Below are 72,089 nucleotides of genomic sequence, written 5' to 3'. Positions count from 1 at the left end.
AGGGTATTTTCTTCAACACACTCCCTAATTTGCTGACCAAGATTGCCACGTCAAGAAATGAGTGACGTGGCAGTGATTAATTGGGGAGAGGGACTAAAGCATAAAATATTGGTCTACACAAAAAACAAAAAATAGTAAAACAAGAAAAATAAACAACTTGTTGAACTACTACACATGTTGTTTTGACAAAGTTATTAAAGGTTCGTAATCTTTCACTGTTTAGGGGTCTTTATCATGTTTTTAACTCCAATTATTTTCTTACCCTATTTCCCAAAGATCCAATTATTTTCTTACCCTATTTCCAAAAGAAACTCATCCTAAGCCATATTATAACCAAGAAAGACATATAAAGCGTGTACGATTTAGATTATTCGTATACGAAAACACCTCTTTTACTAATGTTAAAACCTTTAACAAGAGTATGATTGTAAAGATTTCTTTGATTCTGAATCTTCTATGCTAAGCAATCAGACAAAGAATCCAATGTTCAAACTCTCATGAAGTCTAACAATCCATAAGGACTTTGAATCTCAACCATGCATGCAATCCTCCGATCTTCTTGTCCGAGAAACCTTCTTTGATATGTCTCTGCTTTGATCCCCTTGAACCTTGAACGTTTGAGAAGCAAACCCAACAATTACCTTTAACGGTGAAAAGTTGTTGTTTTTTAACTTAAAATTGATGTTTGAGAATCTGCTAAAATCGGGCCCTGATTTGGAGAAATCGAGCCATGATTTTGGGTGAAGTTTTGGAGGTTATGTCTCGTAAAAAAATGGGGACCCAATTTTGTGCTGTAGGAAACAAAATAAAAACGTATTTCCAGAAAATTAGGGTTTAGAAGCCAACAACAAAACTAGGGTTTGTAGAGTTTTCTCTTCGCAACAAACACTAGGGTTGGGATTGAATTACCATTTGATTCACCTTGAACACACACTATTAGGACTGAGTCTCTTGGTCACGGGAAGAGATTCAGGATTTTGGCTAGAATTCGGTTTAAACACTGATTCTTGTAACCCTTTGAAATCTTTTGTAAAGTTAGTCAAAATTATAGTGGAATAAAGAGTTACTCTCTTCCCCAGAGTAGGTCAGTATTAGACAGAACTGGGTAAACAAATTATCTTGTGTTTATAATTTTCATCAACATTGATATTGGTTGCTTTCTTAATTTGCTCCACACATCAAGTTTTTATTGATGTTGTTTTTAAGGAATTCACAACAAAAATAACATGTTTTCCTTTTAGATCCTTGTTACAATTATCTTATTAAAAGTATTTAATTTGAAGAAGATTTTAGAAAGAGAGAGGTTGTATGTTTTGTTTGCAAAGACATCTTCTTTTTACAAACTTCTTGAGATTTAACCTCTCTTGTAAATGAGAACATTGTAATGATTTTGAATGCTTGAAAAATGGCGTATGTCTTCTAGTTGATATGAATTTCAGTAATAGACTAAGAAATAGAAAAATGGTTGAAAGGAACGGCTATGCCTTTTTTGTTGGCATACATAATGGGAATCTTCTAGATTTATATACACATTACAAAGGTGTTGGCATTTATCTGGAGATATTTGAGATTAAAATATTTGAATTAGAAGATTCCACAAAAAGATAATGGAAGAGCTAAGTTAAATAATTCATGTCCAAGACGAGTGGAAATGTGTTGTTAAGATAGCAGAGTTAATTAATTTGGAGGCTTCAGTTCCCCAAAATTAACCAGCGAGAAGCAAAGAGGATATTGAACTTGAGAATGAAATTACTGAAGCAATTGGATCTCGTATTGCTGATTTTCCAGAGAACAATGCTGGATAAAATATTGTCGAAGAGGAATTAGTGAACAATGATGAGGTTATGAGTAGTGATGGCTCAAAATTTGATGATGCCACATAAATTCAAGAAGAGGGAATAAATTGTTCAAAGAAACATTTACTTGCTTAAAGAGTTATGAGCAAACTTAGCAGAATTGGAAGCGACTGAAGCACAACAAATCATAAATCTTAGGATGCAAGTCAACAGTAGAGCCAACGGAAATCTACAACACTCAAACTCTCAATCTAAATCTACTGCAAAAAATGGTGAGGATCATGTAGTATATCATGATAAGGTGGATGATTAAGGCTATCAAAAAGTTATCTCAAGAGACACTAAGAAAGTTCATCAGGCTGCATTGTTAAAGATAACCTATTCTAATAGGTCAAAGGTTGGTTCTCGTGATCCTCTGAAATGAAGTGCCTATTTTGTAATTTAAGGGGAATACACAACTCCCCCACTAATTTGGATCTAAAAAAGGTATTTGTATCTTATAACATGACTTTTGTTTTGTTTTTGAACCATGGATGGGATATTGCAAAATTTTCCTTGAACTAGTTAGATAGATTGGGGAATGAAACTCGTTTGTGTTAACAATATAGAAATGGAAGAGAAGTGGAAGTTTGCAATATCCCATCCAAGAGTGAGAGAGAAAAGGTCAACACATATATTTTATCCTGGTCTCCCATAAATGCAAAAGGATTCGTAGATGTCTATTAGCAAATGAGGGTTTTAGTACATGTTGATGTTAGACTTACAACGGTGAATATTATTTATGTTTACGGATGTTATTTTAAATTTAAATAGAAAATTATTCTTTTTAAAAAATTGTGTTCTTTTTTAATCAATAGTTTATTTTATTATGAGAATCGGGCCTCCAATTTCATAAAGACGGTCTTGGTTGGATTTATGATTCAAATTGCATGAAAGGTTTATTACCAACCTCTTAAAGAAGTTTGTTATATTACATTTTTTCTAAAAATAGTATTATCATTATTTTTAAATAAGTTCTTTCGGTTCTTTAATATTTTTTATCAACATAGTGTTATTTGGATCGTTTAATTAATCTTTGAACATTATACCATATACCACTACATTTAATCTTTTACCCAACAAATTATGGAAAGTGTCAATTTTATCCTTTCTCTTATTTGACCTTCGCCCTACACAATTTTTCGAAAAACAAGAGGAAGCGTTGTTCTTCACCAAATCTCATATTATTCCTCTTCATCTTGCTCCCCTCTATTTTATACAGCCCTATAACACCCATACTAAGCGTGTCTAGAATACTTAGCAAGTGGGTTAACTTAGTACTGGATACATTAAAAATTTACAACGTAAATTACATGAATGAATAAATACATCAATACAAGTTCGTACAAATGGTAAAACAACGCTAACATCCAGTACATTAGATCTGAAAAATACTTAAATCCTTGAGAATGGTTTACAACTAGTACAAAACAAGCTCTTCATGATGATCCATTCAACTTCAAGACCGCCTCCTCTTACCAAACTGACCTGTTGATCTGTAAACAAAAGGATTGGGATGAGTCATAATATCTCAGTAAGTTCTACCTAATCCTAGGCTATATGGAACCTCGAGAAACCTATGGTTGCCACATGTCTAGAATACAATCATTCGGTTGATTATACGTGTGTGAATATCTTGCATACCTAAACAATTGTGCACATACTAAGATCATTACTAGAACTTTTACCCATGCTACCGCCCGGGTCATAAACAATGAAGAAGATAATATATTGAAATATGATCCATTACATATATATAAAAAAACAACTCAACATAAATAATACTTTAGGATATACAACAATTGTTCACACATTTCGGAATACTTCTTTATATACTAAATTAAACATTAGAGAAATTAGTGTGCTCTTCTTCAGGTTATGGTGACTGATAATGGCAGCCATTAGAGAAATTGTGGAATTATGCTCTGTTTGCTTTATTTCAGTTCACAATTTCATGAATGTGATTTGATTGAGACAGATTTTGAATCTGTATGTTAACCTGGTCAATTTTGTATCACAAAATAAGTACTACAGTGTAAGCATAACAGAATGTAAATCAAAATAAGCATTAGGTAATAACAGATTGCACAATTGACTAAGGACCAAGCATCTTTATCAATAATATGAGGTTACGTTGTTACTCATCAAAACGGTTTACAGAATAAATAAGAGCAACCAGCTTAATTCGGAAAAAAATGTTTAACAAACATTGTACTTTAAAACTGGCTCAAGTTATAGGGACTTAAAATTCCAAAACAGTTAAATACGACAGCAACCATTGTAGAAAAATATAAATTTCCATCCATACTACATAAATTCTTTAAAAAAGGAATAACATATTCAAAATTACGGCGACATGAAAGGCATATCAAGGATGCACGGACAGGAATAACAAAAACTTGAAAACTACGGCGACACCGAACAGCAACATGTATTACGGCAAGATGCTTAAATCTTCTCAACCTTGACAGACTTCAATTTGGTAGGTTTGTTTGATGATCCTTGTGCAACCTCGTCTTCAATCCTAGTTGGTTCCACACTCTCATACAGGCTGTTTAGTTCAGACCATCCATGCGTAAAGCAGACTCTGCCATTTAACTTCTCAATCACCACCTCAACCTCATTGTAACACGGCTCATTCAACACAGCATACCTCATCAATTCAGGCCCAATGGTCTCTACCAGGAGAGTGGGAAGTATCAAAGTAGGCTAAAAAAAAAGTAAACGCACTCAATTATATATTCATGATCAAACAAAAATCCTATTATTAAACAGATAGAAGACAATGGAGAATGGTTTAAAAGATTATATCCTAATGACCGTACCTCTTTAGGATTGAATTCGACGGTGAAAGTGTGCCATTTCAAACAAATAAGCTTGAAATTATCCCCGTTATCATCGAGTGGTGAACGCCAATCAACACTGGTTGCTCAATAAATTAAACAGCCATCGTGAATCCATTATTTCAACAAAAAATGATTCAGTTTAATCAAGGACATCTCTACATGTGGTGATTAGATGCAAAATTTTGTTTGGACATACTCACATGAATTTTCTTAAAAAAAAAACGAAACAGAAACTTATGGAACATCATAAAAAGGAAACCCAACATGAACTACAAAAACCTAATAATATTTTTATTTTACTAATACTAATTTAGCACAGGCAAACACTGCATAATAGTAAGTATGTCAGAAGCCAAATAATCATTACTAACATCAGTATACAGATGCGGCAACGCCCCACCTTTAAATTGTAAAATGAGTGCAAATAACACAACTCAAGAATTGTAAATTGTTAATAGTATTCAGAACATTAATATTGTTCAAAGTTGCGGCAACACCGCAGTTTAAATTAGAAAATGAAACCAAACAACAAATTGCTAATATATTTTTAAACACGTTCATGTTCTGATGCATATCTTGATATTGCTAACATAATTTCAGAACTCTTCATGGTTGTATTATTAGGAAGAATTGCTATCAAAGTTGCGGCAACACCGTAATTTATATTTTAAAAATAGTGCAAACATTGTTTTATCATTGCCACAACTTTAAACAATATAATTAATCTCATGATTGCTGCTACTGTAATTTGCTTCATTTGTATGAAATAGAATGAAAAGTTACACACGTAAAAGGATGAAGGTTTGTCACAACTGACTATAATCTATTCTACACTCACATGTGCATTTAGATAACATCTCCATTGTGATGTTTAGTTCCAGTTATGTGAAAGTGAAACAAAGAATAGGGTTTTTGAGAGGCACATACGTTTGATTTAGCACATAAATCAGCATCAGTAAACCAAGTTTCATCAACAACAACATCAGGAGTTTGAGGCTTTCCATTGTATGCAACAGCAGTGACAGAAGATGTTAAGACAACACATTTGAGTGATGGGGATTTTGCACATGAGTTGAGAACATTGAGAGTCCCTTTGAGCGCAGGATCAATCAACAGAAAAATAAAACAAATTAACTACACTTGATTAACAAAAAAAATGGTGAATAGAATGGATTACCTGGAGAGAACAACAGACTGTCCATTCCTATATGCGGATCACACGAAGGTAAAGCACTTCATTCTTTCCAGCAACAGGTGCACCAAGCAAGATCCGTGATCCTTGACGAAGTCTGCGAGCAAGAACCATCCTTTTCCAGCCACCTTCAATCTTGAAAGAATCACCATCCCCTATAAATCAAAACTTAAAAAATCAGCAATTAAATCAATATATTTCATGGATATGTTCACAACATACATATAAACAATTCGATACTTTCATATTCCACGTCAAGATCGACGACATAGGTTCGGTATTTGATTCGAAGATCATTGACGATCTTCTCCAACTCGGTCGGGTTTCGATTCAAATCCTCTTAATTACGATAACATTAACATATATCAGTATCAGGCACTTAAAGTTTGATATTGTACAGAAATTTAAAAAAAATAAAAATAAAAAAAATAAAAGAGGATTACATACTGGTCATGGAGTAGTATGAAAGCAAAACCTGTATATCAGCCATAGCCATTGCAAAACGTAACTGATTGGGATTTAGAAAGGATGCGAGTTTAACAGAGCTGATTGGACCATCAATGAAATCATATGCCATAAAAGCTCATAGCCTCGGTACAACACATTGGCATGGGAAAACAAAAGCCATTTTAATTTGACGGCATAAGTTGGAAAGTCTGAGTTCAAAGCATACTGTAACGTTGGAAAATTTGAATATTCTGTGTGTTGTGATGTGAGCCGGAAATAATCAAGATTAAATGTAGGGTTCAAAATTAATGGCACACTAAGAGATTAGATCCAATGGTTAAGAATTATTGGCGCCCAAAATAAGTGGAATTAGGGTTGGGAGTGCTATTAGGAATGTTAACTAGGATTAGGAATAAGTTAGATAAACTTCTACATATTCATGTACATGGTACCTAACATATCATAAGCATGGTCATATCATATCATAATTTTAAAAGCTACGATTTGACGTACATAACTTATCTGAGTTTGTTTTACGGAGTGTAACCGGGTGGAGTAACCCCGAGTACAATCCCATAACATAACCGATGAAAATCCAATCAAAGGTTAACATCGGACTCCTCTTAATGTCGCGCGGGCGTACCTTTCAGAGCGTATCCCGACCCCCTAATGTGAACCACTTGTATCCCCCTAGCGTGGATTGCAAGAGACACGACATATCATGTTATATTCTTAATAATTCATAACTTAATACACCTTGGCAACGTGCTAGCATAAGTAATCTCAACTATCTAAGTCGAGGTTCTATAGATTTCCCAATACTTAGGGGTTCATAGGTTAGAAAAAGACTGCAGAGACGGGTCTCGAACGACCACTACCGGACCACAGGACGGATGACAACTCTTGAAAAGGTTTCAAACTCGACCCTAACTCGCTTATGGCGTGTTGTCCCTGGACTTTACACGCTTTAAGCGAATTCAACTCGCTTATATCATGTTTCATCAGTCCAGAAGTGCATAAACGTGTTTAGGACATCAAAACCCCAAAGTCAAGTGTTCTAATACATATAGTACTTCCAAAATGTCATAAAAACATTAGGAATGGAATGCATGGAAAACATTAACATCATTGTAGCAAATCATGGCATAAGGGGTACTAAATACCTAATTCATGAGAATCTAATTAATTACAATTTCTCACACAACAATCACACATAACCCAAGGGTAAGACCTGTCTAAGAAATCACCAATCAAGACTCCTGAAATAATCACCAGCTCAAGCTCCAATTTCCAACTTTGGCCAATACAAACCCTAGCCCCTTGATTCCTTCTTTGATGATGTTAGAGTTGAAAATCAAGCTAAATTCAAGCTTCTACTTGTTCCTAGTTCATGTGGGTACCAAAACATAAACTCAATTCATGAGGGAAAGAAGGTTTGGAAGCTTGGTGAGTAGAGGGAGAGTGAGCCACGTTTTCTTAGAGAGAAGGGAGAGCAAGTTTCAGAATTTTGCTTCTAGATAGAGAAAGAGCATGAAAAATGAAGGGAAATTCCCCTTGTGGCCTTAAATAGTCCATGCAGCTAAGTTACTAAAATACCCTTCATCTTAAACGTACTTAAATTGATATTGATAACTGAACTTGTGCTTGATTGACTTGCATGACAATATTCTCCGTCATAATTAACTTTCATGGACATTTGTCCTTTGACACACCCAACTGATAAAAGTCCAGTAACTGATGAGTGGGATGTTACAAACCCAGTAACAGTATTTTGTTAAAAGAAATTAAAATATACAACCTCACATCTTCACATTTCCAAACAAGATGAATTAGAAAGGAATTTCTTTTAGATCTTGCACTTTTTTTCGGTAAAGATCTCAAAAAATAGTTTTCTACAATTTTTTAGATCTAATAATTTCTTAGATCTAAATTTGAATTCTTTTATATCTACATTTGTAAATCTAATCTGCAAATAAATTCATAGATCTAAATTTTTTATTTCTCAGACCTTAAATTTGCAGAACCTGCAAATAATCTATGATAAAGAATTCAACAAATTTCCCAACCTTTAGATTTAAAAAACAGGTTTTTTTATTTCCCAATATTAGATCTAAAATTCTTTTCCTGAAATAATACAACCTTTCATTATTTAGATCTAAAGATAATGAATTGGAAGAAGAATTGATGGGTTTGCTATCTTGATCTTTGCACTTGGTTTTATATTAACTAATCCAGCTTGTTGTATTCTATTTTCCCTTGCTCATTGCCTCCCAAACCTTGATGAAAGAAGAAAGAATTTCCATAATAATTTTTCTCTCAATTCTTCCCGTTTACATATCAATCTACAAGAAAATTTTGATATAAGTATTCAGGAAATTGGAGTATTGAATTTATTATGAAGTGAAATGATAAAAGGATAAATTTGGCAATTTTATTAATTTGTAGGGGTAAAAGATTAAATGTAGGGGTATAAGGTATAACTTCCTTAATATTTTGTGTGTTGAGTTTTGTTAATTTTGAGAATGAACATGTAGTCTTAGTCATTAAATATCTATGTGTTATTTTCTGGTGGGAAATTAACAAGGTTGATTTTGAGTTAGTTGTCAATTCAGTTAGTTTGGCCAAATTTTACTTTTGTAAATAATATAACCTATTTAAAGAAAATTGTTTGAGTTTTGATGGAAGAATACCCTGTTCAATTAGGTTTTGCCAAATTTTACTTTTGCAGATAATATAACATGTTTAAAGAATATTGTTCTAGTTTTGAAGGAAGAATACCCTGTTCTACTAGAGAATAGAGGGAACACAATCTGTGTCAATAAGGAATGATTGTTGCTTGAGTTTTGCATTAGTACATTTGTGAAACCAGCTAAGATAAAAATAATAAAATAGTGAGTAGTGGTGACCACTATCTCTATCAAAAACTTTGATTAGTTTTTTTAGACTAATAATGTGTATTTGTCATCTTGATGTGCACATGTTTGAGAAGAAAATCATCATACCAACAATGATTGATTTTAAAATGGAGGATTCAAGTGTCTCGTAGATTAATAGTTGCAATAGACAACTTTATCTTTATCTTACAAGTTTTCAGGAATTAAGTTTTGTATTTCTAGTGGATAATTTGAATAATACACATAGAAAGCTTTTATTATTTTGACAGTGTCCTTTACTTATCATCTGCAATATTTTGTTGTACCTTTGGCTTGTTTTGAATTGGTTTCCTATTTACAATCTATTTTGTAATTGGCATAATTGTCGGTGGTCTAGAATATGTAGAGACAAACTTTATACTAGATCTACTAATCAAAGACACCTAAAGTTTTTTATATGATTATTGTCATTAACGATGTCTTCGATTAGTTGGAGACTCTTTTATTTAAAGTTCAATACTTTTGTTTTGATAATGATACAAACTTCATGTTATTATTCTCTGCATATGTAAAGTTCATCAGGTTATTATTGTTATAACCATTTATGTATCATTTTGTACAAATATTGAAGTCGCAAACTTTAGATTTATCTCGAGAAAGAGTTTAGTTAAACCAGTTGGAAATATGCATGATTTAAAGATCACATTACACAAAATTTTCATTCCACTAATCCATATTGATCCATGTAATCAAGTTGATACAGTAGTCTGCGAGGTTTTGTCACGTTATACGTCAGTGAAGACAACCACGGTGGTCTAATCATCTAAAGATAAATAAACCTAACAAATTATGTTGTTATTATTTAATTATATTCCAATGTCATTATTATGTGGGAAAATCTTTATAATACTAAATTAGTGATTTATCAATTTGGAGCCTTAATTGATTGGTGATCAAATTAAGTAATTAGACTAGTTAGATTTTCATTTAGATAACCAATTAAATATTCGATATGGATTCAATATGGATGGACGTCTAAATGACTTATTAACAGAAAAATAAGAAACTTGAATTGACCATCACATTATAAGAGGTTATATGGTCCCCAATACACCGTACACGACATGCTCTCTCTTCTTCCGATATGAAGAGAACATGAGGCATAAAGCACTGGTTGAGGAAGAACCAAACCGATCGTTGCCAATATTTGTTGTGTGTTTCAGGTCACCTCTTCTCTATATTTTCAAATCTTTTCAGTTGAAAGGGCTGCCATTAAATCTTCATTAGATATTCTAAATACCTGATTATTAATATCCTTGATGGACCAAACATGTTGTAGATTCAAACAAATTTTTTGTTTGCTTCCGCTAATAATTCATAATTATTTTGTATTGAATAAATTTTATGAATTATGTTTTTATTGTGACCTAATTCTAACATGCAAGTGTCTCAGCACTTCTTCCTACTCCATGGGATCAGAGCTTAATAGTTGCAATAGACTTTTAAAATAAGAAGCCATAACCTTGTAAAAAAGTCTAAGAAGAAATGTATCATTAAAGATGAATATCAAAAGAAGAAACTTTTAAAACAGAGAAAAATATCTCAATTGAATTGGTAAAATCAGCCTCATTATGAACATCCATTGTGCTTGATGAGACCATCGAACATTTCATTGGTGAATTTTACAAACACTTTTTCATTGGTAAACTAAAATAACTTTTTACAAACACTTTTTCTAGACATTTGTTATCTAGAATTTAATTTTTTAATTAAAAAATAATGGTAGTTTTAGTAAAATCTCGAAGGAGAAAATCTAAAAAGATGCTGATAAAATAAGTTTATTAAATCCAATTTAAGGCCCAATTCCAAGCCCATATATTTAATTGAAATAGTTAAATCGAGTTTGCTAGACCCGAGCCCAAACTTGTTCCTAACCTTAAAGTCACCATCGTTTTATATATTAGACGCCGCTGCATCTCGTTTTCGCGGTTCCTTCTCCCACTATGTTTATACCTCGTTTCTTCTTCATTTTTTTCTTGATATATGTTGTATTTTATATTTTGGTATCTTGATTGTTCTAAGCTTTTTATTTTTATTTTTTGAAACAATCGAGATACCAAGAAACAAAATACAACATATAAATCCGACAATTACTACTGTATTAATATTCAATCAAACTCATAAGCAAACTAGGTTTTTAAGTAGAATTTATTAAATCCATTTTGGATTTGATTTTATAAATCAACATCGGGTTGGTGGCACTCTCGATCTGATTATTTGACCTAGTTATGTGGTTGGTTTCTAGTCAAGATACTATGCCCTCGCGATCAATCCCGGTTTGAATTACAATTGATTAAGATTAAGTTGAACATGACGTTGGCCATTTCGTTATGAAAATGAGATTAAATGTCTATTATCAAGACAACGAAGTACAAAAGGTATGTCATTGATACCAAATATCCAATCTTAATTATTTTCATTTTCCATTATATAAATTGATATGCATATCTTATTATTTGCTTTCTGTTTTGAATCATTTAAGCTAATGTTGATAGTTTTGATGTTGTTCATTATTAATTATGTGAATATAGTTAATGTTGATTGAGTTATATCACTAGTACAAAAAACACTAGTACAAAAAACACTTAATAACACACAAATTTTAAGTGGAAAAATCACCCCACTACACTACACTCTAATGGTATGAGGTGGAGAAATAGTTAATTCACTTTGGATGTTTGTGTAAATTATTAATTAATTAATACTCATAGAAAAATAAAATCATATTTCCATCGATTCAAATTTTTTTCTCATCATTTAATTTTCGATTCCCTGGTGAATTTTTACCAAAACAAATTCCTTAGGTGGAAAAGATAAATAATAAAATAAAAATTAGTAAAAAAAAAACCTAGGTAATTGTCATTATATATAATCTCATTCACTATTAATTAGCCGCATCAGAGTGAGGGAGACATCACTTTATATTTTTCATTTTCATTTTTCATAAAATTTCCCATCCACTCCACTTCATCACTCCCATGGTCCCGAATTCATTTCTCTGTGTATGAATTTTCCCCCTCAATTGCTTTGAAGGAAGTATATTATTATTTACATTTGTTCCCTTCATGTTACATATATTCTCTGGAATTTCCCATCCACTCCACTTCATCACTCCCAAGGTCCTGAATTCATTTCCATCTGTAACAAAAATTTCAGAGAATATATGTAACATGAAGGGAACAAATGTAAATAATAATATACTACCTTCAAAGCAATTGACGGGGAAATTTCATGCTGAGAGAAATGAATTCGGGACCATGGGAGTGACGAAGTGGAGTGGATGGGAAATTTTATGAAAAATGTAAAGTGATGTCTCACTCACTCTGTTGCGGCTAATGAATAGTGAATGAGATTATATATAATGACAATTATCTAGATTTTTTTTTACTAAATTATTTATCTTTTCCACATAAGGAATTTGTTTTGGTAAAAAATCAGCAGGGAATCGAAAATTAAAGGATGAGACCAAACTTTGAATCGATAGAAATATGATTTTATATTTCTATGAATATTAATTAATTAATAATGTACACTAACATCCAATGTGAATCAACTATTTCTCCACATCATACCATGAAAGTGTAGTGGTAGCTGTTGCACATTGGTTACAACAACAATATTTATTAATGTCTAGAACGTTAACAATGAAGAAAAACAATTCAGCTAGTAGAATCTCCATTGAATATATGTTCTATGATATCCTTATTAGAGATTTCTTAAAACTTAATGTTGTTTAACTTTCAGTTGTCTCCATGGTTTGCAAATCATGGAATGAAATTTGTCGTAACCCCTTGCTCTGGGCTTACCTCATCCTATCTCAACTGAGCTTGGAGGGACGATTTAATTTCAAAAAATAAATTGATCATATGCTTGAAGTATTCTCTACGTTTGAGCAATTATAATACAAGTTGCTTAGTGTTCAATTTCTTCATATACTTGACAGATGCAGAATTAATCATCGTTGTTGAAAGGTATCATCTTTTACTCACAACTTGTATGTCATGTAGGACAATATATTTCTCTTTTTCCTATCTCATTTTGTTCATATCCATAATTTTTTGGAATTCATTAATTAAGGAGACGAACAAAATGAGATAGGAAAAGGAGAAATATATTGCCCTACATGACATACAAATTGTAAGTAAAAGATGTTACAATTCAACAATGATGATTAATTCTGCATCAGTCAAGTATATGAAGAAATTGAACACTAAGCAAGTTGTATTATAATTCCTCAAACGTAAAGCATGCTTCAAGCATATGATCAATTTATGTTTTGAAATTAAATCATCCCTCCAAGCTCAGTCGAGATAGGACGAGGTAAGCCCAGTGCAAGGGTTTCTGATTTAGCGTTTTCCTGGAGAATGGATGGTAGAAGATGTAATGTGTGCAGAGATGCTTCTTTTTTGTATGCGGTGGGTCGATATCTGACAGAAAATTCAAATTTTTTGTTTGTTTGTAGTAATGTCAGTGGTATTCAGCAAATCTGGTTCTATCTTTTAAGTATTTTGTTGTTTTTGTTCAGAAATTGTCTAAAGAGAGTATAATTTGTTTTGATATCTCTGTTTCCCCGCTTTGCTTGAACTCTATATAAGTATGTATTTGGGAATCGAGTTGACTATATATCTACTTATCACTGACTTTAAATTTGAAATTGTGTGTTGTATTTGCTTGTGAGTTTGATCTTCAATTGAGTTTTAGGTTCATCGTCCTTTGATGGAAAAATCAGTTGATTGTTTGTCTGACATTGTTCCTGGTCGAGAGACATGGAGGATCAAGGTGTGTGTGCTTAGGATGTGGGAAACTCGCTGGAGACGGTTTTGATTGATCAAAAGGTTTTTTTTTTCAAATTGCTAAGTTGATGCTTTAACTGTTGAATGGCAGATTGAATCCTTTATTTTTTTTGTTTGTGATAGGGTGCCAAGAATCCTGCTACTATTAGGAAACAATTGTTATATGTTTTCCAGAAGAAGCTGGTGGAAGGGGAGGTTTTCAAGATGCCATACTTCTTTGTTGCCCTAGGGTTTGGTGCATATCGTACCATACTTTATCCTTACAAGTGAATCTTTCAAATGAAGACAAAGGTTGAGAATTCCCTTATCCCACAATATGGTATGTCTCTAACCAAGATCAGTGAAGTATGTTCTCAGACTACTGACTATGATTATTTGGTTGGTGAGTTTCTTTTGTTTGGTACCGGAATAGATTTTATACAGTTATTTTTGTTATCCTTCGTTTATTTTTGTGTACATGTAATTGATTTGATGACTGGAATATCTGTTGAGCGAGAGTATGATAGGGATGGTTAGGTGACCAAGATGACCGTGTTCGAGTTAACGAATGACATGTTTTTTTATGTTCTATTTGTCATTTTTACATGTGTTTTGTTGAATATGTGCTCGTCCTCCTCACATGACACTGAGACTTTTGTAGCAAGTGAGTCTTGTTTTGAGTCTCTGATGTTACGAAGTTTGATGAATTATTTTCTTGCACCACTATGTTGTTCATCACTCCATCTGAATTTTTTATTGATCCATTTGCACATGTTAGATTGACAGTGGATGGTTGTACTTGAATATTTCCGAGCTTTCCCATTAGCCATGTCGGAGTCGAGTTTATGCCTTCACCTAGACTACACCGATCTTCTTTTATATACAACTTCCCAGTATAATTGAAACTTCCAGGGTCATTCTTCTTTAGAGTTAACTGTCCTTGAAGTATTGCTCTACAACTTCCGATTAGTACTGGCAATTTTCTTTTTGGTAACTCCTTCTTCTTCATAAATTTTGCGTAGATGGGCATTTTATTTAATGCTTCAGCAAAGGAGATGTTTACTTGTAAATTCTTCAATAATTCAATGAATCCTTGCAATTCTTCATCTTCTTCCTTATTATGAGGTTTTTTTCTAATGCGAGGGTAAGGCATTTTAGTTCGGCATGGGAGATCCTTAGAGTTGTCTTCTTTAGCACTTGTTTCTTTCCGTCTCGTTCCTACACCTGGATTTTGCTCTCTAAGTGGTTCCTTCGGCTGAATTATGCTTTGCTTTTCCTCTATTCTCTTCTTATTAACCACTAAAGGAGCCAACACCTTTTTTCTTCTTAATTCAACAGCCATTCCAGTGTGACATATATTTCTATTTGAATTGGACAGTACTGGAACGATTTTTAAATTGGTTTCTACGTTCGAGATTCTATTTTGAAAATTATGTTCAATCTCTTTCTTTTTATTAGTAATGTCAGAAAGGCTGCATTGCATTTCTTTCATAAAAGTGAAGTAAGAGTTTTCTAAAGAGAAATGAATATTGTCCAAAAGTTTGTACCTGCATACTCCTCGGCCCTCGGCGTAAAGAGTGGGTTCATAGCACTCCATCTAGTATGTTTTGTTGTAATGATTGAATTGGTTTGCTGCAAAGTTTTCCATGAATAGTTTCCTGAAACAATCCTTAACAAAAATACCCAAGTAGCACATTCTAGAAGTAATTCTAAATAATAAAAGCTTTTATATGTGTTTAGTACCTGCAAATAAGGGTCATTTAAAATTTGGTCCCTGAATTTGCTAATCCTTGTTTTTAGCCACGGCATAATTTAATCATTTAAAATTTAGTCCCTCTCCCCAACTAATCACTGCCATGTCACTGATTAGCTGACGTGCAGTGTGACTCAACAAATTTTGGCGTGAACAGACGAAAATAGCCCTAGGGGTCTTAGCCAAACGTAAAATGAAACATTTACCCTTAAATCTTCATCTCTGCCACACAAAAATACCCCCATATGAATTCTCTATCACCACCTTCATCCTCTTCATCGTTTTCAAACCTTAGCCATAATGAATCCTTAAGCATAATTCATAAGCATTGAACAGAGAATTATTTGTTGAGCCAACATGGATCCAACAGACACAATCACACATTTAAAATTAGACTAAATATATTAATTGTTATTCACTAACAGTAGTTATGTTTCACACATACATTCAACCTTTTTCTTCCTTCTTCCGACTCTTGTCATTTGACCAAATTTATGCCTCACAAAACGTCGGAGAAGAAACAACAACCGCACGGGCACCGAAAAAATCACCGACACAAGTTTTCACAAATAGAAAATCACCGGTTTCGTGAAGGGTTAGAAGCAGAGAAAACGGCGTCGTGGAGAAAACACCGTCACATAGAAAACAGTGGATGTTGTTGGATATGGCATGCACGCTTCGACGACGGTGAGCTTGCTTCCGACGGCAACTCATATTCCCAGATCTAGTTTTCTAGCTTCATTGTGAAAAAGTGTTACAATCTCAGTTACAATCTCATAGATTCTTCAAGTGATGAACAACAAGGCGGAAAAATGGTTTTGTTCAAATAATAAGTAAAGAGACAAAGAATGAAGAAATAAGAACAGAAGTTTTGGGATGATGATGATAAGAGATGAGAAGATAAAGTCAGCGGCACTTTGGTCATTGAGGATTGGTCTGAAGAAGCTAAGGGTATTTGCTTCAACACACTCCCTAATTTGCTGACTTAGATTGCCACGTCAAGAAATGAGTGACGTGGCAATGATTAATTGGGGAGAGGGACTAAATTTTTAATGATTAAATTTTGTAGTGGTAAAAAACAAGGATTAGAAAATTCATGGACAAAATTTTAAATGACCCCTATTTGCATGGACTAAACACATATAAAAGCCATAATAATAGTTATATTTATAATTATTATGCTTACTATACCCTTTTTTTATAGAAAAATAATGTTATAAATATGTAATTTGAATCTCCTAGTCAAAAATATCAACAACCCCTGGTAGTGGCGGCAAAAACTTGATGCGTATCGGATTAGGCAAGTGTACTAAATTGTTTACCAAGTAATAAAGTGTATATAGAGTATCGTATCCACAGGGATTGTATTTTCATCCAAACAATTCGCGTTACTAAATTTTGTAAGTTGAAGATATAAAAGATAAAAGAGTTAGAAGGGTTTTAATACTTATCTGTTTGCAACAAAGAAGTTTACTTGCTTTTGGTTGCAGAAACGTAAGCAGTGGTTAGGATTCTTCGAATCCCCAGTTTATATTGTTGGATATTAAGTAACAACAGTGTCGTGTTTATTTATCTTAGGTAGACTATACAATTGATGAGGCTGTTGGGACGTTACTAACCTAATTTGGTATATCCCTCCGATGGCTAACTGCACCTGCTGATCGCATGGTGATTTTACGTGCGAGGGCTTGCTAATTCAAAGGTAATTGAAACATAAACTTAAATTGGTTTTCCAGTGTTTCCCAAGGCAATGAAGGCCAAGGTTCCTTTAGGTCTTTCCATCTATGAATCTTAGGACACTCATACCACACCCTCTCTACGCTCTTAGTAGTTCTACAAATAATAAACTCTAATCTACGTCTTCCTTACTAAGGGTTTTAATAGAATGGTTCGATAAAGCCTTATTCCCTAGAGACACTTGTTTCCATAATTACTAACCAGTTACATCCTGTGTTTGGTAGAGAACCACTTAGTCTTAGCAATGTCACCCCCTAAGTAACTATAACTAGGGTCAACTCTCTTTCTGTATCTTTCGCTAGTTAATAATCACTTACTTCCTAGACAGATAATTACTAGTATAATGCTATAAATATCAAGATATAAGCAACAAGATAATAGAAGCAATGTTGGGCTGTAACGCCCAAATTGAAAGTGTCTAGAATATTCAATAAGTGCGTTAAAACTGATATTGGATACATTAATTATACAATACAGAAACGACATCAGTCGAGAGTTTATATACAAAGCCAACTTGAGTCTTATGTTACATTATTTACATAAGATAGTCGAACGGAACTGGATTACAAAGTTCATTACAACACATCGTATAATATAACATATGCATCAAGTAGAAAGACACAAAGTCGATATCCTGAACGCACGATCAATCCAAAGCTTTCATTTTACCTTTGCTGCGAGAAACCTGTGAACCTGAACAAATAAGGAAAGGGACGAGACATAATGTCTCAGTGAGTTCTACCTAACCCTAGGCTATTGGTAACCTCGGGGAAAACCTATGGTTACCACGTGTCTACAATACAACCAGACGGTTGATTATACGTGTGTGGACATGCTTGTCTAGACGATAGTGCATGCTAGAACCGTCATAGTTTCTTCATATTAAACATAGGTTTAGCTTACATCTTACGTGTCATGGCGATCAAGGGAACCTAAGACCGCTATACCAAGATACGCTAAATGCATCAAGGCCTAAAACTTAGCTTATTCATGACACGATTCTAAATCGAACGATTAGGAAAAACCTAAGATCGTCATCTGTAAATCTTCATAACTTGCTCAAGTCTAATCATCATATCATACATAATCACATTCATTCATTAAGTTAGAGGTTAGCGTGGAACAACAACATTATCTGAGTTCATTTTACGGAGAGCCCCTGGGTGGCGTAATCCCGAGCACAATCCCTTATCTAACCGATGAAAACCTATCTAAAGTACATCAGACTCCCTTTGTGACGTGCAGGCCCTCCTTGCGAAGCTTATCCGGTTTCACCTAGCGGAAACCCCTTGAGATCCAACCTAGCGTGGATCACAAGAGACACGACATCTACATCTTGCTTTAACTTTCTTAGTGAATAGATTAAACTAGTCGCTTCACATCTTGTCATACATAAGTTCCATTATAATGTTCTAATTCTCGACAAGCTAAGCCGAGGCTCTATGTTCCTTCCCTTGCTTGATTCATGTCTACCCCATCACGTTTCGTGTGAAATTGCTCATAAACATTCTTGCTAATTAAGCTAAGATTGCCATGATTTTCATTTCAATAATCATTTGATGTTATGTGTATTGCCTAGATGTTGTTTTGGGGTTATAAAGTTATAAAACGTCGAAAGAAAGGCTTCGGAATGCACCACCGGCCCTAAAATGGGCCAACAGACCAAAAGCATGATGGCCATTCCAGACAGTTTCGCTATTAGCGACTTTTTCTGGGTAGCATCCTGTGAATTTCGCTATTAGCGAAATTATTTCGCTAATAGCGAGTTTCTTCGGGTCTGTGGTGCAAAATTTGCAATTTTTGACCCAAAACTCATACAAATTGATCCAGCAATGCACCAAAACATCCAGCAACATATAGAAACAGTAATAAACATATTCCATGGCAATTTTAGCAAGTAATCATCAAGAATTGGCGTTAGGGTACTAAGGACACAACTTTTAAACTTAGCATAAAATTCATTACTTCCACACTAAGTTATCACAAACCAAAGGAGAGTTAACTATCTAAGAACTCACCTTGCTCAAAGTGAAGTGAAACTCAAGTATCCTAAGCTCTACACCAAAACCCTAGCTAAGTGGAATCAAGTGGAGGAAGCTTGTTTCAAAAATACTAAGTTGTTTCCATCAAAAGCTAATCATTCCTTTCATAATTGCTTGCTTGAAGAAGAAAACACTAAGTGATGATGGATTAAAGAAAGGATGGGGATCGATTTCTAGAGAGGGAAGAAAGCAAAAGTTTTCTTCAAAACCTAGAGAGAGGAAGTGTTGAAACAGATGAGTATTTTGGGACTTAAAGTCCTTAAATACTCCTCATGCTCAAATTCCAAAATTACCCTTAATCTTAAACGCGCGCATTCTTATCGTTATCAGGTATTACTTCGTAACATGAAAAAGCAGAATGTTACATAGGCCATTTCACATCCTAAGTACCTAATCTAGGGTTACACTCCTTTGAAATAAATAACTAAATCAGAAACTTAATAGCGAACAAAAAAATAAATAAAATAAAATGACATATTATAATAAATAAATATCCAACAAAAACCTAAAAATATTTAGTTACACATGGTAACTAAAATCAAATCACTAAAGATAAAACCATACCCTAGAAAATCAAGGAGAAGATAGAAACTCTCCTGAAGCTCCAAAATCTCCTTCCTCATGAACTGCCACAGTTCTGAATGACAAATTCTGAACGAGAAAGGCTGATACTTATAATGAGAGTTTCAACCTGGGTTTGGGCTAAAAGTGCAGGCTTTACCCTAATAAAAGCAAGAAAAGGCGTTTGTGTCCCGTATTTTCAGATGCGTGGGGCACATGCTCTGTGTGCTAGGGGCATGTGAGAGAGGGAAAAGTCGTGCCCAAGGCGCATGGATGCCTCTCCATGTGCTAGGCACATTTGTCATATGCAGGTACATTGCCATATGCAGGAGTTAGGGTTTGAATTCGGGATTCAATACTTATTCATTTTTAGGGTGAAATTCGATCCACTTGGCTAATTGACCAAAAAAATTACTACCCCAATATATATATTAATGTTTTCATAACTCGTATAAATAAATATTTGTTTTTGACTAAATATAAAGGAATACTTATAAACAATCAAAATTGTTTTGAATTAAAAAAAATAAAAACTATTGGTGATAAGTTTCACAATTACAGTTGATATAAATTAAAAGAGCATCCTTTAGTATTTGACTACTATTTTCTCTCGATTACATGTTTATTGTAATATAAAACTCAAAACTCAAAATAAAAGTCTACTTTAAAAGGGTTATCATTTTCTCATGATTTCAGATAACTATCAACCAACATTTTAAGTTTTAATTGTTCTGCAGTAAGAGATCATTTACATGGCAATGGATCCAAATCTGGAAGCAAAGGTTTGGGAACAAAAGGTAAATAATTGAGTTTACTTACTTTTTCCAATATTTTATTTCTTCTCACAGATGTCTTCAATTTTTTGTTTTATTTTTTCCATTCTATGTCTACTCTTTTAATAGATCATGTTTTGTATATGTGTTCTTTTAAGGGTAGAGGTAAAACTCGATCTAATTGAAGACATATGTGAGAAGAAAAAAAATATTGGATAAAGTAAGTAAACTCAATTATTTACCTTTTTTTCCCAAAACTTTGCTTCCAGATTTGGATCCATTGCCATGTAAATGATCTCTTACTGCAGAACAATTAAAACTTAAAATTTTGGTTGACAGTCCTCTGAAATCAAGATAAAATGATAACTCTTTCAAAGTAGACTTTTATTTTGAGTTTTGAGTTTTATATTACAATAAACATGTAATAGAGAGAAAATAGTAGTCAAATACTAAAGGATGCTCTTTTAATTTATACCAAATGTAATTTTTAAACGTATCACCAATAGTTTTTATTTTTAATTCAAAACAATTTTGATTGTTTTTAAGTATTTCTTTATATTTAGTCAAAAACAAATATTTATTTATAAGAGTTATGAAAACATTAATATATATATATATATATATTTGTGGTAGTAATTTTTTTGGTCAATTAGCCAAGTGGATGAATTTCACCTTTAAAATGAATTAGTAGTGAATTCCGAGTTCAAACCCCACACTAGTACAAAAAACACTTATTAGCTCAGAGATTTTAAATGGGATGCTATCCACCTGACTTAAAAACTACAACTGGAAGAATGATTTTAACTGCAATACATATTAGATGGGTTAACCCCATTTATAAACTATTTTATATTAAAATAGAAATAAAAATAAAAGAAACCCAAATTTCTCAAAGGCAAAACAAACCCAAATTTCACAGTCTGCTCTCACAAACTTTCTAGATCTGTGCAAAGAGGCATCGCAAAGTGCTTCGCGACAACATCGAAGGAATCACAAAACATGATTATTCATTCATTCCATTCAATTCCATAACGATCTCGCACGCACGATAACAAAAAACTAGGGTTCCAAAATAACCCAATCAATCCTCCGATCGAAGATAACAAAAGCGATGTCAATCGAGAAAGTTAAGGGCGATGATGACGTCTCCTCTGGACCCAAACCGAAATGGTGTTATTCCGACTGGTGGTTGCTTGGAAGCATCAGCGACAGTGACAGTGACTCAGACGACGAAGGTGAGGATCTAGCTTTCCAGTTTTTTTTTCCCTTTTTTTTTTCTTTCTGTTATCTTCAATTTTTAATATGTTGCATTTTAAATTTGTAGGATTCCTAAGCAAATTTCAATATCACTATTATTATTGTTGAAAACATTGTACAGAGGGGTTTAATCCCTCCCGAAATTGGGATCAGGGGTAGCCTTAAGCCAAAATTTGTGGGATTCCTAAGCAAATTTCAATATCACTTTTGAAAACTTGGTACAAATGGTTTCAATCCCCCACGAAAATTGGGATCAGGGGGTGGCCTTAAGCCAAAATTGTAGGGTTCTTAAGCAAACATGGTACACTGAATTATGTGATTTTCTAAAATTATTAGCTGTGTCGGCATGTTAGTGTCCGTGTCCGTATCCATGCTTCACAAACACTAACAAAGTTAATTGAATGCCTGATGCCACTAACAATGTTAATTGAATACCCGGTGCATCACGGACTAAAACTAACAAAGTTAATTGAATACTCACGGACTACAATATATGTTAAAACAAATGAATTTATTGTCTATCTATCAATCTCATTATACCTGTTTGTATCTACAGGTTTCGGTCCAACCCAAGTTGGTTAATATCACTATTATTAACACTAACAAAGTTAATTGAATACTGAATGCTTCACAGACTACAATATATGTTAAAACCATTGAATTTATTGTCTATCTATCAATCTCATTATACCTGTTTGTATCTACAGGTTTCGGTTCAACCCAAGTTGGTTAATATCACTAATATTAACACCAACAAAGTTAATTGAATACCGGATGTATCTACATACTACAATGAATTTCATGTCTATCAATCAATCTCATTATATCTGTTTGTGTCAACCATCTGGACGATCTAATGGCTTGCTGTGACACTCCTTGTAAACCCGATCTTAAACCTCCAGTCAAGATTGGGAGTTTTCACGTACCTCACTATCTGGAAGCTTTTGTTGAGAAGATACTTCTGCGACTGGGTCCTATCATGAGAACACTAATTCTGTTCTGGTAACCAACCTCCCGTACTACGTCAAGACTAACTCTGATTTGGCTGAACTCTGCAATCCTTTTGGAAATATGACCAGTGCTGATGTTGCTATTGATCATGAGTTTGGCTGTAATGGGCGCTTTGGCTTTGTTAGCTTTTCCACCAGGGACGGCGCTCATAATGCTATTAACCATCTCGATGGGTCCTTCTGCATCAATGCAGCCATTGGAGTTCAATGGGTCCCCCCAAAAACAACCTTCTAACTTCAAAAATATACATTTCCCTCCTACTAGTTACATACCAGTTTAATGACATTTGGTTGTTTAGTGTTCTTTTCACTTTACTTACTCGGCATTTTTAGTTCATTATGAGATGCTGCCCTCCTGTGTTTTTCTTTTTCGATGTTGAGAAATGTGAACCCTCATCGAGTTTTAGTACTTGTCTTAATCACATTAAAGAAGACTTTACACATGCCTGATTTGTTTTACCATAATGGAACCCTGTTTTTATTTTTATTTTTGTTTCAAATTGTTTCAGTTAAGTTGATTACTTATTTCTTTCAGCAGGAGCTTATTTTCCTCAACTGATTTATAATTATAATAGTTGTTTTGTTCTTAGCTATGTAGGATTAACATTCTTATATAACAATTTACTAGCAGGTGTTTGCCTAAAAAATTAGATTGATGTTGCTATGTTGATTATCTCTGGTTTATCTAGTCTAAAAAAAAAATTAAATTTTCCTTCTTTGGGATTTGATATTTGTAGCCATAAAGGGATTTTGTGTTTAAATTGATGTTGCTATGTTGAATTTTTTGCTTTTCAGAATTGTTATTGTTGTGTTATGTGGTATTGGGATAATCGTGTTTTGATATTTTAAGTGATAATAGAGCACTTTTTTTTATAGGGATAAAATGTGGTATAGGGATACTTGGTGAACAACCAGGTTAGCTCTGATCAGTGATTCATTCTTGAGAGTTGTGTTATGTCATCACTCATTCAAATACTTGTGCTTGCAGCTGCTATTTCCGATAGGGATATAGCACACATGTCAGGGAATCAGAGTGATACATTTGAAGTAGGCCTAGGAAACTTGAAACTTGTTTACTCAAGGAAGGAAGGGAAGCTTACTCAATATATCAACAGGAAAAGAAAGGTATGTGATTTGTATGATACATTACTCGTTATATTTTATATCCATTTAGAGATAAAACTTGGAATCTGTTAAGAGGCATGCAGTAGGCTTATTCTTTATTGTCCCTTGTTGAAAGCTCCATATAGCTATATCAATAATTGACTATTGTCTTAATTGAACAGACTACCAGACTGTTCAAAGGAAAAGAACATGCTGAAGTTGTGTTTATTGTAAGTCTTATTCTTTTATTTTTTTTTTCCTGTTTTTCGAACATAATTACTCGATAGTCGATACTTTATTTTATAAGAGCATGTAATCATGAAAAATTTGTTGACATTAGGTTGGACCTATACCGATTGACGATGGAGTGGGCAAAGAAATTGCAACTGAGATTAAAACAAATCTAGCAAGCAGCAAAACCTTCTATACTGATTCTAATGGACGTGATTTCATCGAACGGGTATGTCAAACAGGTTTAACAATTATTTTCTAGTTAGAGTTTTTCTATGACAATACTAAATACAATGAATCAACCTGTACAGGTTTAACTTCTATGATGATGCATACTTGTACAGGTTCGAGAATATAGAAAAGACTGGAACTTGGAAGTGAATCAACCTGTTGCTGGAAATTATTACCCTGTATGTTATGTTGATTTTTAAGCCACGTGTATCACAATATCATACATTATACACATGAAGAAAAAATCTTTCAAAGTTGTCGATTAATGAATTCTATATTCTTGTTTCAGATCAACCTTGGAATTTACCTAAGAGATAAAAGCAAAGAGTTTTCTGTATTGGTAGATAGGTCTGTGGGTGGTTCCAAGTATCGTAGATGGACAATTGGAGCTAATGGTTCATCGGTTTGTTATGCGCTTATGCTCATTATGTATCACTCTATATTATACCAATCAAATAACCAATTGTTGAGAATTTTCCTGATTTTATGTTGAGCCTTATTATTGTAATTTGTAGGATCTTGGCTAGTTGAATTTCTATGCAACCTTGTGAGATATCACTGATTTAGAATAAATGTGTGTACTAGTGCTACCCCATGATGTTAGTATATGTTTTTTTATTAGAACTGATGTTGGAAATTTATGTAAGGCTATGCATTCTGTTATTGTTCTTTTCACTTATGTTGTTGTTGAACTGATGTGTGTACTAGTGTTATAAAAAAAAAATTAAATAGAGAGAATTTAAATGGGGTGAACCGATTTAAATTCAAAGATTTTTGTCTCTTGTTAGCCTTTTTTAAATGGGGTCAACCGATTTAAAATAAAAGATTTTAGATGGGTTCAACCGATTTAAATTAAACGATTTTAAATCGGGTAAAGGGGGCTGACTTAAAATCAAATACACTTTTTAAATCGGCCACCTATAAATCGGATGTTCACCCGATTTAAAAAGTCATATTCACCTGATTTAAAAAGTGTTTTCTGCACTAGTGCCAGCTCCTACATATGGCACATTTCACATGTGTTTGGTGCATGACATATCGGCCCAAATTCTTCGTTTTTTCGTCGGTTTAGGTCTTCGTCTTCAAATAACTTGCTTTCTCATTTAGTGATGTCATATTGGAAATCAATTGAAAGAGTATTAAACAAAGAATTTCATTTTACTGCAATGTTAATTATCCACACTTGTAGCCTTTGGTATTTAGTACACATCTTTTCTAGTTTAATTAGTGATCTCATGTTAAATTTTTTGTTGGAGTACTTTGCTGCAAATATGGTCTTCTAGAACTTCATGATTAGACTTTGTAGATTGGTGTGAAGATATCAATTTACACCAAAACAAACACTACTTAAAAATACCACCTTGGTTTGGAAAGTTTCAGCTGCTTCATCTTGAGCTGAACAATGACAAAGTGAGTCCTTTTGTAAGCCTTAGTAATAATTAATGTAGAGAGATAAAGACATAAATAAGTTTTAAAAAATACAGATAATTAATGACAGTGGAACCCATTTGTGCAGGATCCATTTTTAAAAATTACTCTCTTAAAAGAGCAAGACGGATTTACCTCATGTTATTCATATTGAACTTTATCTTGGATGATTTCTTAATCCATCTCCCTAAGATGTGTCATTTTACCGGAAGCACAATTTTTGATAGTTTATTTCGATGTATTTTGGTTTAAGTGACGGGTTAAAGAGTAAGAAGTCTTCGGTTCAATTTCAAACAAAGAAGAAAAACTAATTTAACAACTAATTAATAACATTTACCTTAAGAGTCTTGTTGACTTCAATTTTATTGACTTGAGTATTGTTGACATTAGTCCTCAAGAAATTATAATCTTGCCCCACCCCTCTCGCATGCCCTCTTTAATTTATGTTTTGCCTCCATATGGATTCTAAAATCTGAAGTGTGTTTTTGAAATTTCAATCGAATTCTATAATATGAAAACAAACTCCATTGAATCTCTTGCAAGTTAGTTTGATTTTCTAATCAAAAACGACAATTGTTGTGGATATGATAACTTATACTACTTCTTTACTTGTACTGGTTTGGTGCACTTCCAAAATTTTCATCAACCACAACAATTGGAAACCCAATATAATTTGTTTTGTATATGTACGTGGTTGTTACGTTGTTTGGTTTGATGGATCAATTCAACTAAAGAATTAATGGTGGTCAATGTTGAGTGCCGTTGTCTCTCCATTGACTCAAACAGACATGTTCGATTACCCAAATAAAATCTCATAGCGGCAATGAGGTGAGAACCATGTTCCATATAATTTATAGGTATATTTTGAAGTGACCAATTGAGTTAGACGCCGCTACCTTGGTGAGATATGTTCAAGCTATTCGGTTAAGTTTGATTTTCTTAGAACATATGAATAAATCACGAGTGCATCAATGAACTAGATGAAGAAATTTCTTTTACTCATCGATGTTCTTGTTGGTGTTTGATTAATAATGTTGTTGTTGAAATATGGTGTTGCAGTTGTTGTTGAATCGTTGATTTCAAGGCAAATTTTTTGTCTTTTGATTATTTTCATATCATAGAATTTGATCGAAATGGAGATTAGAATTCATCCAATCCCCACAATGTCTTTGTTGGATTAGAGCACGGTCCTATATAAAATATCATCAAAGTTTTATGTTAACTGCAACTAACAAAGTAAGTCCTAAGATGTTTCCAGTAATAGGCCCCTCTGATGTTGTACTTATAAAAGAATCGAACCAATAAATTGGTTCATCTCTGAACCTTAATCTTAATCAAAGGTGAAATAAAAAGTAACATACATAATAAAAAATAGAAGGGGGTTAGAAAATATCCCTCTTTGATGCTCTTTGGGTGCAGTTTTGGAGGTTCTGTCTCGTAAAAAATTGGAGCCTGTTTTTGCGCTAAAGGAGAAAAATAAAAATGTATTTTCAGAAAACTATGGTTTAGATGCCAACAACAATACTGGGGTTTGTAGTGTTTTCTCTTGGCAACAAACACTAGGGTTGAGATTGAATCATCATTTGATTCACCTTGAACAAACACTATTAAGATTGAGTCTCTTGGTTACGGGAAGAGATTCGGGATTTTGGCTAGAATTAGGTATGAACACCGATTCTTGTAACCCTTTGGAATATTTTGTAAAGTTATTCAAAAATTATAGTGGAACGGAAACCGGTCTATCCCCTAGAGTAGGTCAGTATTGGACCAAACTAGGTAAACAAATTATCTTGTGTTCTTTCTCTTCCCTCTAGCTGTTTTCTAATTTTGCCTGTGTTTATAACTGTCATCCACATTGATATTGGTTGCGTGCTTAATTTGCTCCACACAACAGGTTTTTATTGGTGTGAATTTTTAACGAATTCACAACAAAAGTAACTTATTTTCCTTTAGATATGCTGATGCTCCACCAATATACTTGAAAGAAAGAAAACTTACAATTATCTGCTAGATCTTTGTTACGATTATCTTATAAAAAGTGTTTAATCTGAAGAGGAAGTTTTTAGAAAGAGAGAGGTTGTATGTTTGGTTTTCAAAGACACCTTGTTTCTACAAACTTCTTGAGATTTAACCTCTCTTTTAACTGAGCAGATTGTAATGATTTGAATGCTTGAAAAATGGCGTATATCTTCTAGTTGATATGAATTTGAGTCAGAAACTAAGAAATAGAATAATGGTTGAAAGGAAAGGCTATGCCTTTTTTGTTGGCATAGATAATGGGAATCATCTAGATTTATATACACATTACAAATGTGTTAGCCTTTATCTGGAAGAAATTAAATTATTGAAGAAATTGGATCTTATATTGCTGATTTTCCAGAGAACAATGATGGAAAAATATTGTCGGAGAGGAATTTGTGAACAATGAAGAGGTTTTGAGTAGTGATGGCTCAGAATTTGATGATGCCAAACAAAATTCACATAGAGGGAAAAAATTGTTCAATGAGACATTTACTTGCTTAAAGAGTTATGAGCAAACTTAGCAGAATTGGAAGCGACTGAAGCACAACAAATCATAAATCTTAAGATGCAAGTCAACAGTAGAGCCAACGGAAAGCAATACAACACTCAAACTCTCAATCTAAATCAACTGCCAAAAATGGTGAGGATCATGTAGTATATCATGATAAGGTGGATGATTAAGGCTATCAAAAAGTTATCTCAAGAGACACTAAGAAAGTTCACAAGGCTGCATTGTTAAAGGTGGATGATTAACCTATTCTAATAGGTCAAAGGTTGGTTCTCGTGATCCTCTGAAATGAAGTGCCTATTTTGTAATTTAAGGGGAATACACAACTTCCCCACTAATTTGGATCTAAAAAAGGTATTTGTATCTTATAACATGACTTTTGTTTTGTTTTTTAACCATGGATGGGATATTGCAAAATTGTCCTTGAACTAGTTAGATAGATTGGGGAATGAAACTCGTTTGGGTTAACAATATAGAAATGGAAGAGAAGGGGAAGTTTGCAATATCCCATCCAAGAGTGAGAGAGAAAAGGTCAACAGATATATTTATCCTAGTCTCCCATAAATGCGAAAGGATTCATAGATGTCTATTAGCAAATGATCGGGTTTTAGTGATTGGTCACATGTGGTGTTAGACTTACAACGGTGAATATTATTTATGTTTACGGATGTTATTTTAAATTTAAATAGAAAATTATTCTTTTTAAAAAATTGTGTTCTTTTTTAATCAATAGTTTATTTTATTATGAGAATCGGGCCTCCAATTTCATAAAGACGGTCTTGGTTGGATTTATGATTCAAATTGCATGAAAGGTTTATTACCAACCTCTTAAAGAAGTTTGTTATATTACATTTTTTCTAAAAATAGTATTATCATTATTTTTAAATAAGTTCTTTCGGTTCTTTAATATTTTTTATCAACATAGTGTTATTTGGATCGTTTAATTAATCTTTGAACATTATACAATATACCACTACATTTAATCTTTTACCCAACAAATTATGGAAAGTGTCAATTTTACCCTTTCTCTTATTTGACCTTCGCCCTACACAATTTTTCGAAAAACAAGAGGAAGCGTTGTTCTTCACCAAATCTCATATTATTCCTCTTCATCTTGCTCCCCTCTATTTTATACAGCCCTATAACACCCATACTAAGCGTGTCTAGAATACTTAGCAAGTGCGTTAACTTAGTACTGGATACATTAAAAATTTACAACGTAAATTACTTGAATGAATGAATAAATACATCAATACAAGTTCGTACAAATGGTAAAACAACGCTAACATCCAGTACATTACATCTGAAAAATACTTAAATCCATGAGAATAGTTTACAACTAGTACAAAACAAGTTCTTCATGATGATCCATTCAACTTCAAGACCGCCTCCTCTTACCAAACTGACCTGCTGATCTGTAAACAAAAGGATTGGGATGAGACATAATATCTCAGTGAGTTCTACCTAATCCTAGGCTATAGGAAACCTCGGGAAACCTATGGTTGCCATATGTCTACAATACAACCATTCGGTTGATTATACATGTGTGAATATCTTGCATACCTAAACGATCGTGCACATACTAAGATCGTATAAGCTTCTACATGTTCATGTACATGGTACCTAACATATCATAAGCATGGTCATATCACATCATAATTTTAAAAGTTAGGGTTTAATGTACATAACTTATCTGAGTTTGTTTTACGGAGTGTAACCGGGTGGAGTAACCCCGAGTACAATCCCATAACATAACCGATGAAAATCCTATCTAAGGTTAACATCGGACTCCTCTTAATGTCGTGCGAGCGTACCTTGCAGAGCGTATCCCGACCCCCTAATGTGAACCTCTTGTATCCCCCTAGCGTGGATTGCAAGAGACATGACATATCATGTTATATTCTTGATATTTCATAACTTAATACACCTTGGCAACATGCTAGCATAAGTAATCTCAACTATCTAAGTCAAGGTTCTATATATTTCCCAATACTTAGAGGTTAGATTACTACCTGAACATAATTCTTGTCTTTTACTCATGTGCCATTCGTTGCCGAACAATGATAATGTTTTCTCATGCATTTCCCTTTTGAAATCTTAAGTAGTAATGTAAATTAGACACTTGATATTGAGGGGTTCATAGGTTAGAAAAAGACTGCAGAGACGGGACTCGGATGACCACTACCGGACCACAGGACGGATGAAAACTCTTGAAAAGGTTTCAAACTCGCCCTTAACTTGCTAATGGCGTGTTTTCCCTTAACTTTACACGCTTTAAGCGAGTTCAACTCGCTTATATCATGTTTCATCAGTCCAGAAGTGCATAAACGTGTTTTGGACTTCAAAACCTCAAAGCCAAGTGTTCTAATACATATAGTACTTCCAAAATGTCATAAAAACATTAGGAATGGAATGCATGGAAAACATTAACATCATTCTAGCAAATCATGGAATAAGGGGTACTAAATACCTAATTCATGAGATTCTAATTAAATACAATTTCTCACACAACAATCACACATAACCCAAGGGTAAGACCTGTTTAAGAAATCACCAATCAAGACTTGTGAAATAATTACCAGCTCAAGCTCCAATTTCCAACTTTGGCCAATACAACCCTAGCCCCTTGATTCCTTATTTGATGATGTTAGAGTTGAAAATAAAGCTAAATTCAAGCTTCTACTTGTTCCTAATTCATGTGGGTACCAAAACATAAACTCAATTCATGCGGGAAAGAAGGTTTGGAAGCTTGGTGAGTAGAGGGAGAGTGAGCCACGTTTTTTTAGAGAGAAGGGAGAGCAAGTTTCAGAATTTTCCTTCTAGAGAGAGAAAGAGCATGAAAAATGAAGGGAAATGCCCCTTGTGGCCTTAAATAGTCCATGCGGCTAAGTTACTAAAATACCCTTCATCTTAAACGTACTTAAATTGATATTGATAACTGAACTTGTGCTTGACTGACTTGCATGACAATATTCTCCGTCCACTACAAGAAAATAGGGAAATGGCGACACTTCATCTGCGACCCTTAACTTGCAACTGCCTCAAAGTGCATTTTTGCAACAGTTGTTGCGGCTGTTTTGTGAACCGTCGCAAGTTTTCTTTGATAATTAATTACAAGACGCGTTATAATTTTCACTGCCCGCTTGACCAAAATTTCATTCCCCCCCTTTCTTTTTTTTTGACGTTCATTCCCCCCTTTCTCACTTTCCCAAAACCCCCAAATCTTTCTACCAAACACAAAACACTATCAAATATTCATCTCACTCTCACTCAATCTCACTCACTCAATCTCAGAATGACGAAAATGACAAAACCAAACCCCCAAAACCTAACATGAGATTCACAAAACCTAACCCCCAAAACCTCCAACAATCGATGCTCAGATTCACAAAACCTAACCCCCAAAACCCCCAAATCCTAACATGATTACGATTATCTATTCAAAGTGGTATTGATTGGTGATTCAGGTGTTGGTAAATCAAATCTTCTTTCTAGATTCACAAAAAACGAATTCAGCCTCGAATCTAAATCCACCATTGGTGTTGAATTCGCTACTAGAAGCATTCACGTTGATGATAAGGTTGTTAAAGCTCAGATTTGGGATACTGCTGGTCAAGAAAGGTATATATAAATCTCTATTTTTTTTTAATTTATTCATTTCTTTCTTATTATTAAACATGAATTTGGAGGAAAGTATTTAACCCTGTATAAGTGCATGTTTTGTAGTAATTTATAGCAAAATGGTTGTAAATTATTTGGTAATTTGGTTAGGGTTGTGCATTAACTGTTGAATAATAGAAGAAATTAGTAATGTCTGTTATTACGAATGTCATTTGGAGTGCCATGAACTTTTCTTAAAATGATGGCTGAAATGAAAGTCAATATAGTAATGCTGTAAACAAACTAGTAAACATAAGGACAAAGATAAACCTAATGATTAAGCATCGGTCGGTTTTGGTTCCGATATGTAGATTTGAAGCAAACCGATGACCTGAAATATGCACCGATTTGTTTAATCCTTACACCCTACTCGTAAGATAGCACCGATTGTTTTGGTTTGGAATTAGTTTTGTTTTGGTTTGCAACACTAAATTTTTATACTATTAAAATTAGTGCGTAAAACCTATTCCAAATACACACACTTAGAAATTGAATGTATGAACAGTCAGAATATTTATGATCTTGAGTTTATCCAATCCTACTGTCAAACCATGAGACGAAAACAACAAATGTAGGGTTTGAATCAGAATGTAACCCTGTAGTCAGAATCCTTCTCCAATAGACTTTTTCTTTTCCTCTCTAATGAGTGATTCATTTGACTAATATAAAACTAATTGCAAATTTACTGTTTTATGTGGTGAGTTGGAGAACCCAGCTTACTCAAGCCTAATGTTCATGAATATCAGGGCTTAGAGCAACCTGGTTGAATACAAAAAATTCCTTATTGCCATAACGTTGGTTCATTTTCTTTCATTGAATGCTTTTGAATGCAGCTGCAAAAGATTTAGAAAGAGGCGTAGTCAGAAATGGATCCTTATCGTATGATGAATTGTGGAGAGTGGAATGAGATAAGTTCCTGGACTGAGTGCTTTTATGCTCCTTTTAATTATTTGAAAGTCTGGAATGACGGTACTTTTCCATCTTTGCTTCTAATTAGTTTCTTTACTCTTTTTTCATGTTTGCTTGTTTAGGTGTTTGAAGCATTTGGTCAAGTTGAGCTGGTCCAGACGCCTCTTGATGACATTGGGCATTGCAAAGGTTTTGGCTTTGTGCAGGTGGATCTTATAGTTACCTATTTGACCAAATTATTTGTATCAATTTTTTATTTATTTATAAATATCCTTATATTGATTAGTTGTCAATATCTTGTGGTACCTGCTTTTAATTTTTCAATGAATTAAAATGAGGAAGAACTTTAATTTGGACCCAACCGAGTAGTGGGGTGTTAACTACTATGAAGCACGGACACTCCTTGGATAAGGCGTGTCCCAGTGTCGTACACGTGTGGCATCCGACACCGACACGACACCGACACTTATAATTACACTGAATTATGTTATTTTCTCAAATTATTAGAAGTGTCTGTGTGTTGTCTGGTGTCCTTGTCCGTATCCGTGCTTCATAGGTTAACAATGCCATTATATTCTATCGTGAATGTAATACATATAGAAATAAAATATAATTTGGCATTCATGAAGATTACGTAAGGTTAATGTGCTCATTGCATTTAATTTTCTGAAAAGGTGAGATAACTTTGGAAGAAAACTGTTTGTTATTTAAATTTCAACTTTTAGGAAACACTTGTTCATAAGGACTTGGTAGACAAAAGTTCGCTTAATAGTATTAGTGTCAACTTGCGGGCAAAAGGTATACATTTCAGAAAATTGTTATATAGTTAGAGAATCATTTGCTGCCATCTTTTGTATGATTGGAAAATGATTTCTTGAAGTCAAATGAGCTATTACACCAATTACAAATTTATAGGTTTTAGGCTTTTAATTTTTCATAATATGATGTTACTTGTTGCATTCTTGTAGCTAAAAGACCTTCTAGAAATTCACATGAAGCTTTTATGATGAAGATGCGTGCTTGTAGGATTGTTAAATAATAAGTTTTTGTTTACAAAGATAATAAACTTAAAAACATGGTATACTGTATATAATGACCCAAAGATTACCTTAAAATTGAAATAACTAATCCTCTTTGTGAAAGCTATCATCTCCTCCTCTTATCTTAAGATATGATGCCTGCTCACATGGTATGTGGTAAAGGTGTAGTGATCCTATGAAATCATTGGCGTGAGAGTATGTGATATTAGTACTTAATAGTTGTCTTTCATAGTATAGAAAGCCTTGTTATTTTTATTGCTTATCTTTGTTTGGTCTCAGGTGTATTATAGGCTTCATATGAATGTTTATCATATAATAATTTCTTATCTATATGCTATTTTATATAATAAAAGATAAAAAGCTTAGTATGGTCTTGTTTTTATGACTCTGTTTTCCAGCACTTAGTCATTTTCAGTCACTGTTTGTAAATTAGGTTTGTGAAATTGTCAGCACGTCGTCTTACCAGATATGAAATTTCAAACAAATGAACATTCACTGCTTTTGTTCTTCAGCAATTATAATTGAGAAAGGTATCAGGGCTGAGTTTTTGTATACATAACTGTGACTGTCTCACTGGAATGTTTTCGTAGTTGTTGTGGTTTCATATACATGTGGTTTTAGTAATCAGTTGAGGTGATGTGTTTGTGTGTGTGTGTGTGTGTGTGTGTGTGTGGGTGTGGGTGTGTGTGATGTCTGATTTTTATTCTTGTCTTTGAATAACAACAATACATTATGTATGTTCTGTTTTGGATATCAATGTCTTTTGCACTTTAGGATGTTCTGATATGTCGTTAAGAAGTTGAAGATAACAAGGGTAGACACATTTAGGTATTTGAAATGTATATTAAGGGTCCACCTCTTCAATGATCACAATTACCTTGTCAAAGAAAGAGCTAAGTGAACTTTGCAGCAACTAAGTAGGAGATACCATTAAAAAATATGTTCCTTTTTCAATGTTAATTACTTTTGCAGCAACTAATTGAATTATTCACGAACTCTATAATTTCTTATTCATGAATTTGGTGGTTTCTAACTTTCTAGACAAATGCACCAATTATTGCATATTGTGTTTTGGAACAAGTTTAACCCTTGTGATACGTCCATGTTACAGGTTAAGAATGTACCTATTCCAAATGGTGAACCTCAGAAACTAGTAGGCAGGTAGCCAAGTCTCTAACAATAAGGCTCTAGGTACGTCACTTGAACCTTTTGTATTTCTAGATTTTGAAGGTCTTCAAGATCAACTTCATCGAATTAACTTGTGTTGAACTTTGTTTTCAGGTTTCTAAGGAATAAAAACTGCAAGCAAACACTTTTTATCTCACTGTATATCTCATAGATTGGTTTCTCTCCAAAAATTACACCGGAAGACAGAAACTTCAACTGCTAGGCATCACTTGCAAGTTCCATGCTAATTGCCTCGTAAGTTCTCCAATTAACACTAACGAACTATGGTTTATTAAATCTCTTTCCGTCTATAATAGCTGCATCTGTTGTGTTTTTTTTCGCAAGATGGACATTGGATCAGTCAAGCCACTTATGGGTTATTGTTTATCTTCCAAATTTTCCTTTCATATGAAGTTACATTACTGAAAGGAAACATCATGACTTTCATTTGTATGAATGCTTGTGGTGACAAATTCAATAATTTTTGTGTTGTCCAACATAGGCTGTCCACACACTATATACATGTTATAGAGCTTTCCCATTGACTGAACACAAGTGTCTATGAGGTGATTCAACCATGATTTACCTCACCTAAAGCAGTAAAGTCTAGTTTGTTTGTGTGGTCACAAGTTATTTTAGTGATAGCCTATGAAAATATGAACATGGCTCTCCCTCTTCTGTTACTCCAGTTTACCGTGTTAGCTTATAGTTTGCTCATTTTTGTAAGTTGTCTCACACTATAGCTCATGAGTCCTCATAATGTCTTGTTTCCCTTATATATATATATATATATATATATATATATATATATATATATATATATATATATATATATATATAGTAAAACTTTAACTGAGCAATTGCATGCACATACTTTCTTTAGGTAAGCTCTAAACGACCCATATCCACATAGTAACTTCTTCCAGGTGGTCCCTTCATTGACAAAAAATGAATATAAGGTAGTTCTTTTGTATACAATGTGATTAAGTTATTGTCATTTGGCAAGCCCTAATGAATGTGTTGTATATATCTCACTGTTTATTTTTTCCATTTAGACATTTTGTAACATTTATCAACTTCATACTCATCCACAAAGTAACTTCTTCCAATCTGCACAAGTGAGTAGCAGAGTAATACTATAACATTGGTTGCAATATGTTGTTAGCAGCTTTCAATACGCTGTCGGTATCTATTTGGTTGCAGGTCTGTTTTTTTTGGCTGGTTCGGGTGGTTTTGGCTGTTTTGGTGCGGTTGTTAGCCGTGTGTATGCTGCTGTCAGCAGCTGTTTCTGTGGTGGCAGGTTGCTGTGATCTGCTGTTTTAGGGTGTGGACGGCCTGTTTTTGCTGTTTTTTGGGTGAGCAGTTTAGTGAGAAGTCTGGGTGGTTCATATTATTCTTTGAAATTGGGAAGCAAACACGCGCGTGCACACACACACACTTGGTTATTTGTAGAGATGAGAACAATTAATCTTAACCGATAGATTTAGATTAATGGCTATCATGTGACTGAGCCTTTTTCCTTTATGTTGAATGTGTATTCAATTTAGTGATCAAGATGTTTTGTTGATGTGTATTCAATTGATATAACATGTAAACTCTTAAGTTTTTCATGCAAGGAATGAACATTTGCGTGTGTTATTGAGTGCAAAACCATTTTGTAGCGTTATGGTATACTAACAAAGAATAACATTTCATGAGCTGATATGAGTTGTTTTTTAAGGTTCCTGTCAGATAAAAACTGCCCCATTCAATTTTTATTTTTTTTAAAAACTCAACATTTGCGACTGTTTGTGAAAGGTCGCAAGCCCCTTTTTTTAAAAAAAAACTTAACATTTGCGACTGTTGGTGAAGGGTCGCAAGTCCCTTTTTTTTAAAAAAAAACATAACATTTGCGACTGTTGATGAAGGGTCGCAACACCTTCTGCGGCAGTTGGTGTGACTGTTCTATGAAGGGTCGCAAAAGACAGTTGCGACCCCAACAAATGTGACTGTTGGGGAACAGTCGCAAATGTACATTTGCGACCCTTCTAACAGTCGCAAAATGCAATTTTAAAAGTCGCAAAATGCAGTTTTTCTTGTAGTGGTCATAATTAACTTTCATGGACATTTGTCCTCTGACACACCCAACTGATAAAAGTCCAGTAACTGATGAGTGGGATGTTACAAACCCAGTAATAGTATTTTGTTACAAGAAAATAAAATATACAACCTCACATCTTCACATTTCCAAACAACATGAACTAGAAAGGAATTTTTTTTTAGATCTTGCACTTTTACAGAAAAATAAAAAACTTGAATTGATCATCACATTATAAGAGGCTATATGGCCCCCAATACACCGTACACGACATGCTCTCTCTTCTTCTGATATGAAGAGAACTTGAGGCATAAAGCACTGGTTGAGGAAGAACCAAACCGATCGTTGCCAATATTTGTTGTGTGTTTCAGGTCACCTCTTCTCTATGTTTTCAAATCTTTTCAGTTGAAAGGGCTGCCATTAAATCTTCATCAGATATTCTAAATACCTGATTATTAATATCCTTGATGGACCAAACATGTTGTATATTCAAACAAATTTTTTGTTTGCTTCCGCTAATAATTCATAATTATTTTGTATTGAATAAATTTTATGAATTATGTTTTTATTGCGACCTAATTCTAACATGCAATTGTCTCAGCACTTCCTCCTACTCCATGGGATCAAAGATTAATAGTTGCAATAGACTTTTAAAATAAGAAGCCATAACCTTATAAAAAAGTTTGAGAAGAAATGTATCATTAAAGATGAATATCAAAAGAAGAAATTTTTAAAACCAAGAAAAATATCTCAATTGAATTGGTAAAATCAGCCTCATTATGAACATCCATTGTGCTTGATGAGACCATCGAACATTTCATTGGTGAATTTTACAAACATTTTTTCATTGGTAAACTAAAATAACTTTTTACAAACACTTTTTCTAGACATTTGTTATCTAGAATTTAATTTTTTTAATTAAAAAATAATGGTAGTTTTAGTAAAATCTCGAAGGAGAAAATCTAAAAAGATGCCGATAAAAAAAGTTTATTAAATCCAATTTATAGGCCCAATTCAAAGCCCATATATTTAATTGTAATAGTTAAATCGAGTTTGCTAGACCCGCGCCCAAACTTGTTCCTAACCCTAAAGTCACCATCATTCTATATATTAGACGCCGCTGCATCTCGTTTTCGCAGTTCCTTCTCCCACTATGTTTATACCTCGTTTCTTCTTCATTTTTTTCTTGATATATGTTGTATTTTCTATTTTGTTTTTTGGTATCTCAATTGTTCTAAGCTTTTTATTTTTAATTTTTGAAACAATCGAGATACCAAGAAACAAAATACAACATATAAATCTGACAATTACTACTGTATTAATATTCAATCAAACTCATAAGCAAACTAGGTTTTTAAGTAGAATTTATTAAATCCATTTTGGATTTGATTTTATAAATCAACATCGGGTTGGCGGCACTCTCGATCTGATTATTTGACCTAGTTATGCGGTTGGTTTCTAGTCAAGATATTATGTCCTCTCGATCAATCCCGGTTTGAATTACAATTGATTAAGATTAAGTTGAACAAGACGTTGGCGATTCTGTTATGAAAATGAGATTAAATGTCTATTATCAAGACAACGAAGTACAAAAGGTATGTCATTAATACCAAATATCCAATCTTAATTATATTCATTTTCCATTATATAAATTGATATTCATATCATATTATTTGCTTTCGGTTTTGAATCATTTAAGCTAATGTTGATAGTTTTGATGTTGTTCATTATTAATTATGTGAATATATTTTGTTAACATTGAGTTATATCACTAGTACAAAAAACACTTATTAACACACAGATTTTAAGTGGAAAAATCACCCCACTACACTACACTCTAATGGTATGATGTGGAGAAATAGTTAATTCACATTGGATTTTAGTGTAAATTATTAATTAATTAATACTCAGAGAAAAATAAAATCATATTTCAATCGATTCAAATTTTTGTCTCATCATTTAATTTTTGATTCCCTGGTGAATAAAAATAGGTGGAAAAGATAAATAATAAAATAAAAATTAGTTAAAAAAACCTAGGTAATTGTCATTATATATGTTCTACGTCATACCATGAAAGTGTAGTGGTAGCTGTTTCACATTGGTTACAACAACAATATTTATTAATGTCTAAAACGTTAACAATGAAGAAAAACAATTCAGCTAGTAGAATCTCCATTGAATATATGTTCTATGATATCCTTATTAGAGATTTCTTAAAACTTAATGTTGTTTAACTTTCAGTTGTCTCCATGGTTTGCAAATCATGGAATGCAATTTGTCGAAACCCCTTGCTCTGGGTTTACCTCGTCCTATCTCGACTGAGCTTGGAGGGATGATTTAATTTCAAAAAATAAATTGATCATATGATTGAAGTATGCTCTACGTTTGAGCAATTATAATACAATTTGCTTAGTGTTCAATTTCTTCATATACTTGACAGATGCAGAATTAATCATCGTTGTTGAAAGGTATCATCTTTTACTTACAATTTGTATGTCATGTAGGACAATATATTTCTCTTTTTCCTATCTCATTTTGTTCATCACCTTAATTTTTTGGAATTCATTAATTAAGGAGATGAACAAAATGAGATAGGAAAAGGAGAAATATATTGTCCTACATGACATATAAATTGTAAGTAAAAGATGATACCTTTCAACAATGTTGATTAATTCTACATCTGTCAAGTATATGAAGAAATTGAACACTAAGCAACTTGTGTTATAATTGCTCAAACGTAGAGCATGCTTCAAGCATATGATCAATTTATTTTTTGAAATTAAATCATCCCTCCAAGCTCAGTCGACATAGGACGAGGTAAGCCCAGAGCAAGGGTTTCTAATTTAGCATTTTCCTGGAGAATGGATGGTAGAAGATGTAATGTGAGAAGAGATGTTTCTTTTTTGTATGCGGTGGGTCGATATCTGACAGAAAATTCCAATTTTTTGTTTGTTTGTAGTAGTGTCAGTGGTATTCAGCAAATCTGGTTCTATCTTTTAAGTATTTTGTTGTTTTTGTTCAGAAATTGTCTAAAGGAGAGTATAATTTGTTTTGATATCTCCGTTTCCCCCCTTTGCTTGAACTCTATATAAGTATGTATTTGGGAATCGGGTTGAATAGATATCTACTTATCACTGACTTTAAATTTGAAATTGTGTGTTGTATTTGCTTGTGAGTTTGATCTTCAATAGAGTTTTTGGTTCATCGTCCTTTGACGGAAAAATCAGTTGATTGTCTGTCTGACATTGATCAAGGTGTGTGTGCTTAGGATGTGGGAATTTACAGTATTTCTCAATCCTAATGAACCTAACTCGCTGGAGACGGTATTGATTGATCAAAAGGTATTTTTTTTAAATTGCTATGTTGGTGCTTCAACTGTCGAATGGCAGATTGAATCCTTTATTTATTTTATTTTTTTTGTTTATGATAGGTGCCAAGAATCCTGCTACTATTTGGAAACAACTGTTATATGTTTTCCAGAAGAAGCTGGTGGAAGGGGAGGTTTTCAAGATGTCATACTTCTCTGTTGCCCTAGGGTTTGGTGCATACCGTACCATATTTCATCCTTACAAGTTAATCTTTCAAATGAAGACAAAGGTTGAGAATTCCCTTATCCCACAATATGGTCTGTCTCTAACCAAGATCAGTGAAGTTTGTTCTCAGACTACTGACTATGATTATTTGGTTGGTGAGTTTCTTTTGTTTGGTACTGGAATAGATTTTATAAAGTTATTTTTGTTATCCTTTGTTTATTTTTGTGTAGATGTAATTGATTTGATGACTTGAATATCTGCTGAGTGAGAGTATGATAGGGATGGTTAGGTGACCAAGATGACCATGTTCGATTTAACGAATGACATGTTTTTTTATGTTCTATTTGTCATTTTTACAAGTGTTTTGTTGAATATGTGCTCCTCCTCCTCACGTGACACTGAGACTTTTGTAGCAAGTGAGTCTTGTTTTGAGTCTCTGATGTTACGAAGTTTGATGAAGTATTTTCTTGCACCACTATGTTGTTCATCACTCCATCTGAATTTTTGATTGATCCATCTGCACATGTTAGATTGATAGTGGATGGTTGTACCTGAATATTTCTGAGCTTTCCCATTAGCCATGTCGGAGTCAAGTTTATTCCTTCACCTAGACTACACCGATCTTCTTTTATAGACAACTTCCCAATATAATTGAAACTTCCAGGGTCATTCTTCTTTAGAGGTAACTGTCCTTGAAGTATTGCTCTACAACTTCCGGTTAGTACTGCTGATCTTCATTTTGGTAAATCCTTCTTCTTCATAAATTTTGCGTAGATGGGCATTTTATTTAATACTTCAGCAAAGGAGATGTTTACTTGTAAATTCTTCAACAATTCAATGAATCCTTGCAATTCTTCATCTTCTTCCTTATTATGAGGTTTTTTTCTAATGCGAGGGTAAGGCATTTTTGTTCGGCATGGGGGATCCTTAGAGTTGTCTTCTTCAACACTTGTTTCTTTCCGTCTTGTTCCTACACCTGGATTTTGCTCTCTAAGTGGTTCCTTCGGCTGAATTATGCTTTGCTTTTCCTCTATTCTCTTCTTATTAACCTCTAAAGGAGCCAACATCTTTTTTCTTTTTAATTCTACAGCCATTCCAGTATGACATATATTTCTATTTGAATTGGACAATTCTTGAACGATTTTTAATTTGGTTTCTACGTTTGAGATTCTATTTTGAAAATTACGTTCAATCTCTTTCTTTTTATTGGTAATGTCAGAAAGGCTGCATTGCATTTCTTTCATAAAAGTGAAGTAAGAGTTTTCTAAAGAGAAATGAATATTGTCCAAAAGTTTGTATCGTGCATACTCCTTGGCGTAAGGACTGGGTTCATAGCACTCCATCTGGTATGTTTTGTTGTAATGATTGAACTGGTTTGCTGCAAAGTTTTCCATGAATAGTTTCCTGAAACAATCTGTTATACCCTAATTTTGGACCTAAAACTACTTGTTCAAAGTCTTCTTTCATCTTTGATAAATGTCTACTATTCTTGAATAATTCCCAATTTGCTATTGTCTACACTGACATTTTACTCTGCTTTATCTCTCAACTTAGCTTTACAAATCTTTTCAACTGTGTATTTGTCCATGATTTCTTACATTTCAAGTCATCCAAAACTTTTTCTTGCATTTCAAGTCATTTGAATTTGTCTCTAATCAATTGCATATTTCTCTATATCCTATTTCAATGTTATTTGCAAAATTCATGGAAAAGGGTATTTTAGTCATTTCCTGCATTCAGCTCCTTTTAATCCTTGAAAATTGTTTGAGTTTTTTTTTCAATTGGTTTGTATAAGCCCTTGTTTCAATCTCATGTCAAAAACCATTTCAAAAATTACGTTTAAAGTCATTTTGAGTCAGTCTAGCTCCTGGGGGCATTTTAGTCATTTCCTATGTCAAAACTCTGTTTAATTTCTAAAAAAAATTGTCTCTGAGGCTTTTCAATTGGTTCGAATAAACTCTTGCTTTAATTTCATGATAAAATCCATTTTAAAAATGAATCTGAGTCATTTTGAGTCGTTTTGGTCCCCAGTGCAGAGAGAGGTTACTTTAAAGTACCTCAATAAGTAATTGGTTCGTTTTAGTCCGTTTTGTCGTTTTTAATCGTTTCACTTTACGTTATTTTCAAATTACATTTTTTACCAATTTTATTTTAATTACATTTTTAGTCCTTTTGCTATTTTTGCATTTTAGTCCTTTATTTTTAGTTAATTGCAGATTAGTCCAAAAGTTTGTTACAAGTCCAGTCCACGTGGCAGATTGTTATTGGTCCAGAACATCACATGTGTCAGCTATAAAAGCCCAGTCATCAGTCAAAGTCAAGGGGACGATTCATTTTTTTCTGCCAACACACACACAAACACATCACAATTTTCTCTCTCTTGTTAGTTAGATCAAGGTTCAAGAATCTGAAGAATTTCTTTGAAGTTCATCAAGAACTTCGCAGAACTTCATCTCCTCCAAACCCTAATCCTTTCAATTCTTCATCAAATCCTTCAAATCGCCCAAAATTTAACATCACAGAACCATCACAATCATCAAAATCGTTTCAATTCCACAGAAAAACAAGAAATTCACAAAATCACGTACAAACCCTAATTTTCCAGGATCAACAATTCAAGCCAAATTCGTGAAATTCGTCACGGTTCTCAGCGATCCATTGCTGGATGCTCATCACTGAACCATTGCTTCGCAATTCCAGTGCGAATTCATTACCTACGGTGACGAATCCAAACACGATCACAAAGGCTTAATCGTACGAAGAGAAGAAGAAAGAACGAAGTGAACGTTGAACCAGTGAAAAGGAACACGAAGAACATCAAATTATTTTCGGATTCAAAAGTTTTCTCTGGATCTTTCATTCGCATCTCCGAAAATTCAAGAGGTAATTTCTCAAACTCACTGTTATTTTCCAGTTTTCAACAAATATGTGTAGTGTTCATCATCAAACCGGTGTAGATCGAACAAGATTCGAAGAAAACTTTCGAAAAACATGAGAACCGTAAGTTCCTTTCTAGATCTACGCCGATTCAAAGATCTTTTTAGAAATCCAGCCTCAGAATTGAAAAGAGGAGAGGGAGAGCTTTGAGAATATGTAATTAGATTTAGAATCGGAGTGGTTTGGAGCTCCGACGCGGCGGCGCCACCATCGGCCACCACGTCGGAGAAAGGAGGAAGATGACCGGAGGAGGGGAAGCCTCGTCGGAGAAAAGAGAGTCACTTGCAGACTCTCTCTCTCTAGGTTCCATTTTAGTGTGAGAAAGGGAGTGAGAAAATGGGCAACAAGGGTTCAAGGCCTTATATAGGCCAATGAACCGGTTCAACCCGTGTTCCTTAACCCTAACCCGCTCCATGCTCTCCCCAGGCCCATGTTGTATGCGTTGGCTATGCACACCCCCCCCCTGTTTCCTGCGTTTCTTGCTAAAAACTGCTATTTGAACCCCTGCATGCTTATTTTTGTACTATAAAATTCCTAAAAAAAAATCTATATGTTCTTGATCAGTTTCTTGGCATTTTTGTGATGTTGTTATGTGTTAGATCTTGATTAACAATATGTGTGGTATTTTTCTTGTTAATTGTTTACTATTTTTTAAAAATTTGTGAAGTTTTATATGTTCTTGAGCTTTAAAAATCCCTTAAAAATTCTAAAAAAAAATTCATGTATATTTCTTGTTATTTTTGTGATGTTTCTATGCATTTTGTTTACTGAAAATTTTGTTAAAAAACATTATCACATTTTCTTGCATTATTTCTTGATTTTATGTGAAAAAAAAAAACCTCTAAAAAATTGCTCAATTCCATTCTATGTTCTTGGTGGTTATTTGATGCACATGTTATATGATTCTATGAATCTTTAGCTACTGTTTGTACATAATTTTGATGCTTGTGTGTGAATCTTGATTAGTTGCTTGGTTTCCAAGTTACATTTGTGAATAAATAATGCATATATGTCTAAATTCACTTTAAAAATGTCAAGTTCATCATGTTGCCTTAATTCTCATTTCAAGACCTGATTCTAAGCCTTTGAAAAATGTATTAGAATGTGAGAATTTTAGGCAATAGGATTCTTGCATTTTGTGAGTAAATTTTAGTTATATTTTTGCACTTTTTGGCTTTGTTTTTGTGAAGTTTTCTATGCTTTTGTCTTAATATTTTACTTGTTTTATTTTCTTTGATATTACCCTATGCTACTAACATTTTCTTGTTTCATGTTTCATACATCATAAGCATATTCTCCATCACACTTTCCCATCTCATTTCTTTAGATTTCTTTTGCTTTTAATTCATTTATGTGAGACTAAGTTCTCACAAGGAAGTAGTGTGTATGTAAGTGAAGGATGTAATATGGACTATGGACTCTAATGATGTACACCGACACAAGCACCGACACATGCACACACATCACATAGATATTTCTAGATGTATGGCTAGGATATGCATGTTTAGATGTATGTTTAGGGTTTGAATGCTTTAGATGTATGTTTAGGACTTGAAACTTAGCAAAAATCATTTTTCAAATAAACATGAACAATATCACTCAAACCATTTTCTAAATAAACCTTGGGATTAAAATCCCATTGTATTTTCCTTTTATTTTCTTAATCAAATTTCAAAGAAAATTAATCATACTTGACTTTTTTCCAAAATCACTAATCAAATCCCACCTTTCACAATCTTATGCCCTTGAGGCCTCTCTCTCTCATTCTTCAAAAATCCAATTTTCAAACTTAAAATCAACCAACAAAAACAAAAACATTTTTGGAAGAGAACTACGGTGGATTTGATCCCTTAAAAGGGTACGTAGGCAAGGAACCAATATTCCTTCAATTCAAATAAAACAAAATTCAAACACATTCTTCTCCCTCCAATTCTTCACTTAGTAAACCGTTAGGTGTAAATATCACTTTTCCAAATAGCATTTAAAAATAAAGCGCGCGCGTAGAAAGTAAAGACGGTTCCTATAGGTTACTATAGTCGTTATGGGTGCCTAACACCTTCCCGTAGCGAAAACAACTCCCGGACCTCGATTCTCAAGGGTTTTGCTTATTTTTTCCCTTCCCAAGAAAAAATGAGATATCAAAGGTTAAAAAGGTTTAAACGTAATCAATGTTTGACACCCGAAAACCAAGATAAAACACAATCCTTAACAAAAATACCCAAGTAGCACATTCTAGAAGTAATTGTAAATAATAATAGCTTTTATATGTGTTTAGTACCTGCAAATAAGGGTCATTTAAAATTTGGTCCCTGAATTTGCTAATCCTTGTTTTTAGCCACGACATAATTTAATCATTTAAAATTTAGTCCCTCTCCCCAACTAATCCCTGCCACGTCACTGATTAGCTGACGTGCAGTGTGAGTCAACAAATTTTGGCGTGAACACACGAAAATAGCCCTAGGGTCTTAGCCAAAAGTGAAATGAAACATTTACCCTTAAATTTTCATCTCTTCCACACAAAAATACCCCCATATGAATTCTCTATCACCACCTTCATCCTCTTCATCTTGTTCAAACCTTAGCCATAATGAATTCTTAAGCATAATTCATAAGCATTGAACAGAGAATTATTTGTTGAGCCAACATGGATCCAACAAACACAATCACACATTTACAATTAGACTAAATATATTAATTGTTATTCACTAACAGTAGTCATGTTTCACACATGCATTCAACATTTTTCTTCCTTCTTCCTACTCTTGTCATTTGACCAAATTTCTGCCTCACAAAACGACGGAGAAGAAACAACAACTGCACCGGCACCGGAAAAATCACCGGCACAAGTTTTCGCAAATAGAAAATCACCAGTTTCATGAAGGGTTAGAAGCAGAGAAAACGGTGTCGCGGAGAAAACACTGTCACATAGAAAACAGTGGATGTTGTTGGATATGGCATGCACGCTTCGACGACGGTGAGCTTGCTTCCGACGGCAACTCATCTTCCCATATCTAGTCTTCTGGCTTCATTGTGAAAAAGTGTTACAATCTCAGTTACAATCTCATAGATTCTTCAAGTGATGAACAACAAGGCGGAAAAATGGTTTTGTTCAAATAATAGGTAAAGAGATAAAGAATGAAGAAATAAGAACAAAAGTTTTGGGATGATGATGATAAGAGATGAGAAGATAAACTCACGGGCACTTTGGTCATTGAGGAGGATTGGTCTGCAGAAGCTAAGGGTATTTTTTTCAACACACTCCCTAATTTGCCTACTTAGATTGCCACGTCAAGAAATGAGTGACGTGGCAATGATTAATTGGGGAGAGGGACTAAATTTTTAATGATTAAATTTTGCAGTGATAACAAAGAAGGATTAGCAAATCCATGGACCAAATTTTAAATGACCCCTATTTGCATGGACTAAACACATATAAAATCCATAATAATAATTATATTTATAATTATTATGCTTACTATACCCTTTTTTATAGAAAAATAATGTTATAAATAAGTAACTTGATGCGTATCAGATTAGGCAAGTGTACGAAATTGTTTACCAAGTAATAAAGTGTAAGTGGAGTATCGTATCCACAGGAATTGTCGTTTCATCCAAACAATTCGCGTTACTTAATTTTGTAAGTTGACGATATAAAAGATAAAAGAGTTAGAAGGGTTTTAATACTTATCTGTTTGCAACAAAGAAGTTTACCTGCTTTTGGTTGCAGAAACGTAAGCAATGGTTAGGATTCTTCGAATCCACAGTTTATATTGTTGGATATTAAGTAACAACAGTGTCGTGTTTATTTATCTTAGGTAGACTATACAATTGATGAGGCTGTTGGGACGTTACTAACCTAATTTGGTATATCCCTCCGATGGCTAACTGCACCTGCAGATCGCATGTTGATTTTTACGTGCGGGGGCTTGCTAATTCAAAGGTAATTGAAACATAAACTTAAATTGGTTTTTCCAGTGTTTCCCAAGGCAATGAAGGCCAAGGTTCCTTTAGGTCTGTCCATCTATGAATCTTAGGACACTCATACCACACCCTCTCTACGCTCTTAGTAGTTCTACAAATAGGAAACTCTAATCTACGTCTACCTTACTAAGGGTTTCAATAGAATGGTTCGATAAAGCCTTATTCCCTGGAGACACTTGTTTCCCTAATTACTAACTAGTTACATCCTATGTTTGATAGAGCACCACTTAGTCTTAGCAATGTCACCCCCTAAGTACCTATAACTAGGGTCAACTCTCTTTCTGTATCTTTTGCTAGTTAATAATCACTTACTTCCTATACAGATAATTACTAGTATAATGCTATAAATATCAAGATATAAGCAGCAAGATAATAGAAGCAATGTTAGGCCATGTCACAATCTAAGTACCTAATCTAGGGTTACACTCCTTTGAAATAAATAACTAAATCAGAAACTTAATAGCGAACAAAAAAATAAATAAAATAAAATGACATATTATAATAAATAAATATCCAACAAAAACCTAAAAATATTTAGTTACACATGGTAACTAAAATCAAATCACTAAAGATAAAACCATACCCTAGAAAATCAAGGAGAAGATGAAAACTCTCCTGAAGCTCCAAAGTCAATTTCCTCATGAACTGCCACAGTTCTAAATGACAAATTCTGAATGAGAAAGGTTGATACTTATAATGAGAGTTTCTACCTAGGTTTGGGCTAAAAGTGCAGGCTTTACCCAAAATAAAAGCAGGAAAAGGTATTTGTGTCCCGCATTTTCAGATGCATAGGGCACATGCTCAGTGTGCTAGGGGAATGTGAGAGAGGGAAAAGTCATGCCCTATGCACATGGATGCCTCTCCATGTGCTAGGCACATTTGTCATATGCAGGTACATTGCCATATGCAGGAGTTAGGGTTTGAATTCGGGATTCAATACTTATTCATTTTTAGGGTGAAATTCGATCCACTTGGTAATTGACCAAAAAAATTACTACCCCAATATATATTAATGTTTTCATAACTCGTCTAAATGAATATTTGTTTTTGACTAAATATAAAGAAATACTTATAAACAATCAAAATTGTTTTGAATTAAAAAAATAAAAACTATTGGTGATAAGTTTAACAATAACAGTTGATATAAATTAAAGGCTTAAGTGCAATTTTGCCCCTCCTATTTTGGCTGAATCGGAATTTTACCCCCTATTTTAAAACTCGGAATTTTACCCCCTCAATTTAATGTTTTTCGGAATTTTACCCCCCCAATTTTGAAACTGAATTTTAACCCCCAATTTAATGTTTTTCGGAATTTTACCCCCCACCACATTTAATGTTATTATCCACCTAATTAATTATTTAAATTAAATAATTTTTAGTTACAAAAAATAAAAAACTTTTTAAAAAAATAGAAAAAACTTTAAAAAATACCTTACAATGCAGAAAAAATTCTAAAAAAAATACTAGAAAATAAAGATAAAATGTAGGAATTACAATAAATGAATAACTTTTTAAAAAAAATAAAAAAACTTAAAAAATACCTTAAAATGCAGAAAAATACTAGAAATAAAGATAAAATGTAGGAAATAAACCAGAATAAACGAAAAAAATTCCATTAAAAATACATGGAAAAACAGTATAAACGGAAAAAAAAATACATGGAAAATTCCATTAAAAAAATGTAGAAAAAATTCTATAAAAATGTAGGAAAATTCCATGTATTTTTTTTCCGTTTATACTGTTTTTCCATGTATTTTTAATGAAATTTTTTTCGTTTATTCTGATTTATTTCCTACATTTTATCTTTATTTTCTAGTATTTTTTCTGCATTTTAAGGTATTTTTTTAAAGTGTTTTCGTTTTTTTTAAAAAAATTATTTATTTATTTTAATTCCTACATTTTATCTTTATTTTCTAGTATTTTTTTTAGAATTTTTTTCTACATTTTAAGGTATTTTTTAAAGTTTTTTCTATTTTTTTAAAAAGTTATTTATTTTTTGTAATTAAAAATTATTTAATTTAAATAATTAATTAGGTGGATAATAACATCAAATGTGATGGGAGGTAAAATTTCGAAAAACAATAAATTGTGGGGGTAAAATTCTGAGTTTCAAAATAGGGGGGTAAAATTCCGAAAAACATTAAATTGAGGGGGTAAAATTCCGAGTTTTAAAATAGGGGGGTAAAATTCCGATTCAGCCAAAATAGAGGGGGCAAAATTGCACTTAAGCCTAAATTAAAAGAGCATCCTTTAGTATTTGACAACTATTTTCTCTCGATTACATGTTTATTGTAATATAAAACTCAAAACTCAAAATAAAAGTCTACTTTAAAAGGTTTATCATTTTCTGTTGATTTCAGATAACTATCAACCAACATTTTAAGTTTTAATTGTTCTATAGTAAGAGATCATTTACATGGAAATGGATCCAAATCTGGAAGCAAAGGTTTGGGAACAAAAGGTAAATAATTGAGTTTACTTACTTTTTCCAATATTTTATTTCTTCTCACAGATGGCTTCAATTTTTTGTTTTATTTTTTCCATTCTATGTCTACTCTTTTAATAGATCATGTTTTGTATATGTGTTCTTTTAAGGGTATAAGTAAACCTCGATCTATTGAAGGGGTAGAGGTAGAATGGAAAAAAATAAAACAAATAATTGAAGACATCTGTGAGAAGAAAAAAAAATATTGGATAAAGTAAGTAAACTCAATTATTTACCTTTTTTCCCCAAAACTTTGCTTCCAGATTTGGATCCATTGCCATGTAAATGATCTCTTACTGCAGAACAATTAAAACTTAAAATTTTGGTTGACAGTCCTCTGAAATCAAGATAAAATGATAACTCTTTTAAAGTAGACTTTTATTTTGAGTTTTGAGGTTTACATTACAATAAACATGTAATAGAGAGAAAATAGTAGTCAAATACTAAAGGATGCTCTTTTAATTTATACCAAATGTAATCTTTTAACGTATCACCAATAGATTTTATTTTTAATTCAAAACAATTTTGATTGTTTCTAAGTATTTCTTTATATTTAGTCAAAAACAAATATTTATTTATAAGAGTTATGAAAACATTAATATATATATATATATATATATATATATATATATATATATATATATATATATATATATATATATATATATATAGAGAGAGAGAGAGAGAGAGAGAGAGAGAGAGAGTTAGGATCCGTTGACATCAGGTATCAACGAATTCGTTGACACCAAATCTCAACCATTTATTTTATTTAATCAATGACTCATATTTTTCTATTTTGTGGGTATTCTTTCGCTCAATTGCATACTATTATTGTTTTCAATCATGGAAAAATTGAAAATGGGAAAACCATCACATCGTTGCTATCTGCCACCACTTCTGTAAACACTATTTCTTGTTTGCATCTATCTTCCCTCTTGGTTAATTCTACGTATGAATTGTAATTGGAGATGTAGGTATCAATCAAGGGGTTTTAGGTATCAATTGGTATGGTGTTTAACCATGAATGAATAATTGAACATCTGAATGAAAAATACATGGATTCCTGCCAATTGAATTGCTGCCAATCCTTGGTGCATATATATATATATATATATATATATATATATATATATATATATATATATATATATTGTGGTAGTAATTTTTTTGGTCAATTAGCCAAGTGGATGAATTTCACCCTTAAAATGAATTAATAGTGAATCCCGAGTTCAAAACCCAGCTCCTACATATGGCACATTTCACAAGTGTTTGGGGCATGACATCTGGGCCCAAATTCTTCAATTTTTCGTCGGTTTAGGTCTTCATCTTCAAATAACTTGCCTCAAGACTTGGGAACAGAATTCCTCCCATTTTTAAGTCTTCTGAGGCCTCTTGAATCTTTTCATTCTTTGTTTCCTTGAATCTTCACAATTCTTCAAATGTTCTTGATTTGCCGATTTGCATGATTTTTTCATGAATTACTTCAAAAACCCCTTAAATTGCTAAGTTTCGGGAAAAGTAGAATTACAGACTCAAATATAGACAACATTACAAAAGTCCCAAAATCATAGGCAATTGTTCTAATACTCCTCCTTTTTGGTGCTAAAACCTAATGAAAATAACTAAAAAACATGCTAAGAATAACGTAAGATGACCTGTCATCAACAGCCTGTCAAGCTCAATGGATCAACATGCTACTGGTTGAACTAAAGGTAAGGGAGAAATGAGAAGATGGATTCGAAGGTTGATAGCAAATATGCTATTGACTTGGCTAAGCATCCAGTTGCTTACGAATGGAGCAAACACATGAAACAAAGTTCCATTTATTAAGGGATCAGGTGAACAAAGGAAAGATGGAAGTAAAGTACTGCAGGACTGAGGAGTAAGTTGTTGAGTTGCTAACCAAGTCTTTGAAGATAAGCAACTTCGAGCACTTGAGGAATAAGCTGGAAATAGAAAAAGCTTCTAACTAAATGAATTAGGAGGAGTATTAGACTGTAAAATTCAGTTTAGTTAGAATAAACCACAGAGTTTAGGGTAACTAACTTTGGTTAGCGTGTTAACCAAGTTAGAGAGTTAGTTTTAGTTCGTTAGAGAAGTTTGTTACAAAACCTCTTTGTGTATAAGCTTCTCAATGCTTGTAAATATGTTAAGACTCGTTCATAATAATAAATTCAATTTTTCTTTAATCACAAGTAACCTCTCTCTCTCTCTCCCCCTCTCCCTCTCACTCTCAAATCGTGTAAACCCTATAAACTCTAAGCTTGTGCAATTTTATGGTTTAACTATTTCTGCACAAGTTTCTTCATATCAATCCACCTTTTTCTATTGGTATATCAACCTTGTTCTATAAAAATGGTATCTTGACTCCCGGTTCGTTCATTGTTGTTGAAGAATTCATGAAGAATGGCAACTCATAAGAACAATTTCCATGCGCATTTACCGTTATTTGAAGGCAAGAATTACGATCAGTGGATCGTGAAGATGAAGGTGATCTTCATGTATCAACATGTGCTTGAAGTGGTGAATGATGGTGTACCAGTCCTAGCAAGAAACGCAATGGGTATGCAACATGCTGCAAACAAAGATGCAAAGAAGAAAGATGGGAAAGCAATGTTTTTGATGCATCAATTTGTAAGCAATGAGATTTTTCAGAAAATCATGCATTATGAAAGTTCAAAGGAAACTTGGGATGTACTAGAGAAGTTGTATTTTGGAGATGGTAAGTTGAAGAAAGTGAGGCTTCAAGATTTAAGAAGATGATATGAAGGAAGAAGAAACCATAGGTTAGTATTTTGACAAGGTGGTAAATTTGTCAAATCAGATGTCAAGAAATGGGGAAAATTCTATTGGTTTTATGAAAATTTCTAAAGTTCATAGAACCTTGACACAAAGATTTTATATTATTGTAGTTGCATTGGAAGAATCTAAAGATTTGGATTCAATGAAAATTGAAGAATTGCAAGCAAGTCTTGCAGCACATTAATTGATATTGACTTATAGAATCAAGACAAAAGGTAAAGGTTCTGCATCTCATCAAGCTTTGCAAGCTCAATTTGTGAAGAAAGGAAAGTTCAAGAAGGGGAAGAAGCCCTGGATTGATCAATCCTATTAGGATGGTGAAGGTTGTACCACGAATCTGGAAGGTAGCAAGAAAGAAGATGCAAGAAGAAAGAAAAGAAGAACATTCAATGTTATAATTGCCATAAGTGGGGTATTATGCATCTGAATGTAAATCCAAAAGAGTACCAAGGAGCAAGTGTGATGAAGCTCAGTTTGCTCAAGATGAGGATTCAGATTCTGAAGAAGTTCTTCTGATAGAAACAATCAAAGAAGAAGAAGAAAAAATAATGAATGGTACTTAGATATTGGGTGCTAAAATCACATGACAGGTAAAAATTCATGATTTTCTGATTTAGATGATTCACCGAATAGAAAGATAAGATTTGTGGACAATAGCATAATTTGTGCTGAAGGAATTGGGAAGGTTATGATTCATAGGAGAGATGGAAAGAAAGCTTTCTTCACAAATGTGTTGTATTACCAAACATGACGAGTAATCTCATTAGTATAGGTCAATTATTGCAAAAATGCTATACTATGAAGATGGAGGCGCAAGTTATGAAATTGTTTGATTGAAAGAGTATGTTGATTAATTTTGAAAGCTTCACTATCAAAACAAAGAACTTTCATAATTAACATCAATGTTATTGAAGATAAATGCTTTATATTAGAAACTGAAGGTGGAAACTAGCTTTGGCATCAAAGGTATGAACATATTAACTTAGAGATTTGAATATGCGTAGTGAGTAGAGCATGGTTCAAGGTTTACCAAAGATCAGGTTGCCTAGTGAAGTGTGTGAGATGTGTTGTAATGGGAAGCAGGCCAGGAATTCATATAAAGTTGAGGTACTGATAACAATCAGTCAGTCACTATTTTTAGAACCTTTTTAATTCAGATTTTAGTCTATTATTATTATTTTAGCATTTAATTTAGAGTCATTTTGAATAAGTTGTCGTTGTTGATTTATTGAGTCAAGTAGTGTATTATTAGTATTGTTATTGGTCAATTAGTATGGTTATTAGAGAATAAACAAGAGGCTTAATAGCAGTTTTGGCCCCCTATGTTTCAAGAAATTGCGATTTTGGACCCCTAACTAAAATAATTGCGATTTTGGCCCCCTAACTAAAAAATTAAAACAATTACACACGTGGCACCACATCAGCATTGACTTGGTCAAAATTGGCCTAGGGGGCCAAAAGTGCAAAGGGGGCAAAACATAGGGGGCCAAAATCAAATTATTTTAGTTAGGGGGCCAAAATCGCAATTTTTTTAAACATAAGGGGTCAAAACTGCTATTCAGCCTAAACAAAAACATGGTTTGTGAATTAATGTGGACCAAGGAAAAGGATAACAAAGTTGTAACAAAAGTGGAAGCACATTGTGAGATTGAAAACAAAGGAAATTGGGCTTTGACCCAAAGTTGACCCGAGGCCACTTTTGGAAAATAGGGGAAAACAACACTTATCAACTTGGTGAAGGAATCTAAAAAGAAAGCAGCACATTGCAAAAGCATTATTCATGTTTTTGCAAATATCACGCCGGAGCTACGGAAGCACATATGTAGGAGAACGGCGGTGGGAAGAAAGCTACAACCTGAAGAAGAAAATTCATGAACACATCTCGGGTTGTAATTTCTTTTATTTACGCTGTTTAATTCTTCTATCTATGAGTAGCTAAATCTCTTAGAGAGTAGGTTTGAGATGAATTTGTTGTAACCCTAATTGAACTATGTTGCGGTGAAGCTCTATTTTATGTGAATATCAATCTAGTTTTATTGAATTCAATTGTTCTTACTGTTTTTTTTATATACTGATCACATATAACTTGATTACGTGAAAATGAATGACTATAAACCATAGCTTTCAACTTAGACCTAATTGAATTCTTCAAATAAACAGGGTTAGCCAAGGAATGAATAATCGTTTATTTGTGATATTAGGTTAACATTCTTAATACCTTCAAAGAATATTAGATCACCTAGGGAATTAGGGACTGTAATCTGAGAAGAGGGTCCTAAGTCAAGGGATTGATTAGATCTATTTTTGTTATCCATCATGAAACTAGAGGAATATTCATTGAAAATAGGTGCAGTGTACCAATTAGGGGAACTCAGAGGATTCGAAAGACCTAGTCTCATCACTCGTATATTTTCCAAACAAAACTTTATGTTCTGTTTATTTACCTTTTATGCATACAAACCTACTGCCTCGGTCACTAAAATAATTTTCCACATCCTAGATAATAGCCTTATTGCTAATTTGAGATTAACACAGTCCTCGTGGATACGAAATTAATTTTTATTACTTCGATATAATTAGTACACTTGCTAAATGTCTATCAGGTAACTTTCAAAGCAACTAGGAAACTTGAAGCAATCCATTCAGATGTGTGTGGACCATTTGAGGAAAAATCATCAGGAGGAAATAATTATTTTTAGACACTCATTGATTAATTTACTAGAAAGTTATGGGTTTACTTGCTAGCTAAGAAAAGTGGAGTGTTTGATGTTTAGAAAGCTAGTTCAGAATGAAGGTGGTGTTGTAATTAGCGGATTAAGAACCTGTGGAGGAGGTGAATATACTCCATTGAGTTCAATGATTTTTGCTCTTCAAATGGCATAAATTATGAAATGACTGCACCTTATACACCAAAGCATAATGGTATTTTAGAAATGAAGAATTGAACTCTGGTTAATATGATGAGAAGAATGCTCAAGCAAAAACAAAAGCCTCATTATTTGTGGGGAGAAGCAGCTGCAAGTGCAACATACCTCAATAATAGAAGTCCCACAATGAAGATGAATAACAAAACACTAGAAGAAGCATGGTCTGGAGTGAAGCCTAGTGTGCAGCATCTAAGAGTGTTTGTTTCATTATGTTTCAGACATATTCCTGATCAGATGAGAAGAAAGTTAGATGATAAGTCACAAGCAATGATTCTAGTTGGATATCATTCAACTGGTGCCTATAAAATATATGATCCAAAGAGTAAAAAGGTTGTTTTCAGCAAAGATGTGAAGTTTGATGAGTCTAAAAGTTGACATCTGAAGGGTAAGGCACTAGATAAAACTGATAACCAATTTTATATGTCTGATTTAGAAATAGTTGAACATGAACTTGAAAATCAAGAAGACAATACTGCGGTTACAAATGAAGGAGGTGCACAGAGACCAACTAGAAACATTCAACCACTCATGGGGTAAATCCGCAAGTGCACGGTTTACCGAAGTAGTAAAATTAGAGTATCGTTCCAACAGGGAGTTGTTCAATTGATTTACTTTTAACAATGATTAGATGAAAGGTTGAAATTTGGGATTTTTAACGGTTGAAAATAATAATAATAAAAAGTGCTTTGGGATTATTGGTTTATCATAATGACAAATCTTCACAAACCAAACCCTAAACCTAAATCTTATGTTGGCTCTATTTTATAAAAACAAGTTTCTCTTTGGCCTATCACATCTCCTTTCGGTCTCAGTGAGTGTGCTTCGTTAGCAACCACACATATTCTCATGGTTAATTGCTATTGAAATCCTTGAAGCACGAAACTTTATTGTCTCAAGGTTTTCTAGACTATTCTCATGTTTCTCAATCCTTGTCTAATTTCACTTGTTCCAATATCAAAACTTCATCTTTCGATCCTTCGCTTGATATATGAGATGAATCAATAACATCTATTAAACTTCATCTTTCGATCCTTCGTTTAATACTTGTTATTGATTATAAGAACGGTGAAATTAGATTAGAAAATAGGATTACATAAAATTAGGGTTCTAGGATTGGTTTGAATAGGATTAGGTTATTAGACTCATCCAACAATCCCAAGATATAGAAGTCTATTCACTCATGTTCATTGTAGACATAGAGAAGAATAAGAAGAACGTGAAAGTAAATAATAAGAAAATAAAGAAAACTTTTATTAAAATAAACAATTGTCACTTATAATTTCCAAGAACAAAAGATGATTAGATATGTCTGATGGCTGCTCTATTTATAGCCTAATACTGACTTAAGCCCTAAGAAATAAATCACGAGAGTGTTACACAAGAAAATCCATGGGCTTTAGGTCAAAATCATAGCAAATAGTAGCCTGGAACCTCGGCACGACTGTGCCACCACAGGCCGTGACAGTACTCTAGAACAAAAGCAGCAAAAGGGGTTGCACCATCGAGCATGGATGTGCCACTGGCAGCACAGGTCGTGCCAACTCTCTAACTTGGCCTTTGAGCTTCAAACTTTGATGGTGTGGCCACACTGCTGTTTGGCGCGGCCATGCCTGATATTTTTTCACAGGATCTTCATATTTTTCCCTTCAATCAGCTCTAAATCATATCTTAGATCCTTTTATCCTTTAATCATGCTCCAAAACCCTTTCTTTTGCTCCAAGACTCAATCTTTCATCATAATTGTTCCTGAAATTAAATAACTTGCAATTAAAGTAAACTAGTTATATAAAGTAAATAAAAACACAAAATCTAAATAAAATAAACTAAAATCAACACTTAAAAAAACTATTTAATGACTCATCAACCACTGCTAGATTGAATGATTATGTGAGATTCTCTAACACTGCAGTGAATGTAGAGGGAGATATTACTCAATTTCCTATAGTTGATGAAGCTGAACCAGTCAGAGTTGAACAAGAACTCAAGAAAAAGCACTTGAAAGAAGTAATACTTGATGAGTTGAAGTTAAATGAGAAGAATAAAACATGGAAGTTAGTTCATCTGCCTCAAGATAAGAAGTGTTTTGATGTGAACTGGGTTTTCAAGACCAAACTGAAGCCAAATGGTCAAGTAGCAAATTACAAGGCCAAGCTAATTGAAAGAGGTTTTCTGCAGAAGTATGGTCAAGATTACTATAAAGTCTATGCTCCAGTTACCATGATGGAAACAATTAGATTTATTATGGAAATAGCAGTAAGCAATAACAGGTCAATGTATCAGTTAGATGTGAAATATGCATTTCTCAATGGTGAGCGTGAAGAAGAAGTATATGTTAGTCAACCACCAAATTTTGAGTTAAATGGTAAAGAAGAGCTCGTGTATAGACTGAAGAAGGCATTGTATGGTTTGAAGCAACTCTGAGATCTTTGAATAAGAAGATTGATGGATTTCTTATTCAGCAAGGTTCCGAGAAATGTGTGAATGAGCATGGTGTAACACCCCTATTTTTATATTTTAATTTATTAAATGAAGTTAGTAGGTGAAGTTAATAAATATTATTACTGGTGATATTTTTTTTATATAATAATCAGTTGTTGAGTGGAAAGTAGTTTCAGAAATTAGATAAAACAAAGAGAGGAATCCAAACATGATAAATAAAGAGTTTGAGGTGTAGAAAATAAGCTTTAAATAAGTGGGGGAGGGGAGAAGTAAAAGAGTGGTGCATAGAAGAGGAAAATATCTTAATGGATGGTTAGCCCAAATATAAATAGGAGTATTGAAAGTTTAGAAATCAGAATTGTCAAACGGAGAAAAGAGAGAAGTGAAGCAGAGAGAAAAGAGGAGCCCTAGTTTCGACAACATCAAGCCAAACCGAAGATTTCGAAGAATTCGAGGTAAGGGGGAGAATCTTTTCATCTCTAAGGTTTATAATTTTACTGTGGGGCTGTAGCGATTTATGAGTATGAATGTTAACTTAATGATGATGATATTGTTGAAGAGACAATAATTAGAATTAAATTGGTGAAGCAAAAATAGAATTGAGAGTGACGACATAAGGCTAATTGAAAACATGATAGTTAGCTGTGTGGTAATTAGGAATTGAATGAAATTTTGTCTATGTTAAGAGTGAAGTGTAGAGGTAGCAGTAGCTTGTGAGTGCCGATAGTAGGGTCCCTTGATGTTTAAGAAAGATTTATAAACCTTATTGAGGTGTTGTTTGATGAGATAATTATTATTACATGGTGTGCTGATCATTGGTGATGTAATTATTATTATACGGTATGATGGTATTGGTGAGTCTAAAATTATTTGTGGTGATGCTATTAGTGAAGTTTAATAATATCCGGTGATGTGAACGGTGACAATATTGGTGATGTTTAATAATATTCAGTGATGAAAACTGTGACGGTTAATTATGGTGATGTTCTTGTTTTGTCGTGATGTTGTGCATACTAGGGAGAGTCTTGCATTACTAGGTGATGCATTGATGATGTGATGATGTGTGTTTACTTGATGAGTCGGTCCCCATGCATGCATACTAGAATTGAGTTTAGGAAAATGGTGATGAAAAGTCCAGTAACATATCTCTGGCAACTTGGTGATGACAGGTGTGGTACAACGTTTCATATAGGTCTTAGGGAGAGTCCATATACATTTAAATGACGATGTTTGTACTTGGTATGTTAAAGTGTGAAAATGATGAAACGGTGTGATGTGTGATTTGTGGTGACAAATATGATAAATGTTGATAATCTTATGACGATGGAAATTGTAACATCCACAATTGACGAGGACAAGGGAGTGGTCGTCGGTGCACAAGGCACGACAATGAGTGCCTCCCGACAGTTTCTAGAGGAACCGAATCACATCGGAATGAGAGGGATCCTAAGGCTGTGTAGGTATGGGACTACATGGTTGAAGGAAGGTTTATAAGAATTGTTTGGTACTACCTATATCAATAAGATGCATCTTCTTTTCGGTAGCTCATTCCATAAGAACTCCACAGTTAAGCGTGCTTGACTTGGAGCACTTTTGGGATGGGTGACCTACCGGAAAGTTTCCCGGTAAGCATGCGAGTGAGGACACAACACGCTGAAAAGACTCGTGTTGGTTTGTAGGGTCAGTCGGCAATCCTGAAAGCAGTCTGGGATGTTATAGAAATGCTATTTCTTATGACACTTTGATGTTATACATGTTTTTCCCTATTAATATGTTATGACAGGATTTCTCACCCTCTTTATTTTGCTGTGTTGTTCCTCTTTGGTGACTGTACTTTGAGTATAGACACTCAAGTTGACGAAGAGTAGTTGTGGGACATTTAGAAGGTGGAGATGGGGATATCCTCTGCTTAGTTTTTATTTATTAAATTGTTGAATAAAATGTAGTCGCTACGAGCTCTGATTCCTGTAACACTAGGGTTGGGGAACGACGATTGATCTTTATTTTCTTTTCGAATTGAATTTTGACAATCTTGTTATTTTCTATTTTTGACCATTGAGTAACAGGCATGAAATTATTATTGCGACCTTTGAATGTTTTATTCCACTAGAGTGATTATATTTTTGAAGAGAGTATTATTATGATATTTAGGTGACATAACATCGAGTTGTGTAACATCCTTACTGTTAAATATATTATTTATTATTCAATATTTAACAACGGGAAATAGGGTGTTACATATGGCATTTACTATAGGTATAACGCAAATAGGATGATTGTTTGCTTATAAGTGGATGATATGATAGTAACTGGAAACAATGAGATTGAGATGGAGTGTTTCAAAAGAAATATGAAGAATCAGTTTGAAATGTATGACTTAGGCAAGCTTACATAATTCCTGGGAATTGAATTTGAAATGAATTTACAAGGTATTATGATTCATCAGAAGAAGTATGCTTTGCACATATTGACGAGGTTCAAGATGTTAAACTGCAAGTCAATCTCTACACCAGTTGACACAGGAGCAGAGCTATCTCTGATTAGTGATGAGAAAGAGGTTGATCCAACTCTATTCAAGCAGATTGTAGGTTCCTTGAGGTACTTGTGCCATACTAGACCAGATATTTCTTATGGAGTAGTTTTAATCACTAGACACATGATGAAACCTACTACTTCACGTATGATTGCAGCTAAGATAATACTTAGATACGTGAAGGGAACCTGCAACTATGGAATTAAGTATTCTAAGAATCAGAATGATCAAGCCTATGATCTAATTGGTTATTTAGATTCAGATTGGAGTGGTGACAAAGATGATAGGAAAAACGCAGTTACCTATGTATTTATGATTGGAAATACTGCATTTTCATGGAGTTCAAATAAGGAATCAATGGATGCAGCATCTTCTTGTTAAGCTGAATACATTATAGCTTCTATGATAGCCTATCAAGCTCAATGGATCAATATGCTACGGATTGAACTAAAGGTAAGGGAGAAATGAGAAGATGGAACTGATGGTTGATAGCAAATCTGATATTGACTTGGCTAAGCATCCAGTTGCTCATGGAATGAGAAAACACACTAAAACAAAGTTTCATTTCATAAGGGATCAGGTGAACAAAGAAAAGGTGGAAGTCAAGTACTGCAGGATTAAGGAACATTGCTGACTAGCTAACCAAGCCATTGAAGATAAGCAGCTTGAAGCACTTGCGAAATAAGCTGCGAATGGCAAAAGCTTATAACTACATGAATTAGGAGGCGTATTAGACTGTAAAATTAAGTTTAGTTAGAATAAACCCTAGAGTTTAGGGTAACTAACTTTGGTTAGCTTGTTAACCAAGTTAGAGAGTTGGTTATAGTTTGTTAGAGAAGTTTGTTACAAACCCTTTTTGTATATAAGCTTCTCAATGCTTGTAAATATGTTAAGATTCATTAATAATAATAGATTCAGTTTTTCTTCAATCACAAGTAACACCCCCCCCCCCCCCCCCCCCCCAAACAATTACAGGGACTAAAACCAAAACAAAAACAAAACATATTTGAAGGAACCAAAACCATATTTTAGCCTATTAATAATATGGGAGATGATATTGAAACAACACTTTGCATTGACAATGGGACACTTGGTTGCTAATCACTCTACAAATACGGTAGAAAATTATATTATAGATATGATTTTTTATATTTATTTTCGAAGAAAAAAAATGTTTTTTAAAATGTAGAGGAAAATTTTGCAAAACAAAATTAGAGTTATTTTATAACTTCGTTAAGCACAAAAAGAAAATATATGTTGTTAACTACTTTTTTGAATATAAATTTGATTAATCAGTTTTACTATTACATTAACCACCAACAAGCAAGTTTAGTTAGAATAAACCCTAGAGTTTAGGGTAACTAACTTTGGTTAGCTTGTTAACCAAGTTAGAGAGTTGGTTATAATTTGTTAGAGAAGTTTGTTACAAACCCTTTTTGTATATAAGCTTCTCAATGCTTGTAAATATGTTAAGATTCATTAATAATAATAGATTCAGTTTTTCTTCAATCACAAGTAACACCACCCCCCTCCCCCCAACAATTACAGGGACTAAAACCAAAACAAAGCATATTTGAAGGAACCAAAACCATATTTTAGCCTATTAATAATATGGGAGATGATATTGAAACAACACTTTGCATTGACAATGGGACACTTGGTTGCTAATCACTCTACAAATACGGTAGAAAATTATATTATAGATATGATTTTTTATATTTATTTTCGAAGAAAAAAAAATGTTTTTTAAAATGTAGAGGAAAATTTTGCAACACAAAATTAGAGTTATTTTATAACTTCGTTAAGCACAAAAAGAAAATATATGTTGTTAACTACTTTTTTGAATATAAATTTGATTAATCAGTTTTACTATTACATTAACCACCAACAAGCAAGACATTAATCACATATTTTACATAGTTTTCAAAAAGTAACAAAAGTATATAAATATTTAGGAAATAAGTGGGTAATACTAATATCTTGCATTTTTATGGTTAATGAAGTAGTAATATTTGTTAGTGCCTCTTCAAAAAAAGTAATATTTGTTAGTTAGTGAGAATTATGTTGAATAAAATGGTCAATGAAGTAGTAATATTTGTTAGTGCCTCTTCAAATTTGTATTATATCAATGTATTTTATCAATTTGAATGAATAATATAATTTATTTAAAAATAAATAAATTGTCTCACTTTCTTGTTCTTGGAAGGAACGGTGTGGAGCCATGATGAAGATACAAAGGAAAGAACCACACCACACCATACTATTACCGCGTTTAGTAGAGTGGACCACACTACTTTCCTTGACTTGAGTTGACTAGTTAGTATATATAGACATTGCATTATACAAACCTCTCATCTTCACTTCACAACTTCATCTCCTATACCCTAGCTCTTCTTTTAAATTGTAACCAACAATTCTGATTTATTGGTCATCAAAAAGCTTTATTGAAATTAATGATGGTAAGAACTAGATCCTTGTGAATTCCCTCTTTTACTATTAATTTTTTCTTAGAATTGAATCTAAAGATCTTTTGTTCTGTTTTGTTACAGAAACTAGTATTGAAGGTGGATTTACATGATGATAGAACCAAGCAAAAAGCTATGAAGACAGTCTCTGGCCTTTCAGGTAATGTCGACATGTCTAGTTTCAATTTTTGGTTTCAAAATTGAGAAAATAAATATTATGTACATAATTTATTTGATATGAACAGATAATGTAAATATATTTTAATCATGCATTATTTGCCTTCACATTATTTAATCTTGAGGGACAAATTTGTGTCTTTCCCTTTTTAACCTCATAATTTGAACATCATTTAGCATCACTTAAATTAATAATAATTCTCCATTTTTCAATTTAAAAATAAAAAATAGAAGTTTGTGTTCTCAAAATTGAAATAAAAAATAATTAAACTCATAATCTAACATTGTAATACATTTAATTATTTTGCTAAAATTGTATTGGTATATTATTTGCAGGGGTAGAGTCGGTTTCTATAGACATGAAAGACAAGAAATTAACCTTAACTGGAGACACAGATCCAGTTCATGTAGTAAGCAAACTAAGGAAATGGTGTCATGCTGAAATAGTTTCTGTTGGGCCTGCAAAAGATGAAAAGAAGAAAGAAGAATCTAAGCCTGATGTGAAGAAGGACCAAATTCAATTACTTGAAGTCTATCCTCATTATTATCATATGCAACAACCACAATATATTCAATATTCCTCTGTTTCAAGAATGGAACAAGATCCTGTTGGATGTGTCATATGCTGAATTTCTTAATACTATGAAAAGATTTGTATTTTCATATTATTTATTGGATTTTTAGCTCATGATTTTTATATTGTTTTTTGAGTGGTTTACAATGAGAGTTAATGTATAGTGTTCAATTGTGCAAACAGAGGGCAGTTTTCTTTATCTACAAATTCCATTGAAAGTATAAGAAATACAAACAATTGCAAGTTCATAATTTTTAACATGAGTAAATGATTATATGAACTGGTCTAAAAAAAAAATCAAGAGACAAAAGACAAAAATTTAGTCTTTTAAAAAAAAAAAAAAGGAAATAAGCAGTTCTACTGGTGCCCAAATGTTCTTTGAACTTGTTCACAAATGAAAACTAGTACCTCATAGCAATGATTGTGACAAAGTTTGTGAATGAAGTTACTGGTTTGGATGATTAAGTGTGTCAAAGTATTTCAAATAGGGAATCCTTAGGAACTAACTCCAAAGTGTTTGTTAGCCTACTTTCTCAAATATATCCCACCTTAACCTCAGTCACGTTATAACCTTGAAAAGACCTTTATATGTGTGTGTGTGTGTGTGTGTGTGTGTGTGATGGATGACATATGTCTTGAATGTCTGTTTAGAATTGCTTCAATCTCATACGTGTATATTCTTGACTAGCCCCGCTGACATTAGGAGGTACGTACGTGTATATTAGAATTGTATGTGGTTCAAAGTAAGAGTATGTTCTCTAAGCATGTTTCGCTTGCATGGAAGAGATAAGCTAGTTAAGTCTGATGATGGGAGGAATAAAAATATGACCATATTTTTTGGAAAGGTATGTTTCATTCTTTAAATTCATGTAAATTCTAACTTCTTGCTATTGTCTTACTTGAGAATAGGGCATCATATGACATATTTTGCTATGTTTTTAGTATCTTTGTATTTGAAGACAATTAATATAAGAGTTAGAGAATTTGTCAATGGTTTGAGGAACAATTTGTATTATTTTTACTCGGGTCGTTGTAATTCACTTTTATCCTAAATCATGCAACTTCATAAATCAACACATCACGTGAAAGATAAAGTATAAGAAATTGAAGGACAATAGTTCTTATAAGGTTTTTGTAGACAATACAAAGTGAAGAAAATTCATTTCAAGTTCCTAGGAGTTTCCAGACGAAAGAACGATCGAAAACAGGATGAAAACGCAAGAAATTGAGCAAGAGGGACTGCCTCAGATGCCCCTGCGCCTGAGGCAGCAACGGCTAGGGCCCCAGACTCCCCCGCATCCAATCCCATGCGCGTAGGCACCCAACTACGGCGAGAATGGGTAGTTTTCTTGTTTTTCAAGCTGGATCGGTACAAAAGCTCAGTTTTCTTCTCTTAAATCTTAAGTAATCATTTGCTATAAATAGAGACCCTTGCACACATTATTATTCATTCAGAAACATTAACGGTTCAATGCAAGGGTCAAGCATCATAGCTTCAAGGCATGATTTCTTCCTTCTTTTTGTCTCTCTATGGTATGTTTTGCTATTGTTTCGTAATGATGTTTGTTGTCATGTGCAACTAAAACTCTTTGATTAAAGTTCCAAGATGAACACCTTCTTATTTGTTGGATTCAATTAATCAAGTTTTAATTCAGTTTTTCTTTTCTAGTGTTCGATTTAATTTGTACTTGTTTGTTTTGAATACATTTTCAATTGAGAATCCGCATCGGTAATCTTGAAGATTGATCCATAAAAGATTAGTTGGATTGACAACCTGAAGTTCTTTCTTTGTTCATGACAATACTAATTGCTTATTCCTTCACTAATGTTAATGAAATTTTAAGTATGAAACCCAGGGTTTTCTAGTCTCTTCTTTTAGGAACACCACATTTAACTAGGTTAACTTGTAGCACGTGTTGCCGTATGATTCAATGGAGTTTAGAAACTAGTTTCTTAAATCAAAAGTAGACACACCACATAACCGTTGTTTCCATAAAACTAGTTTCAATGGCTTTTCATTGTTCTGTCATTTCAATCTTTTAATTATATTGACTTTTCATATGTTCTGTCGTTTCAATCTTTTGCAAACAAGGTTAGGATTCATGAACTAATTCTTGCACTTTAACTGAATCATTACATATGACACTTGCTCAAGTTTCTTTAATTCATTAGCAACCCTTTGGGTATTAGGGTTAGACATCTCATGAAGTGTAATTCCTTTAGATGACAATTTAGGAGTCACACGAGATGTTGCCGTCAAAGGACATGTTCATGGCTTTCATAATTGAGTTATGGAGGTTATGGACTAATCCGACAGCTTCGGAATATTCCTTCTATAGTAAACCATTGTTTATGTAATCCTCAAGTCTTAATTCATAGGTACTTTGAATTAATCCAACAAAGAAGGAATATGGGATTCAAGGATTCCCTAATCAAAGTTACACATCTGAATCACACAAACCTAATCTTGCATTGGGCAGAGCAATTAAACCCTGCAATTCAATTCATCTCTTTTTAATTTCACTCTTTTGAATAAGTTTTACTAATTGATAAGTTGAAAGACAATCCCTATGAAGAACGATAAACTTACTACTTAATTACTTGTTTCGATTTGATGCACATGTCAATTTCGTCCATCATTAATCTAATCATCTTGTCACTAATTCCCAAGTCCTAAAGGCCCAAAACATAGTCAATTTTGTGCACACTTGTTCATATACACATCTAAGTAATTATAAATGTGCGTGTAAGGGGTGTTACGATATGTTAGCCGCAACTATTACTAATACTCCCTCCGTTTAATAATGAAGGACTCATTTGATCATTTCACACACGTTAGTTTCCATCTATCTCATATTTATAAATAAGATAATTGTCGTGTTGATAAATTATCTTTCTATTGTCTAAACATTTATGGTCTAAGATGATAGTAAAATATGCTTGAGTTTTCTATAATTTTTTTATGGGTTTGATTCATGTTCCCCACTTATATAGGTAAGGGTTGGTGGTGGTATTATAGATGGGATATGGGACAATCAATTTCAATTTCTTGTGTGATGTCTTTGCATCCTTTAGTTTAGCAATAAAAAAAAATTTATAATTCTAGATAATAAATAAAGTTAAAATTACAAACCATGGAAAACACAAGATGTATTTATCAAACTCGAAGTTGCTCTTAAATTTAGAAGACACTCCTTCCATCTCAAATTAGGCGTACTATTGTTTAATTTTCGTTGTTTCAAATTATTGGTCCCGTTTACAATACCAATACAATTATTCGTTTCCACCTACATATCCTTATTTATTGCACTTCAATCATCTATAACTACTCCACTAACTATAATTAATAAGTGTGTTTAGTAAATGATACATATGTTACCATTGAAATCAACATTATTGATCATTTTTTAATACACGTGAAAAACTCCAATAAAACTCCTAATATGAGACAGAGGGAGTACTAGAGTAAAAAAAGTTTATCAGAAATACTATCTTGCAGAATTATTTTCTTCTTGTCCACATCAAACATAGTAGTAATCTCGAATATAAGGTTGTGGTGTCATTTGATAATAGACTGGATAGGATTCAAATGACGGAAGTGGAATGGGTACATTTGCATCGGTGGTCTCTTTCTTCTCCTCATTTAGAGCTCCAATTGAAACTACTTCTGTTTGACACAATTTTCGTAGCTTAGAGACTACTTTTACTGGATCAACATCCCCTGTTAACGTCAGTTTCTTCTCATTAGTGTCTATTGATACTGATTCAACCCCTGCAATATTGATAAAGAAAAGCTATGAATCCTTAATGTTATATGATTTGTATCTTTTTTACACAAAACTTAAATTAATTTGCATTCACAAATAACCTGATTCAAATCCTATTTGAAATAATTCTTAAATGTTCATTAGCGGCATCGTTATTAATACTAATTTCTCTTTTTTTGATATTTTTTTTAAAATTGGTTGCATTAAAAATAGATTATAAAACTAAAGTAGTTAAATTCATTTGATGTCTTAAAAAAAAGTCTTGTAATTTTTTTGCAAACAATCATGTCTGTTTGTCTAGCTTTTGTAAATAAAAAAAAAAGTTTTTTTGTCTAGCTAATAAGTGTAGATGATAAAAGATTACGAGAACATTTGATATGTTAAATCACGTGATCAAAAAGTAGGTTATGCATGAATAAAATCTCATAGGCATCTGCAATAAGATCTATCATGTATAGTAGGTTATGCACTCGATCAGATGTCTTGTACGGTTTAAGCTAAACAAGTAGGTACCAGTTTGATCCCGACGATGCTCTTTGGGTTGCTGTAAAAAATATCCCTACGTACTTGAGAAGGACTAAAAATTCAATTTTCATATATGGAGATCAGGAGGAGCTCGTTGTAATATGTTACAACGACGCTAGCTTTCAGACAGATAAAGATGATTTTAGATTGCAATATGTTAAGTGTTTTGCTTAAAAGGTAACACTATGAGCTAAAAGAGTTCAAAGCAGGATGCAATCAATTATAATACAACTAAGGCCGAGTATATTGCAGCCTAAAATACATCCAAGGAAGACATTCAAATCAAGAAGTTCATTACGGAACTTGGCATAATCCATATTATTGTGGATCCCATTGATCTCTATAACAACAACAATGGGACCATTGTAGTTAAGGAGCCTATAACTCACCACCGATCCAAACACATAATTATGCAATATCATCTGATAGAGGATAATAGATAGAGTAGATGTGAAGATATGCAGAGTACCAACACTTAACAGTCTTTATTAACCCACTAACAAAACCTCTAGCGCAGCAGAGGCATGATGACCATACCTGTAACATCCCAGACGACTTTAAGCATTGTCGATTCACCCTATAAATCAACAAGAGTCTTTTCAGCGTATTTTGTCCTTACTCGCACGCTTACCGGGAAACTTTCCAGTAGGTCACACATCCAAAGACTACTCTAAGTCAAGCATGCTTAACTGTAGAGTTCTTATGGAATGTGCGACCAAAAAGAAATGCATCTTGTTGATATAGGTAATACCAAATAATTTTTATAAGTCTTCCTTCAAACATGTAGTCTCATACCTTCACGGCATCAGGATCCCTCATATTCTGGTGTGATTCGGTTCATCTAGAAGTTGTCGGGAGCCGCTCATTGTCATGCCTTGTGCACCGGAGAGCACTCCCCTCCCTCGTTAGCCTTGGGTGTTACATGCCCACCATCTTCCACTAGGTTCGTCCCCAAACCACATAGTACTGGGAGAGGTCTGCTCTAATACCATTGGTAACATCCGAAACGACTTTAAGCATTGTCGATTGACGCTACAAATCGACACGTGTCTTTTCAGTGTGTTTTGTCCTCACTCGCACGCTTACCGGGAAACCTTTCTAGTAGGTCACCCATCCAAAGACTATTCCAAGTCAAGCACGCTTAACTGTAAAGTTCTTATGTAATGGGCTACAAAAAAAAAAGATGCATCTTGTTGTATAGGTAATACCAAACAATTTTTATAAGCCTTCCTTCGACTATGCAGTCTAATACCTGCACGGCCTCAGGATCCCTCATATTCTGGTGTGATTCGGATCGTCTAGAAGTTGTCGGGAGCCGCTCATTGTCGTGCCTTGTGCACTGGAGACCACTTCCCGCCCTCGTTTTCCTTGGGTGTTACATGCCCACAATCTTCCACTTGGTTCGTCCTCGAACCACATCGTTCTGAGAGAGGTATGCTCTGATACCATTTGCAACATCCCAGATGACTTTAAGCTTTGCCGATTGACCCTACAAACTAACATGAGTCTTTTCAGCGTGTTTTGTCCTCACTCACACCCGTATTGGGAAACATCCCAGTAGGTCACCCATCCAAAGACTACTCCAAGTCAAACACGCTTAATTGTGGAGTTCTTATGGATTGGGCTACCAAAAATAACTTGCATCTTGTTGATATAGGTAGTACCAAACAATTCTTATAAGATTTCCTTCAACCATGCAGTCTCATACCTGCACAGCCTCTGGATCCCTCTCATTCCGGTGTGATTCGTTTCGTCTAAAAGCTGCCGGGAGCAGCTCATTGTCGTGCCTTGTGCACCAGCGACCACTCCCCGCCCTCGTCAGCCTTGAGTGTTACAATACTAGATCATTGAATATTAGGTGTATGCTTTATTGGCCATGGTGCTAGTGTGGGAAATTGTTGTGGTAAGTCATGGAGACCAATAATTTTATGAAAAATATATACTTGTGTCGAATTATCTATTAATAAGCTCATATGTTTGTTATCTTTGTTTTTTCAAAGTAATAAAGTCCCTATAATAGTTAGTTTGTGTGTTGGAACATTATGTATGACTTAATCGTGATATCTCATTAAAAACAAGGACAAGATTCTTAAATTATCCATAATCAAGCTTTTTGTGAAGTCAAATAACATTCAATTATATAGACTACTAGTGTGGCACCCGTGCGCGGACGCACGGGTCAATTTGTCTCTATTTCCACAGCCACAACATTACATTACGAATACTTTGTGTTTCGACAACAAACAACATTATCTCGATGTTCAAATAACGTGAATATATACAACGAACTTTCACATGTCAATGTTTAGATTTCACATATCTCAATATATCCAACCATTCCAAAATACACCGTCAATCATCCAACTAAACACAAAATAATCCTCTAATAGCTTATATCTTAGCCAAATATGTCTTTGATAGTTAATTACTGACTTAAAATACATGAGCACATAATAAGAAGTTTATCCCTAAAATAAACACAACGTAGTACCATCACAATACGGACCTTTCAACATAATATGGCTTTTGTATACTGGGCATCTTTAAAACAGGCCCAAATGACTATAAATCGGGTCACAAAACCCAAACCATTTTATAGCTTCCTAAATTATTGTTTTGCCACTACCATAGTTTCCTGAGGAAAATCAGCAAGGAAAGTGTGGAGGCTTTTACTAAATTCTTATCATCCAATCATCCCCAAATGGAGAACTTTGACCTTGAGGGCATGTAAGTATCATGTATTATTATCTTTTTCCAAATTTGCCTCTGACTATACTTGCTTCTGACTATATACAATATGTGCCTTGTAATCATAGAAATATCCTGATATTTGCACCGATTTTCTTTACCTCTCATGATCTTCCTCCTCTGTTCAACGATTTCACCGGCACTAAGCCACAACAAAAAATTAATGAAATTTCATGAACGTGATTTCTTTAATTACTGTAGTTGCTATGGAATTATTTACTGTTTCGGTCAACGTCCAACCCTTATAAACGCCGTTACTTAGCCCTCCCGTTAATTCCTTGTCTTAAAACTGAGCTATTCCGTGTGACTTCTGACAAAATCCTTGTTCATTTGAAGGTTCAATGAAATTTACGCCAGCAGATTCGAACAGGGCTTCCTTGATCTTGGACCAAACTCGGTGTCTCTTGACGACAGAGACTTGAGCACCGAATTCACGAAGCTTGATATCAATAACGGTAATTATTGCATCCGTTTGGATGATGAAGATGATTCCGATGACTATCCCGACGACAACGATTTTGCTTCACATAAATGGGTTGTGAAAGCCTCTCCTGCTATTGTCAATGGAGAAGATCCAATGGTTAGTAATTTATCAAATTACTTTTCTATTGTTAGACATTCTGGTTTTTGTATTTATATAGTGTATGGTGTATTCTTCAAT

General features: G+C 33.5%; 2 protein-coding genes and 1 long non-coding RNA gene across 9 annotated transcripts; all 3 read left to right on the top strand.

Moving 5' to 3' along the window:
* The first annotated feature begins 22,956 nt into the window (after positions 1-22,956).
* On the top strand, positions 22,957-25,314 carry LOC146915292 (putative alpha-mannosidase At5g13980). 4 transcript variants are annotated; one of them, XM_085717736.1, is made up of 6 exons: positions 23,738-24,073; positions 24,163-24,283; positions 24,445-24,492; positions 24,603-24,722; positions 24,838-24,903; positions 25,014-25,314. In XM_085717736.1, exons 2-6 carry the CDS (start codon positions 24,176-24,178, stop codon positions 25,215-25,217), a joined length of 546 nt encoding a protein of 181 aa, XP_085573862.1. In that variant the 5' UTR covers positions 23,738-24,073; positions 24,163-24,175; the 3' UTR covers positions 25,218-25,314. The 4 variants fall into 4 exon arrangements, with proteins under 4 accessions (XP_085573863.1, XP_085573862.1, XP_085573861.1 ...); XM_085717735.1 differs by having other exon boundaries at positions 23,740-24,073; positions 24,147-24,283; XM_085717733.1 differs by having other exon boundaries at positions 23,745-24,283.
* A 6,631-nt stretch (positions 25,315-31,945) lies between these two features.
* Positions 31,946-37,108, top strand: LOC146915291 (uncharacterized). Of its 4 annotated transcripts, none has more exons than XR_015014550.1 (6): positions 31,946-32,303; positions 33,176-33,457; positions 35,403-35,482; positions 35,573-35,713; positions 36,342-36,417; positions 36,662-37,108. It is a non-coding gene; the product is annotated as an uncharacterized LOC146915291 (long non-coding RNA). The 4 variants fall into 4 exon arrangements; XR_015014549.1 differs by having other exon boundaries at positions 33,089-33,457; positions 36,514-37,108; XR_015014548.1 differs by lacking the exon at positions 36,342-36,417.
* Positions 37,109-63,525: 26,417 nt separating this feature from the next.
* Positions 63,526-64,587, top strand: LOC146915290 (heavy metal-associated isoprenylated plant protein 39-like). Its single transcript, XM_085717732.1, has 3 exons — positions 63,526-63,631; positions 63,722-63,797; positions 64,151-64,587. The coding sequence occupies exons 1-3, from the start codon at positions 63,626-63,628 to the stop codon at positions 64,441-64,443; spliced, it is 375 nt and encodes a 124-aa protein (XP_085573858.1). The 5' UTR covers positions 63,526-63,625; the 3' UTR covers positions 64,444-64,587.
* The last annotated feature ends 7,502 nt before the right edge of the window (positions 64,588-72,089 follow it).

Source organism: Medicago sativa, chromosome 6, assembly GCF_051527215.1.
Source record: "Medicago sativa cultivar Bolivia chromosome 6, Bolivia_mono, whole genome shotgun sequence".
Taxonomy (NCBI): domain Eukaryota; kingdom Viridiplantae; phylum Streptophyta; class Magnoliopsida; order Fabales; family Fabaceae; genus Medicago; species Medicago sativa.
This window is presented reverse-complemented; position numbering and strand designations above follow the sequence as displayed.

Bases quoted from the DNA above. Each gene is read 5' to 3' on its own strand.
- LOC146915290 (XM_085717732.1), top strand. The intron at 63,798-64,150 runs GTAATGTCGACA...TATTATTTGCAG, and splicing joins GACAGTCTCTGGCCTTTCAG to GGGTAGAGTCGGTTTCTATA.
- LOC146915292 (XM_085717733.1), top strand. From the start codon at position 24,113: ATGTCATCACTCATTCAAATACTTGTGCTTGCAGCTGCTATTTCCGAT. The intron at 24,284-24,444 runs GTATGTGATTTG...TTAATTGAACAG, and splicing joins ATATCAACAGGAAAAGAAAG to ACTACCAGACTGTTCAAAGG. The intron at 24,723-24,837 runs GTATGTCAAACA...ATACTTGTACAG, and splicing joins GACGTGATTTCATCGAACGG to GTTCGAGAATATAGAAAAGA.